This window comes from Phaenicophaeus curvirostris, chromosome 13 (assembly GCF_032191515.1).
Source record: "Phaenicophaeus curvirostris isolate KB17595 chromosome 13, BPBGC_Pcur_1.0, whole genome shotgun sequence".
NCBI classification, from domain to species: domain Eukaryota; kingdom Metazoa; phylum Chordata; class Aves; order Cuculiformes; family Cuculidae; genus Phaenicophaeus; species Phaenicophaeus curvirostris.
Window position 1 is genome coordinate 731,791 of NC_091404.1, and position 67,637 is coordinate 799,427.

Consider the following 67,637-nt stretch of genomic DNA (forward strand, 5'->3'; position numbering starts at 1 on the left):
TACAGTGGCAGGTAACGTGTGGCACTTGTTGTGCAGAGATCCCTTGCCTTCTCCAGCTCTTGGGGGCTTTTAGTACTGAGACAAGCTTCAGGATGAAAGGAAACCCCTCAGTTGTGGTAAGCTCAGCAGAGCTCCCCCCAGCTGTCAGATTCCCAGTGAAACCTTCTAAGTTTCCCAAGTTCAACCCAAGGAAATCCTTTGGGATAACCCCACACCTACGTGTTGCTCTTTCTGGTGGAGCTGATGAACCCCTTGCTAGGGAAACATCCCAGTGCCAGCTTCTGAGGGGACTTAAACCTGCTGCCCACAGGCCATGCGGGCAGGATGAGTCCTTTCTCCTTGCTGATAGGTGGGGAGGCTCAAGTTGTGCAGAAAGACCTGGGGCCATTGACAGCCAGGAGCTGCAGAACAACTTTGCAGTGCAACATAGCCAAGAGCCAGTGTGGGTTTAGACCTGGGTCCAACAAATCTCGATACCTTCATCCCATCTTGTACCTCCTTGGCCTCTTGCCCTCTCCAGCCCCAGCTCTCCTGGAGCTGCAACTGCCATCTCTGGCCTGGAAGCTCTTTGAGGTTTGCTTGCTGTAGGTCTGGGATCCTTGTGGGATCCAAGTGTCTGTGTCTCCTTGCACGTGTTGAGGCAGCACATACTCCAGCCAAAAATACAAGTCAGGTGCAGAAAAGCCAGGCAGATCTGGGACACATCCCACTACCAGTGTAAACACGGTGCATATGCCTCCTCAGGCAAAAACTTCTATCCAAATCTGCCTGTGGCTCTGCGGGGGCTTGGGCAAGCTGCCTGCTCTGGGATGAGTTTGTGTCTGCCTGTTCTGCCCAGGGTTGGCTGGGGGAAGCCGGCTTTTCCAGTACCCATGGTGCTGCCATGCTGGCACTCCTTAGAGGCTCTCAGGGAGCTTGGCTCCGTTGCAGGGGCTGTGGCTTGCACCACCCATTCCAAAATCCTACTCAGTCATTGGGGGGACTGGAGTCAAAATGAGGGGAGCAAAAAGCAGACCCTGCAAGGTGAATGCAGGAGCTGCTGCAGCAGGAGCTGTGCAAGCTAACCAAGCATGGAGGCAAGCCTGTGGTCTCAGTCCTGGCCATCATCTAAGGATACTCAGGCCTGGTTTGAGGTGAGAGCCCCCCAGATTCTCCCTGGGCTCTGGCATCCCTCAGCAAACCCTAAAATCATAGAATCATAGAATGGTTTGGGTTGGAAGGGACTTTGAAGATCATCCAGTTCCAACCTCCCTGCCATGGGCAAGGACACCTCCCACTGGATCCGCTTGCTTCAAGCCCCATCCAGCCTGGCCTTGAACACCTCCAAGGATGGGGCAGCCACCACTTCTCAGGCAGGATGCCAGTCCTTACCCCCCACCCCCTTTAGTGGAGCCCCAGCCCAAGGCTGCCGCATTGCCACAGCACTCGGCTCTGCACTGGGAGACCCCCCGCTACAGCAAGCACCAGCACCAGTCACTGAGTTAAGGGGTGCCCTGACATCCCCCACAGCCCTGTCTTGCTACATCGAGCCCAGGTACTTTGTGTGCAGTGGTGGATGGTATAAATAGCCCCCACTATGTGCTAGCTCAAGAGTTCCAGTGCCTGGAGTGTCCCCATCACGAGGGGAGCTGGGTCTCTAATTCCATACAGCCCATTGCCACAGCATCACAGAGCCCACACTGCCTTTTGGAGCTGGAGTAGCCCCCAAACCTAGCCTGTCCCCCTGGGGCTGCCAAGAAGCCCCTCTGCATGGCATCTGGGGATATTTGCTCTAGGATTGCTTACTAGACAGAGAGCCTTGGGCTTAAGAGAAGGAGCAAGGGCGGGGAAATGTTTTCATGGGATCCACACAGACTGCTTTTCCCCTCTTTCCTTTCCCCAGGCTAAAACCTTATCCTTTCCCATGCTAAAACTGGCCCAACTTGTTGCTCTCCATGGCCTAGCACCAGAAACACCAGCAGGAGGCAAGGAGCTGAACTGTACAGGGAGGACTGAGCTTTGCCCCTTCCTTTTTCCTCCTTTTTCACTATTAATGGTAGAGGTTGGGACACTGTGTCTACGAGCTGTTGCATTTATTTACTGGAAGAACCCCCAGCAAGTGAGCCCGGGGCTCTCCTGCCAGCAAAAGCATGAAGGAAAGCACAGAGCAACACGGAGTGGGCACCCACAGGGAGGTAAGAGCCAGCGCCGTGCCAAGCTGCTGGATGCCCCAGGGTGCAGCTCTCTCGGGGATGCAAGGCCTGTGGTGTGGTAGGGCTGTGCTGGGTGATGCTTGCAATGCTGTCCCACCCGCTGTCGCCTGCATCCTCCCCTCATCCTGGCCATTGCTGCCTCTCTGCTGCCAGCACGATGCCCGAGTGGCAGAGGGTGTTTGCAGCACCAGGGGTGGAAGCCAGCACTCAAGAAGAGACAGGAGCAAACAGGCTGGGAAGGCTCAGAGTGGGCTCATGGTGTGCAGGCAGTTAGGTACTAAAGCCAGCCGATGCGAGCTGAGGTTAGCTTAGGGTTAGCGGCATGTTGGTGGCAAAGGAGCCAGTGGTCCCACAAGCCACCCCACAGCTCCTCATCACACCCAGGGACTGTCTTACCCCTGGGTTAGAGGTTTCTAGGCTGGTGGAGCAGTGAGCTGATGGCCACGCTGGGTCTGCTGTGGCCCTACTGCCACTCACCCACTTGCCCCGAGGAGCCCAAACTCTTTGTCTCTCCAGTGCCAGATCCCAGTTTTCAGCCTTCACCCCCGACTGCTCTGTGGTCATTTTCTTCCAGTTGTTATTTGGTGGCTGATTTGATCTTGTGGATGGCATATGGGCTCGACTCCTTGGGCATCCAGATCTCATCCCCACCATGGCCATGGTGATCCGCTGCTCCTTCCATGGCTGCAGTCAGCTCAGGGCTGAAGATGCTATCGGTGGCCCGGTAGGTGTGGGTGAGGCGGCGGAAGGAGGAGTCCGAGGAGCTGTCATCAGGAAGGTCTTCGTCCTGCTCATCCCGCAGCTTGGTCCTGCTCAGCTCCGAGCTGCTCCCCAGCTCTGTGTCTTTGAGAGCCTCTCCCACCTCCTGAAGGAAGGTCGTTTTGGGGCTGATGATGCACAGCAGAAGTATGAGGCCTCCTGCAACTCCGCAGAGAAAGTAGAGGCCAACTTTCTCTGGAACGCCTGGAGGGTGAAGAGCAAAGAGAGACACCAGAGTACAAACTCCCTCTGCAGCCTGCAGGGTACCAATGCCTGGAAACCCCTTTCTGCTGGATACACGGGAGGAAGAGGAGGTGAGCAACGATGTCCTTAGCTCCCAGTTGCTGGGAAGGATGGACTTTGCCCTGTTGCTGGTGGAAGCACCACCCAGAGCCTCATCAGCACCCAGCAGTGTCCCCAGATGCCTCTTTCCCCATAGGAAGCCCCCCTGGGATGCAGGGTAGGTCTCACCAGGGATTTAAATGAGCAATTTCCCCTGCTGAGGGAAATTTTTGCCTGCCTCCATCATTGCCTCCACGGATGGGGCAGAAAGAAAGGACACCCAATGGGTCATTCAGCCCATTGGAGAAGGAGGGTCTGAGGGCAGGACCACAGTGGCAACATGACCACTGACGCTGCAGGGACTCAGGGATTGTTCAGCCTCCAGGTTCCTGCCCTACATGCTCCACTCCCAAACCCAGCATGGGCACTTGATGCTCTCCTCCCTTGCGTGCCTGCCAGCACTGCTGGAGAGGTCTCACTGTCTGTGAGACGATTCCTAGGATGAGCAGGGGCCATTGTGGGACCTAAGCCACCCTCCCAAGCCCATCCTGCTTCCCCAGGTGCTGTGTTAGAGCCAGGCAGGGCACGTACCCAAAAGGTGGGCAAAAGCGGCAAGGGAGCTAGTAAAAATCATCCGGTCTTCCCGGAGCCTGGAGAACCTGGGCCCTTTGTACCAGCCACCTGCAGCAAACAATGGGACACCAGCTGAGATGCAAGGTGCTCCTCAGCACCCTGCTGCCTGCCCCTCCCTGCCTCCTTCCCAACACCACACTCCTTCCTTCCCGCACAAGTGCTCCTCTGCCTGCTGGGACACTCCCTTGCCCGTCCTCCTCTACCCTGCTCCCAGCAGACAGCATCTTCCTGGCCTCTCTGATATAGGCACATGGCTATATATACAGGCTGATGGGTGGCTTCAGCCCAGGCATAACGATGCTGGGATGGAGCTGCGGGGTGGGTACCACGGGCACAGACAGGCCATGGAAGGGGTAGTTCACCCACGTACAGACATGATGCTGCAGAGGTTTTGGTGGAGCCTCCTCCCTACATTACCATGCATGTAGTCAGAGAGCAGGAAAGGGTCCGATGTATCAGGGCCCACCTCCTCCAGCAGCTGCCTGGGTACTGCAAAGGAGAGTGCACACACTGAGCATTCCCAACCTGAGCAGCCCTTGCCTCCCCAGGGAGCCCCTGCCTGATGGCACGGGGTGGGCACAGTGGCCCTGTACCCGCAGTCCCGTGGGTGGCTCTTACCGCAGGTGTAGGAGACTCGCAGCTGTTTCTTCATGCCAGGGAGGCACGGGTCCCCAAAGGTGGCATGGTCAGCAGCCACAGTGCAGTTCCCCTTGCGGTGGCACTTCTTGGAGACCCTGCGCAGGGCATCTGGAGCCAAGCACTCTGCAAAGACATGGGGCTTGGACCTGTGGGCAGATCTTAAAGACCTTAGAGCAGCCTCCAGTACTGAAAGGAGCTCCAGGAAAGCTGGAAAGGGGCTCTGGATCGGGGAGTGCAGGGATAGGATAAAGGGAATGGTTTTGAGCTGAAAGAGGGGTGACTGAGGTGAGATCTTAGGGAGAAATGTTTTGCTGTGAGGGTGGGGAGGCCCTGGCCCAGGTTTCCCAGAGCAGTGGTGGCTGCCCCATCCCTGGAGGGGTTTCAAGGCCGGGTTGGATGGGACTTAGAGCCCCTGATCCAGTAGGAAGTGTCCCTGCCCATGTCAGGGGGTGGAACTGGATGGGCTTTTAGGTCCCTTCCTACCCAAACCATTCTATGATTCTATGATGATTCTCTGATCTGCCTTCCCCTCCTGCCAGGCACCAGGCAGCTGGAGCCAGGGGACACAGGGACAGCCCAAATGCAGTCCTGGCCCCCGTGCTGGCTGAAACCATTCCAGTGTACCTATATGTGGTCCCCCAGTGTTCAGGGTATCGCACTCTGGTTTGCCCCGAAGGAATCGTCCATAATTTGCAGAATAAATGGCCAGGATGGATTTGGGTCGGCACTGCAGTCTCAGCTTGTCGTTCTCACACACGGTCTTGACCCGATGGTTCCCTGGCGGGGTGACACAGCAGAGCATCCCAAAATATCCCCAATCCCCCATAGCCCCATGCTCCCTTAGCCCAGCCAAGGGTCCAAAAGATGCTGGGGGCAGGGCTGGGAGAGGGCTGGGAGATACAAGAGCAGCTCAGCTCCCCTCTCTGCCCTTGGCTGAGAAGCCGAGACTGGAGAAGAGCCCACTCAGTGTCATCCAGACCTCCTCTGCCTCACCTGGCCGGCACTTGTACGAAGCGATGAGGTACTTGTGTGTCCCAGGGCATGGGTCAGGCCCGAAGACTTGGCTGTGCACCAAGAACTGGCACCACTGCTGGTCCTGGCACTCAGCGAGCAGCTTCTGCAGAGCAAAGCGGGCCAGGCGTGGTCATGGGTGAGGGGTCCTGAAGCTGCTTTCACCTCCTTTCCCTCAGAGCCATCATCAAACACTGGGAAACAGGCCCTGACCCTGAAAGGTGCCCCACAGCTGCGCAATGCCCCACACTGTATCCACCCTGACCCACATCACACCCACCCTGGTCAGGACTGGGCTTTGAATCAAGCACAGCCTTGTCCATGTCTGTGTAACCACGTGTGAAGCACAGAACCACGCGGCAGGTGTGCAAAGCCAGGCAGGTGTGCATGGTAACACAGGAGTGGCGTGTGCACACTGACGCTGCTCCTGCAGCACCCGTGCGCTGCGCACACTGACATCGCTCCTGCAATGCCTGCTCGCTGCCCCCTGATGTCGCCAGGCGGCCCCGCTGCAGCTCTCGGTTTGCATCCCTGCCCTGTCGCCGTTCCTGCTGCCCCAAAGCGACGCTGCCCCGTTGCTCGGGCAGGAATGTCCCGGGCAGCCTGAGTTTGTGCTGGCCCTGGGGCAGTGACACCCGGCCCCCCAATCCCCAGCGGTGCTGGACTCGCTGCAGGACCTGCCGCAGCATCCCCGCAGCCTGCGCAGAGGCTGGAGCGCTGCTGCAGCCAGGGTTGTGCCTAGTCCTCACCATTACCCCTCTGTGAAACTGCCCTGTGACTCAGGCCCTGCCATCCCACCACCTTCCCCTCCTCTGTCACGGAATCACAGAATACTTTGGGTTGGAAAGGACCTCAACACCCTTCCAGTTCCAACCCCCTGCCATGGGCAGGAACACCTCCCACTGGATCAGGGGCTCCAAGCCCCATCCAACCTGGCCTTGAACCCCTCCAGGGATGGGGCAGCCACCACTGCTCTGGGCAACCTGGGCCAGGGCCTCCCCACCCTCAACAGCAAAACATTTCTGCCTAAGATCTCATCTCAATCTCCCCTCTTGCAGCTGAAAACTGCCCCCCTCATCCTATGCCTGCAAGCCCTGATCAAGAGCCCCTCCTCAGCTTTCCTGGAGCTCCTTTCAGTACTGCTACTCTAAGGTCTCCCCAGAGGCTTTTCTTCTCCAGGCTGAACAACCCCAACTCTCTCAGCCTCTCTTTCTACAGGAGGTGCTCCAGCCCTTGGATCATCTCCATGGCTGCCTCTGGACTCCATGTCCTTCCTGTGCTGAGGACTCCAGAAACTGAACACAGGACTCCAGGTTTGGTCTCACCAGAGCAGAGCAGAGGGGCAGAATCCCCTCCCTTGTCCTGCTGGTCCCACTGCTGGATGCAGTTGGTTCCTGGGCTGCAAGCACAAGCGCTTTCCACCCAGAGCCCAGCACAGGACTGAGCCTCCTCTGGGGCTCCACTGGCTGCCAGAAGGAGGAAATGCTGTTAATTTCTCTCCTCGGGTTTTGCCTCAACAGTGCTGAGCTTCAGCAGCCACTTGGCTCTCTTCTCTCCAGACTTCCCTTCTCCACCAGCAGCCTGCACCAGCAGGGAACCCAGTGCCGTACAGTCATGATCCCACAGGTAGAGCAGCTCCATCTCACTGCAAACCTGAACTGCACAGATCCTGCTCACAGATCTGCCCTTTAGCCTCCAAACGTCTGTGCCGGGCTGTCTCCTCCACCCTGTGTTTGTCGCCCAAGCTCTGGGGACCCTTGCTTGGTGCCACATGAGCATGGACTGGCTCAGCACCTGCAGAGCTCCTGGAACATGTGGGATGCTGGGAAGGAACAGGTGGCTGGAGCAGGTCCAGGCAGCAAAGCCTCATGAGCTACTGGGGCAGGGAACTGGCCTCTCAGCTCTTGTTCCTCTTCTCCAGCTCCACGTTCCTCTTCCCCATGCAGCTGGATTTGCTGCAGTTTGCCCCCAGCCCTAGCGAGGAGCTGAACCAAGAATAGAAAAGTAACACATGAAACCTTGTCCCCATGGAGGGACCCTTCTGCTGGCCCCCACCACGTATCCCAGCTGTCCTGCGTTTGTCAGAGCCCTGTGACCAGGAGGGAGAGGTGGTTACAGCCGGGGGTGCAGAGTCTCCCCAGCCATGGGCAGAGATGAGCAGCTGAGCATCTGAGCAGAGCCTTGCAGGTGGGGCCAAAGAGCATTGCCCAGAGGAGTGAGGATCCAGAAAAGGCAGTAACCAGGCTCCTAGAAACATAGAATCATTAAGGCTGGAAAAGAATTCTCAGCTCATCCAGTCCAGCCATCAACACAGCCCCCCTGGTGCCTGCTAAACCATGTCCTCAAGTGCCACGTCTACACATTTTTGAACCCTCCAGGAATGGAGACCCCACCACTGCCCTGGGCAGCCTCAGACAGGGCTTCACCACTCTCTTGGTGAAGAAATTGTTCCCAATATCCAGCCTAAATGTCCCCTGGCACAACTTGAGGCCATTTCCTCTCCTGCTATCCATTGTCACTTGGGAGAAGAGACCAACACTCACCTCACTCCAACCTCCTTTCTGGGAGCTGCAGACACCAATGAGGTCTCTCCTCAGCTTCCTCCAGGCTAAATAGCCACAGGTCCCTCAGCTGCTCCCACAACCCCTGATCTCCAGACCCATCCCCATCTCTGTTCCCTTCTCTGGACATGCTCCAGCCCCTCAATGTCTTTTTTGTAGTGAGGGGCTCAAAACCTAATCCAGGATCCAAGGTGCAAGGTCACCAGCATCAAGTCCAGGGGGACAATCCCAGGAGCCAGCCCCAGGTGACAAGTCTTTCTCCAAGCCTGCTGCATCCTGCAGAATTATTCAAAAAGGCAGCTCAGGATGCAGCAGTGCCTCCTGCCAGGCTTCTCCTGCAGGGCTGCCCCACCTTGGGACCCATTGCAGGCCTCATCCACCCTTATCTCCTAAAAACACTGTGAGAAAGGATCCCAAGGCTGAATCCCAATGCTGATGGGGCACAGGGAAGCTGCCTGCAGCTCCCAACCCAAGCAGGCAGCCTTGTGACCTGAGAAAGGTGGGGTGTGCTGTCCAGTCCCTTGGGAATCTCTGCTCTTACCAGGTGGGCAGTGGCAGATGTGCACTCGGTGCTCTCCTGGGAAGTGTTGCCAGGGCTGGGGCAGAGGTTGGGGCTGGGTACACGACGCCCATAGAAGGCACCAAGAATGCTGATGGTGGTCTTGCGAGGGCAGATGATGAGGAGTTGCTCCCCGTCACAGCTGTGGGTGGTGTGGTTCCTTAGCACCTTGCGCAGGTACCCTGGAAGGGAAAAGAATGGGTGGCTTCAACTGGAGAAGCCACCAGGACCATGGTGATGGTGGTGCTTGGGCTTCTGACAGGCAGCGGCAGTGAGGGCATCCTGGGCTAAGGCATTTACAGAGCAAACAGGACCTGAGTGGGGCTGCGGCAGAAGGCAGGCTTGCAGAAATCTTATATCCTGTGTTGCAACCAAGAGACTGGAAAGCAGCATGGAATAGCCAGGCTTGTTAGCAAAGGAAAGCAAAGGCTGGAGGCAGGACTGCAGGTCAGGAAAAACACGTATGGAAGAATCCCAGGAGGATTTGTCAAGTGTTTAGAGAAAATAAAGCTTTTTATGAAGACATGGGAAGGAGAGAGCAAGGATGAGCCAGAGATGATCTCTGGAGTCAGGAGAGAAGGATGCTTTCTGTCACATGATGCTGAGCCAGGAGCTGAAGCAGAGAAGGGTCCAGCGGCTGCTGTGAGCTCACGCAGTTGGCTGGGTCGGTTATGGGTGGTGTGAGTCACCGAGTCATCATCTGATCCCAGTTCACATAGGTCTCTCTACAAGAGAAGCCCAGGGCATCGATACAAGTTATTCCCAGCCTTTCTGATGGGAGACGGCCTTCTCTCCCTGAATTCCTGGTGCTAGGTATTTGTCTCTTTGAATCCTGCCTGGTTTGTGTCCTGAACCACTTACCATACTGTTATACTTCCAAGGGACAAAAATACGGGCCTGCTCTGCCCAGACTTTAAGCGGATTTAACATGCAATGATCAGCTCTGGCTGGTATTGGCTGTGCCAGCTGCTGGGTGAGCAAGGAGGCTGTTTTAGAAAGAGCTCTGCAAGAAAAGAGCACCTGCCAGGGGTGCTCTGAGCAGGCAGTGGTTGCTGGAGGAGGCTGAGGAAGCAAGAAAAGCTGACAAAGACTGACGTGGAGGGCCCTGAATAGAGCAGTTTGCATCAGGCATTTGAATTAAGCAAAAGCAAAGGGGAAGCAGCATTTTGAGGCGGGGACAGGGGAACCCAGGGCCTGCCAGGCAGGACCTTGGGCTGCTGGGTGGGTCACAGATCCCAGTCCCCAGCTATGGGGTCCTTGGAGGGACTTGGTCCCCAGCCTAGTGCTGGTATCCAGGGCAGGACCAGATCCTCCAAAACAATATAAGAAGGTGGGAGCACTGTTTCCCAGCCCTTTGCTTCTCCCTCTTTCCCTCTGCAAACCCGTGCCAGCCTCAGCCACACAAAGGGCCCATTTTACTTTCCCTCCTGCCCTGAACCCTTTGTCATCCACAGCCAGAATCCCTCCGTGCATTTCTAACCAAATGATTCTATGATTTTGTGGAACCTAGGATGGGTAGGAGGGTTAGAGTCTTGCACAAATGAGCCCTTGCTTGCTCCCCTGTGTGCTAGAGGAGAAAAGAAAGAAGAGGCAGAGGAGGGTGGGTGGGCACAGAAAAGCTGTTTTAGATGGATCAAAACTCCAGTGCGATGCAAAGATTCTTTCTGAAGGGCACAGAGCTGGAGCAGCCCCCTGGGGCACAGTGCCCACAAAAAGGGGGACAGATCAAGCCCCATCCCGCCCCATATCACTGGATGCTGAGGGCCAGGAGGATTATGGGACCCTAACTATGCTGTTGGTCCCCGTCTCCTTGCTCTTCATCCCTTCTAGCAGCTCCACACCTGCGACACTTGGGCAGGCTCTGGAGCCACCTGGGTTGCGACTTCTGCTTGACACCAATTCCAAACCTGCCTGCCCGTCCCTGAGCCAGCTGTCAGTGGGGCTGCCCAAACCTCCTGCTTCTGGGCCAGTCCCGAGGATGGAAGGGGTTGGAGGGGAGGAATAGGGGCAGAAAGGGGTTTCCCCAAATCCAGCATGCCTTGCAGTAGGTGCCTTCCTCTGCTGTCATTCCAGCTGGCAGCACTGGCAGGTTCTACTTTAAAACCAAACCAAGGCTCAAACAGTGACACAGTGATGTCTCCATCACATCATTTTGGGGCAGTGAGCGACTGCGAAGATGAAATGGGTTTTTTGCGGGGGTGAAAACATGGAAAGGAGACAGCAAGCAGACTTTGTGAGTGATCCGGATGCCTGTTGGTGCCACTGACTCAGTCCCTGATGATGCGGTTGAGCAGTTAGCTCTGCTGAGATGAAATCACATCCTCTCCACCGTAGCTGCTCTGCCACGCTCGGCGGCACTGTGCTGGCTTTCGCACCGCCCAGGCCCAGCAAAGTGGAGTTAAAGGTGTGTGGGGCTGTTTCTAGAAGATGCCTCAGAGGAAGGGCAGCCCAGTCTGCACCCACCCTGACTGTACCAAGCACTGCAATCCCAATTTTCTGTCTCGGCTACATCCATAAGACTCAATGTCACTGCTGCTGGGGAGAGGATCTGGCTCTCGCTGTGCCCTGTGGCAGTGCACTACACAGCCCTCCCCTACACGCGTGTGGCTCGGGCTGGGGGCTGCATGCTTCAGTCTATCTCTCCCCTCACCTTTTCAGCTTCCAGGGGAACCCTGGGTGCACCAGCAGCCCCCAGCTCCACACACAGCAATGAGGGCATGAGCATCACAGGACTATCTTAAGATTTGGGGGTTTTGCATTTCTGCCTCCGAACCATCCAAGTGAGCACAGCAGTAGTGGGGGGAGCTGCTTCTTCATTCACACCATGGCTCCAGGATGTGCACAGAGCGGTTTCAGATCCCAGCCCAGCCATGGGGATTAACCCCCCCTCATTTTTAATTTGGCAAACCGTGGCCTACACTGGTGTGCACCATGCTTTCCCCCTACCCCACCAACCCAGCTGTCACCTCACTCTCCCCTCACACTAGCCAGGTACCCAGCACCCCTCGTTGCCCTGTCCATGCCCCAACTCACCGGAGAGCTCTGGGCTGGCCACCAGCCCCCCAGCCAGGCAGAGGAGGACCAGGGCGATGGCTGGCCCCACCAGCCGGGTCATGCTGCACCAGCCACAGCTTCTGCCGCGTCCCACCAGGCAGCCTCTGCTGGCCCGATCGGTGGCGGCAGGCGCTGGGCTGGCTCTGCACGGGGACAATGGCTCCCTTTTCTGTCCTGCCAAGGCGCCTGTGTGCCCGCGCTTTGTCTGCTGCCCGAGGCAGGAGGCTGCTCTGGACAGCTGGGACACTCTCAGCATTGGGACAACTCCCACAGGGAGGGAGGGACCACATTTTCAAAGGTGCTCCATGGTGGGGGAGTGGGTGCTGTGCTTTGGCATCACCATCACTGGCAGAGAAACTCTTTTCCTCCCATCTCTGTTGCCCTCAGGCAGAGGGACAGGGCTTGGTGATGTTTCCTATGTGCCTCCTGCTTTCTCACAGACACGGCAAGGCAGAAATCCGGATACACGTGTGCTGTAATCTCCATCTCTGCAAATGTCCGGCCATTCACTGCTTGAGGAGGAAAGGAGGGGCTGCCTGTGCTGCCTCCCAAGGCTGCTGTTCCTGCCAAAAAGGCAAATATCTGCCCTGCATCAAACACCACAGGCAGGGACCCCTTGGCGGCTGCCCTTCTGCCCCTGCAGCCTCTTCAGGGTCAGATACTGGGCGCTTGTGAGGAAGGCACCGTGCCACCCTGTGTCCCCTGTCCTGAAGGAGTTAAATCCCTGCTCAGCCCCAGGGCTGAGGTCAGCAGAGAAGGCAGCAGCCAGCAGTGCCAGGAGCCAGTGTGGCACCCCGCAGGCTGAGCTGCGCTCAGGCATGGGCAGAAAAGGGGGCTGGGGTGACAGTGGGGACTAGCACACATCTCCTAGGGGTTCATGCATGGTGGGAGCTGGGTGGGGAGAGCAAGACAGTCACTGAGCTTGTGCTGAGGGTGCTGCCATGGTCAGCAGCATTTATTCATCCCTCTTTCTGTTGGGAACATCAGGCAGAGTTTCCTGTCCCATTGGGTGAAGTTTCAAGTTCTCTGAAAGCTTATGGAGCAGAAAGAAAAATGTCCCCCAGCCCCTCCTGTGCAGCTGCCATGTCAGCATCACTCTGGGCTGTACAGCAGGACCCAGGAGAAATGAATTCTGTGGGGAGACCCTTCTGGGAGCCTGCAAACTCATTTCCCAGCCTAGTTGCCTCAGGGTGGATGCTTTCTTATCAGGGTTTGATTATATTAGGACAGTCTGAGTTTCTCTGAGCTGGGGGGATGAAACAAGCAACCAGGCTCCCCACTTTGCGCAAATCTTGGTACCAGCCGTGGGGTCACAAGGTGTAAGGTAGGACTTGCTCAAGAGAAGAGTTAAGCTCATGGGTGCTGGAAAGCTCTCTCTGGTGGGATGGCAGCCAGGACAGTCTGACAGCTAACATCTCCCTCCCATCCTGCTGAGGAAAGCGAGCTGTGAAACAACTCAAATTCCAGCAACGGGGCCCTACCCGGGATCAGTCCTGGAGGCATCTATTCCCATCATCCTGCCATGCACCGCCCTGGCTGGGCTGCTGCCAGCAGCACTCCAGGGTTCTCCGCTGCACCCCGACACACTCCAGCCTCCTTGCTTTCCCTTCCTGGCTGTTTTGCAATCCTTCCTGCCTAACGTCTGTGCCCTGGCAGCACTTGGCCCACAGCAAAGAGGCAGTGGCAGGCAGCCAGGCTACCCTGCTCAGCCTCCTGCACCCTCACCCCACTCAGCCTCCCACTTCTTGAAGCAAGGAGTGCCCCAAGGAGCCCACCTGAAGGTGGTGGGCAAGGAGAGGAGCTGTATCCTCCCTCTTGGCAGCTGCCCATCATGATGCAGCAGCAGGAGGAGGGAAAAAGTCAGCTCAGTTCCCCTCAAAGAGATAATAATAAAGTGGGGCACTGGGGTCCAGGCACAAGCGTGGGAAGGTGGTGAAGGAGCAAGACCAGATCAGAACAGCATGAGGAGAGGCAGGTGAGATGCTTCCTCTGCAACCCCACCCCCCTCTCTCAGCTGGGAGGTGCTGGCATCGGTTCCAGGGCTGCCTGGGACACCAGCCCACTGCTCAGAGGCACTAGAGCCGCGCCTGGGTGGCTGTGATAGACTGGAAGGGGACCCATGAATACATCCAGATAGACCCATGCTGAGTCACAGCTGGGAGGCCCCACAGTTTCCCCCTCCCTGCCGGCAGGTCCTGGCGCACCCCATCGCTCCTCCCTGCTTCAAAAGGAAGGAAAGGGCGAGTCCCAGCCCGACGTGGGGTGCAAGCACAGCTGAGGTGTTTGAGCCGCCAGCCCTTCAAAAGCCTCCCATTGCAGACTTCTGTAAAAGACAGACCAACTCATCACAGCAGTGAGCGGCCAGCAGTCTCTGTGCTGCCAGGATGGAGAGTCGGCAGCACACCAAGGAGCCCGAGATTGAGCTTTTCGTGAAGGTGGGTCCCAGGGAGGGGGTGGGGGGACGGCACGTGGTTGCTCTTCAGCAGTTCCCTGCAAGCTTATTGTCACCAGACTCCAGGTGGGCATAGGTGGTGGAAATTCACATATAGCTTCATGTTTTGGGAGGCTGGAGGTGGGTGCCAAGTTTGGGATCACTTGTTGTGAAGCGAGTGCCCAGGCACACAGTGGCATGGAGACCAATAGGGTGTCATGCCCAGCATCCTAGGAGATGCCTCAGTGTTGCAGTGGTCACATTCCCCAGGGGAGCAGCATTGCTGGCAGCTGGCTTAACGAAGGAGCAAGCACATGCGCGCTTCTTGAAATCCAGATAAGACAAGCCCCAGCCTGGGAACCTTAAACAGAAAGGCTGAGAGCAGCCACTTCAGCTTCTCCTGGAAGCCAGGGTTGCAAAACAGAGCGTGGATGGCTTGGGGAGCCAGCGTGAGTGCCCAAGCGTGGGCGGGATGGGGCGGCTTCAGCTCTGGGGGATCGTTCGCTGGAAATGTTTTTTTTCTTCCCCTGTAAAGCAATTTCCTCTGCAATGTTTCAACACTCGAGTTCTAAACATCTGCAGCAGACATGTAGGGTGGTAGAAAGAGAGGAGCCGAAGCTGGTGGCTGGGAACCATGTGCGCCAGCAGCGATGCCAGCGGGACCTGGACAAATGCTGTCAAGTGAAAATGGCCAGGGCAGTGATGCCTCCCTTTGTCACCATGGGGAGGTTTTAAGGGCGGTGTCACTGCACCTGCTTAGCTCCTGGGTAGTGGAGTCCTGTGGCCTTCGCTCCTGTCCTTCTGGGTGCCTGAAAGGGCAAAGGCACCAGTTTCCCTGGCACAGGCAGGGTTGCTTGGGTCATAGTTGGAAATGCACACTGCAGAGGATGATTTGAACCTCTTGGGGAGGGATCTCCCCCATCCCCTTGCCAAAACAGCGGTCACAGTGGTGCTTGCCAAGCACCAAGCTTGGCTGAGCTGTATCCAGACAAGGGTGTTTGGGTCTTGAAATTCATTTTAACACTGCTTTTCCCCTGGGATGGCTGGGGAGAAGAGGAACACGATACATGAGGTGACTGCAGTGGTGGCAGCACGTTTAAGGGGTTTTCAGAGGGAAGAGAAACAGAAAACAAACCAACAGTGTTATTGTCAGGACTTCCCCATGCCTTAATTTAGAGTGAAAACCCCCTTTTGACTTGTCTGTGGGGAAAGCGTGAAGCAGCTCCCACTTCGCTTTTGGGTTGGGCAGATGGTCCCCACAGGGCTGGCGATTTCTCGCCCTGCTCTGGTCCTGTTGAGAGCATCGTCCCTGCCTGGGAGGAAGCTCTAGCCTGCAGCACCACGAAGCGTTTGGCCATCCCCAAGGGTGCTCCCGAGCTTTCCAGGTGGCTGTAGGAGTCCTGTTATTGGTCTTGGCGGGTGTCAAGCCCTTAGAAGTGCCCCAAGCACACAGAGCTGCTCCCTCCTCCCATACGGTTTTGTTTCACTTGAAGGGGGGGGGGTGGGGTAGTAACCACAGGAACTGGCAAATAACTTTGGGGTTTTAACACCTCATGCAGCCTCAGAAGGCCTCAGAGAGGTGGGGCTAAATATCTGCTCCTCCCTGGAGATGCTGTGCCACCCACATTCAGTTTATCCATTATCCAGAGGGTAAAAGAGTGAGGAAGGTCAGTCTGGGGTGGCTGCAGGCTCTGCACCGCCTGCCTTGGCCCCCACTGTAGCCCAGGGTCAGCAGGGGAAGAAGAGGCTCTTTCTGGAAAAGGAAGTGAAGAGCGAGGACATGATACTTGGCTTGTGCTAGGGAGGGAGGGTGTGTGGCTATGAGAGCTGCCAAGCCTCTTTCTCCTGAGCATCCCTGACTGTTAGAGGACTCTCCCCATGGCCATGCCAGAGCCCGGTGCCTCCCAGCAGTGTTCAAGCACCCCTGGAGCTGCCCTCCGCATCCTCCAGATAAAGATTTGGCTCTGAGCATCATAGGATGGGCCTGGCTTAATTCTTTTTTCCTTGCAGAGGCCATCCTGATTTTTCTTTTACTCTGGGCCAAAAATTCCCCGTCTCTCTGTTTTAGAACACAAAGGGGAAAACCAGCCAAAGCTGCTCAGAGGCTGGAGCTAATAGACAAGGAGAGAGAAGTCTGAAGCAGGCAAGCACAGCCTGAGCCCAGAGCAGCCCTCATGAGGGACATCCTGCCCACCCGCCCAACACCTCCAGCAGGGCTGTTGCCCCTTATGTGACTCCAGCAGAGCCTTGAATCAGCACAACCACTCCTGTGGGGCCAACAGGATCCATTGCAATGAAGCCCCCTTGGTCCCAGCCTTGTGCTGAGTGCGGAAAGTGAAGGGGAGCACAGCTGCCTGGCTGCCCTCTCCACTGCCACCAGGAGAGTAAGGAGGAAAGCTTTGGTCCTTGTGCTGGGCAGCCATGCAAACACCTTCTGAGCTGCTGGAGGTGCTCCAAAACATGACATTAGTTTTAGCTTTTAGGTGCCAGCTACAATGGAGAGGGGAAGGAGAACAGAGGTACCCGTTGGCATGAAAGCAGGGCTGTTTTCTGGCTGTCCCCTCCAGTTCCCTCACAGGAAACCCAAGACAGAATTTTATCTATTTTATCCATTACCAAAGATGTCTTATTTGTTATAAGCTGACATGGGATCCTCCTGAGCGGCAGCTATGCAAGAGCATCTCATTCATAGCCAGCCAAAACCCTCACTTGTGAATTCAGCTTCACATCTGGGTCTGTCTCAGAGAACCCATACATTTCTCACTTCTCATTTCCTTTTTTAGGGGCATAATTTCATGACAGCTGAGCACTGCAAATACTGGTGAAAAGTAATTTTCCTCTGGAAGGACTAAAAGGTGTCGGTGTAGTGGAAGAGCAGACCATAACCTCCAACTGAACATTCAGAATGCTGGGGTTTTGTTTTCATCAGTTTAGCATCTCTCTTAGGATGAGTTTAAGGCTGGTGAAACCTTCTCCTGGAGAAGGTGAGCAACCCAGATTGCACAGGCTTCTGGGCATCTGTAGATACAGGCAGGTGACTCACAGCACTTACCTCTAGCCCACAAGAACCAGGTGCAGCTGTTCTGTCTTTGGAGCCCCAGGGAGGTGTGAGCTCCAGCTGCCCACCCTGGATGGTATTGCTGCTACTTGACTTCTGCACCACCGGATCCTCCCAAATCTCATCACCCTCCTCTGGACAGCCTCTGGATTTGGGTTTGCCAGCAAGTATTGAGGCTTAGTGCAGAGCTGCAAGGCACAAGCCACCCTACCGGGGCTCACACATCAACACATGCCACACAAGAGGTTGTTTAGCCTGGAGAAGAGGAGGCTGAGGGGAGACCTCATTGCGCTCTATAACTACCTGAAAGGAGGTTGTAGAGAGGAGGGTGCTGGCCTCTTCTCCCAAGTGACAGGGGATAGGACAAGAGGGAATGGCCTAAAGCTCCGCCAGGGGAGGTTTAGGCTGGACATTAGGAAAAAATTCTTCACAGAAAGGGTCATTGGGCACTGGCAGAGGCTGCCCAGGGAGGTGGTTGAGTCCCCTTCCCTGGAGGGGTTTAAGGCACGGGTGGACGAGGTGCTAAGGGGAATGGTTTAGTGTTTGATAGGAATGGTTGGACTCGATGATCCAGTGGGTCTTTTCCAACCTGGTTATTCTATGATTCTATGATAAGCCACTCCATGGGAGTAGCATCTCTCTGCAAAGGAGCTGATGTGAACCATGCTGCCCCCCACTGCAGCAGCAGGACCATCACACATGCCAGAGACCACAGCTCACATGCAGCTGAGGAACCAGTTGACTCTTAAAGAAGTCAAGTTTCCTGTGAGCCATTTTATCTCTCGTACCACAGTGCAACTTCCCCCTCTGAGCAGCATCCTTAGCAGTTTTCATGCAGTGGGAGGAACACGCTCCATTCCTCTTGGCCACGCTCCTCATGAGGAGTTTCAGACCTTTTGGCAAAGGATATTTTTCAGCTGCTACATAGAGAAGAAATGGGCTTCACTCCACCTGCTCCTGCTTTCCCTTGGAGTTGCTGAATGAGCGTCAGCTGGGTGAGACCCTGGTGAGGAAGCCCTAGTGGGAATCCGGCAGGTGGTCCAAGCTCCTTGCTTTTTTGCGTCCCCACTCCTCTTTGACCTCATCCTGGACACAGAGCAGTCCCCTAGGTGCTGAGATACTATGGCTGTGTCCTTGCAGAGGGGTTGAAAGGGTCTGTCTGCACATGATCAGGAGCTGACACATGGCTCCATTCCCCACTGATGCTGGATGGGATACCAGCACAACTCCACTTCTGCGTAGCCCTGCCACCCCAAGCCCCTTCTCTTCCCCCAGGATGAGGAGGCTGCCTGGGTGCTTCTTTGCCATCAACAGCCCGAGGGAGTCATGCCCTTGGCTGCCCCATCCCTGGAGGTGTCCAAGGCCAGGTTGGATGGGGTTTTGAGCACCCTGATCAAGTAGGACGTGTCCCTGCCCATGGCAGAGGGGTGGAACTGGATGAACTTTAAGGTCACTTCCCTGCCTGGGTTTGTTAAATGCACACAAAACCGGAAGCAGACACTAACAGCACACAAAAATAAACTGCTCTTTTCCTGGCAAACATGTCATTTCCCTTCTTGCCGCCCTCTCTAACCTGGCCTCCCAGACAAGTGGACCCTCCCTTCCTCCTCATCCATCAGCAGTCACCCTCCACCTCCTTCCCCTGCCTCCTTCTCCTCTTCCTCTCAGATTTATCTGATATTTCTGGGAAGGATCTGACCTAGGGCATTCTGAGGGTGCTCTCTGATGTTTTCCAGAGGCAGCAGGGCTGTGGCTCCTGGAGGGGATCCCACAGCCAAGCCTCTGGTGCCAGGAGGGGTTCCCTGCAGCATGTGATGATAGGGTGCTGGTCCAAAGCCTCTCTTCCAAGGCCAGTTCCAGTGGGTCTCCACCTCCAGGCATCACATCTGGACTGTGTGAGCCCAATTGATGGCTTAAAACCTCATTTCTCTGCTTTTCTGGCAGGCTGGTCTGGATGGAGAAAACATTGGAAACTGCCCCTTCTGCCAGCGCCTCTTCATGGTGCTGTGGCTCAAAGGGGTCAAGTTCAACGTCACCACGGTGGACATGACCAGGTGAGATGGCACTGCGGGCCAGACCTCTGCTAGCAGTGGGGTGAGACCCCTCTGGCTCAGCTCCCTCCATCAGCACTTCCTTCCCTCCTGCTCACACCACTGTCACAATGAGAGGGACAGAGGTGACAGTCCTTGCCTGCCAGGCTCTGGGGCACAGGAGGTGAGCCAGCATAGAGCTCCAGCCGTGTGCCAACGTGTACACGGACCTCTTGTCCTGCTGGGTGTGGATACAAGTCTGAGGCACCACAGGGCAGACGGAGAAGCTGAGGGGCACCACCCAGCCCTCCGGACCCAGTAGAGCATGCGAGCGGGGACACTGCGAGCCTCGTGGACACACATCCACATCAGCCCTGTCCGTTCACCCCGAGGAGGCTGGTGGGTGTGCCAGGCTGCAGACTCTGAGCCCAGTTATTTTCTCCACTCCAGGAAACCTGAAGAGTTGAAAGATTTAGCGCCGGGCACCAACCCACCCTTCCTGCTGTTCAACAAGGAACTGAAAACAGACTTCATTAAGATCGAGGAGTTCCTGGAGCAGACCCTGGGCCCACCCACGTAATTGCAAGCTCCCTTCTTGCCCCATTCTGGGCTGGTGGGCACGCTGCAGCAGTGTGTAGCACTTGGCAGATTGGAACAGAGGAGCAGGGTGCTTGGAGGGGCCCGAGGTGTCTCAGGGAGGGCGCTGGCTCCCCACCCAGCACCATGAGCCATTCTCCACAGGGCCAGGAGTGTGTCCTACAGGGAAGGCACTGGGTAGGGTTGGGCTGCAATGGAAAACAATGGGAGGAAACGCACCAGTGCCTTGGCGCAAGCGGGGCTGTTGGGGAGAGGGAGGGTATGAGGACATCCCTGCAGGCGTGTGCATGCCAGGAGCTCATGGCTTTGCACCAGCTGGCAGTTGGTGGTGAGGCAGAGAGGGACCCCTTTGCCCACTCATATCGATGTGCTCAGCTGAGCAAAACCCAGCACCCTTACTTGAATGCAGCAGTGCAACTGGCCCACAGGGCTGTGGAGGCAGGAACTGCTCACCCCTGAGCCCATGCAGAGCACTGCCCACAGCCCCCCAAGCCAGTGTGCCCCACGGCCTGCACGGATACAAACCCTCCTGCCATGTGCAGAAGAGGAAGCTTCAAATGCATTCATCATCTGCCCCCTTGGACATGTCTGTCCTTGCAGCACGCCCTGGGATGGTCAGCAAAGAAGAGGGTGTTCCTGAGGAAGTCACGGGTGCTGCTGGCTTCCCTAGCCCCCTCCCATGCTAACACACACCCTGTCAGGCAGGGCTCTGCTGCCACCAGTGTCCCCAACCTGGAGAGCTTCTGCCCTGTGATTTCTCCCTAGCAAACACCCAAGGTAGTACAGCTCCCCTGGAGCATCTTTTAAAACATCGCCGTCTCCCACTACCAACTGAACACAAGTGCATCCTCCCGTAGCAACCCTGGGCACCGGGGAGCACCAAGCTAAATCTCTGAATCCACCCTGTACTGACACTAGTGTCTCTTTAAAGGTATCCACATCTGAGCCCCAAGTACAAGGAGTCCTTTGACGTGGGGAGTGACATCTTTGCCAAGTTCTCTGCATACATCAAGAACCCACGCAAGGAAGCAAATATCAGTAAGAATCGTGGGTGGGAACTGTGGGGGCTGTGATCTGTCACGCAGTGGCTGGGGAGAGATGCTTTTGCCTGCAGGCAAATTCTCCCACCAGGTTAGGATTCCTACTGCCTTCCCCACCAAAGGCTCCTCTGCAAGTGGAGGAGAGGGCAGGAAGGGGGAAGGTAGTCCTGTGCTCCACAGGGCTGATGTTCTAGGGGGAATGGGTCCCAGAGGGGAGTGTGGGGTGATGCTGCTGGGATCCCCTGGCAGAAGAGACTCTGGCTAGGGTCCAGTGCTGTGCACTACTGCTGTGGCCCTGAGGTCTTTGTCCCTGCATGTCCCTTTGTCCCATTTGTCTCAGTCACCCTGGCAGAGGTGGGGCTGTGCTGGGAGTTAAGGGCACCTTGTGAACTGCACTTGTTTCCTTGTCCACTCAGATTTTGAGAAAGCCCTGCTGCGGGAGTTTCAGCGTCTGGATGTCTACCTAAATACCCCTCTCCCTGAGGAGATTGACCAGGACACCGTTGAAGACATTGCTGTCTCCAAGAGAAAATTCTTGGATGGAGACCGCTTGACGCTGGCTGATTGCAACCTCCTGCCCAAACTGCACATCATCAAGGTAAGGACACTAGCTCCCAGGGTCAAGGAAGGGCATCCTCTCCAAGAGGGAGTGATAAGATGGGGTGATGGGTTCCCATATTTGTCTCCCCTCCCCAGGCCAGAAAGTAGATCTTCCCCAGGTCTGAGAAGTCTGAGCCTCCTCCTCCTCTTCTCTCTAGATCGCAGCCAAAAAGTACCGCAACTTTGAGATCCCAGAGGACATGACAGGCGTCTGGCGCTACCTCAACAACGCTTATGCCTGTGATGAGTTCAGCCACACATGTCCTGCGGATGAGGAGATAGAGCACACCTATGCCAGCGTCGCCAGGAAGATGACCTAATCCTGCTGCAGGGTGTGCTAGCAGCGCTGCCCCGGGCTGAGTCCTCCACCTCTGCAGTCTTGACACAACCCAGCCCTGGCCAAGCGAGGGACTGGAGGGGGCTTATGGCATCGCTACCCACTGCCTTTCAGAAATAGTGCCTTGCTTCGCAGCTGCTCCCTTCTCCTCTGCTGGCTGCAGCCCCTGTGCATCGCTTGTACAGACCAGTCCCTGCATGGCTGCAGTGACAACTGCATCCTTTGACCCTGAAAATGGGTCTCATGTTCTGCAACCATGTGCCAAGGGTAAAGCTGAGTGCTAGCCTTTCCCAGAGGTGTTTTGGTAGAAGAGAGGAGACCGCCAGCCACGCTTCCACTGCCGGAGCTGCTTTGCTCTGCCAGCCCTGAGTGGTACCAGCCACCCCATATGCTTGGGAAGATGTGTCCTGGTGTCCCAGTGCAGCATCTGGGTTGGAGCAGTTTGAATCCACTCAGTTGCCCTTCTGCACAGCACTCTGCATTTGAGCAAGCCCCCTCTTCCACCAAGGCATCCTGTCTCCATCTGAAGACCTTGAAAGGCTCTGCTCCCCGCGGTTTATTACAGTGACAGTTTCTCTCATTGCTAGAGAGCTGTGACTCCCCATTAGGGCATGGGGCAGGATGGTGCTGGGGCTGATGCCTGGCGCAAAAGTGCCAAGACCTGCTGTGGGAAGGACAGAGGGGTGTGGGGACTTGCGAAAGGGCTGAGGATCAGGGCATCCCTCCCATGTGTGCCGCCAGCACCTAAGGTCACGTGCTGCTGCCTACAAGGTCCCGCCTGGCTCCTGTGAGGTAAGCAACCTCTCCCTGCCTTGCAGGATGCTGCAAGAGATGCAACCATGTGCAGCTCCAGCTCCAGCACCTTCCTCCCTGGTCCCCACCAAGTGCCTGGCAGGGAGATGGAGGCATGGGGTAGGGTTTACACACCCCAGTACCAGACAGCCTAAAAGAGCAGGCAAAAGCTGCTTTGCAAAGTGCTGTGCGCGTAGGAGATACAAAGGCAGGTCTGGTGTTCCCTGGCTCAGTGTTGAGCCTTCCCATCCAGCGTCACTGATGCGAGAGGAGTCAAAGCTGCTCTGTGCAACCATGACATCCCATCTGGTATCTCCAGCTCCCCCAAAGGCTCCTGCCAGTGCCAGTAAATTCTGCCAGCCCCTCAGCAAAGCAATACTGTACAGTGAGTGCGGTGGGGATGTGGTGACAGCAGAACCCCTCCAGCCCTCACTGCCACTTCCCTCTTTGCACTAAAAGGTGTGTCCTCGCAAGTCTGCCAATGACAGCATTGGGTTGGGGGACTGGGTTTGTTATTAATAGGTTTTTGTTTTGTTTTGTTTTCTTTGTTTGTTTTTTTTTTAAACTAAGAACAGCAATAAACTCTATTTTAATATGCCTTGCTTGTGTACTGTCAGCACACGGGCCAAGGGGGCTCCCTTGTGCAAACCCTTTTGAGATTTAGCAGAAGTGAAGCTGCAGCCCCAAGTCTTTGCTGCCCTGGATCACTGGGATGCACGTGGCAGCTCCTGCCCTGCCCACAGGAGAGATGTCCCCTCCACAGACCACCTGCCCCACAATCTGCCCATGCCACGCATGCAGCAGTGGAGGGGACAGGGCCCTGCACGGTGTGGGAATGAAGTAACCATAGGACACTGCTCTGGTAGAAGGGCTTTATTCATCTCCTGCTGGCAGCCAGAAGAGCCCAGCCAGCCACAGTGGCAGCTCTGCCTTGCCATGGGTCCTGGAGGTCTGCTGGTGTGGAAGAAATGCTGTCCTCCACCCTGGGACTCTCCCCCATACCCCATGACACCACTCTCTTGCTGTAGACACTCTTCTCTCTTCCCTGTGAGGTAGTGGAGACCTCTCAAAGGTCAGTGGATGGGCCTGCCAGAAGACAATGGAATGGCAGTGGCAAGGAGCAGGCTGGCACACAGGTGGCTGGCAGGGTTCCTCCTGTGCCCCTCATTTAGTAACACAGTACTTCCAGAAGCAAGCTAGGAGAAAAAAAGAAAAGACATCCATGCAAGGGTCTGCAGCAGTGCTTGGCTACCGCCCAAAAGTTTAAAGGAAGTGAGATGTCCACGTCTTCTTCTGAGCTCTCCTTTGGCTTTGAAGTCAATTCTAGGAGCCCAGCCTGGGAGCGGAATTCTTTAGTCCACATCATGGACACCGCAAACCATGGAGCACCCTCCACCCAAATTCAGGAGCATCCTTCACCCTAAGCCCAGACCCTGCTTGTCATGGCGTCTTTGTGGTGGTTTGGATCCTAGTTCCATTGGGAACTTGGCACTCACCTCTCTTGCGGGGTTGTTGAGGAGCCTGGTCTGTCTGAGTCAATCCCTGGCTCTGAAGCTCCTTCACCGCCACCATCTTCTAGAGGACTTCATCACGGTCTTCCACCTATCATGGTACAGGAGCCCCATCATTCATGTGTGGAGCCCATGCGGCAAAACCAGCCCCTGAAGCCCTTCCCTGCACTGCAGGACGAGGGAAGGGAACAGTGTCGGCACCTGAGTGGGACTGCCTTGCTTCCCATTTACTGGCCAACAGGGATGGAGTTTGCTGGGACTTCATGGGGAGCTGGGCCATGGGAGTCTCCTGCCCAGCACTGTCTCCCTGGGCTGCTTTCACCTAGGCCAGAGGGACACCTTCACTCACCAAGTTGTTTGGGACATCCTCCTGAAGAGGGCTTCTAGTTCCTGAAAAAAGAAATATCACGAGCAGTCAGGGGCTGTGGGTCCAGTGTGGGGAGCAGGAGGTAAGGGAAGATACGTCAGAAGGAAAGGAGACGCAGCACCATCACCTACTTCTCTCCATGCTCCTCTGGGGGCACCTAACCTGAAGTGCTCCTTTGTCCTAGATGCAACCCTTTGTCTGTTCAAGAGCATCCCAGCGCCTGCCCCCCTTCACGTATGCCCCCACATCAGCCCCACAGAACCATGGAATCATTAAGTCTGGGAAAGACCTCTCAGCTCATCCAGTCCAACAAACAGCCCAACGGCACGGCTAAACTGTGTCTCCAAGTGCCACATCAACATGGTTTCTGAACCTCCAGGGAGGGAGAATCCACCACTGTCCTGGGCAGTCTCTGAGAGGGCTTCACCTACTTTCAGTAAATAAATATTTCTTTCAGTAACCAAATATTTCTTTCAGTAAACAAATGCTCCCTAATATCCAATCTAAACCTTCCCTGGTGCAACTTGAGGCCATTTCCTCTCACCCTGTCACTTGTCACTTGGAAGACCTCCCCACAGGCTCCTTTTTAGGAGCTGCAGAGAGCAAAGAGGTCTCCCTCAGCCTCCTCTTCTCCAGGCTAAACAGCCTCAGGTCCCTCAGCTGCTCCCAGAATCCCTGTTCTCCAGCCCCTTCCCCAGCTCCTTTCCCTTCTCTGGATGAGCTCCAGCTCCTCAAGGTCTTTCTTGTAGTGAGGGGCCCAGAACGGAACCCAGGATTCGAGGTGTGGCCTCATCTGCATCAACTACAGGGGAAGGACGACTTCCCTGATCCTGTTGGCCACCCCATGGCTGATCCAAGCCAGGATGCTGTTGGCCTTCTTGGCCACTGCTGGCTTGTGTTCAGCCACTGTGACCAGCACACCCAGGGCCATTTCCATCCTTGACTCCAGCTCCCCTTGAGCTCTGAGACTCACCTTTGCTCCAAGCTGATTTCTGCTCATGGCTCACTCCTTCCCCCACTGCAAACAGAGCCTGGTTCAGGTTCTTGGGAGGATGCAGTCCTGCTGGATGCTTGCTATCAGCCACAAAGCCAACTGCACCATCAGCCAGGTTTAAATCCTTTGGCATAAGGTCTGGGTTGAACGGGGAGACAGTGACAAGGACAAAGCAGCTCATTTAATGGCTTTAAGTTGGAGAGGGGAAGATTTAGACTAGACATAATGAGGAAATTCTTCACAATGAGGCTGGGGAGGCCCCGGCCCAGGTTGCCCAGAGCAGTGGTGGCTGCCCCATCCCTGGAGGTGTTCAAGGCCAGGTTGGATCGGACTTGGAGCAACCTGAGCCAGTCAGAGGTGTCCCTGCCCATGGCAGGGGTGGAACTGGATGGGCTTTGCTATTTCACGATTCTGTGATTCTACGATTCTATTATTTGAGGTGTGATTGTGCCTTGGACAGTGGGATGGAGAGCCTGAGCACAGCCTACAGATCCTGAGCATGGCAGGCAGATTGTTTGAGGGGGAACTAGGGTTCGTCTCCTCGTCTGGTCATGGCATGCCAGGCCTGGCTAGGAGCCAAAATGCATGGGACTGTGGGCATGACCTCAGTCATACTGAGCAGAGGGGAAGGGTCCCCTCCCTTGGCCTGTGGTGATGCCCCTCCTAATGCAGCCCAGGATGCTGCTTTCTGCTTTTGCTGCAAGGGCAGATTGCTGGCTTGTGGTCAATTTGTTGACCAGAACAGCCCTAGTGTCCTGGTGCCTGGGGTTCTTGCACTTCTCGTTGCTGAACAGTACAAAGTCCCTCTCAACCCATCTGTCCAGCCTGCCCAGGTCCCTCAGGATGGCAGCATTATCAGCCACTCCTTCCAGCTGTGCATTGGCTGCATACTTGCTAAGGGTGCACTACGTCCCATTGTTCAGGTCATTAACGAAGGTGTTAAACAGAACCATCCCTCAGGATGTGCCACAAATGACTGGCCTCCAGCTGGACTTTGTGCCACGGATCACAGCCAGTCTTCAACCTACCTCACTGTCTCTTTCTCCGAACTGTGCTTTGTCACAACGTCTATAAGGATGCTATGGGATACAGTGCCAAAAGTCAAGGCAAGTGATGTCTGCTACCTGGCATTGCCTTCAGCATGACTGTGACAGGAGGTGGAGAAGGTCCCTGTTAGCCACTGGGGTTCCACCTGCCACAGAAGACCCTTCCGAGGGTTGGCCCCTGGCCTTCCTGGCCTCATTATCTGGGCTGCTGTACCAGTGGGAGCTGTGAAGGGTTAAGCCCAAGCCCCTGTCAACCCAGGTAACACCTCAGGTAAGTGCAAGTAGAAATCTGTCCCATGGCCTCTGAGGGAAAGGGTAGTCCAAGGTCACCACAAACACAAACGTTAGACACATGGCTATGACCAAGGCAACAAGTTCCCTGCTGGCTGACTGTGTTTAACTGGAAACCAGCTGGTCTGTTGGGGTCTTTCCAGCATATTCCCCCTTTGACCCATCCCTCCTCCAGTGCCTGCCTGAGCACAGCCTCCAGGAAGTTCCAACCGAGCTCTGGGAGCTGAGCAATCCCAGCAGCTGGCCTCATATTTCCTTTGCCTTAGAGATGTGGTCAAGCTCCTAAAGTTCTGGAAGTTCCCATGAGTCAGCCAAGCAAGAAGAGGAGCCCCTGTGCCAGCTACTTTCCCAGAAAAAGCAGGCAATGTCCCGCCCCAGGACAGAGAACATGGCTAGGCTTGTGATCTTCGGGGCTCAAGCTCTGCCCAAGTGGCTTTTTCTCCAGCATAAGGAAGCCCCTGAGTGTCTAAACTGGTGTTTACCCTGCTGGTAGGTACTGACATGTGTAAACCAGGGCCACAGGGTGGCTGCAAATGGATGTTATCAGCCCAAAGCCTAGCAGATGCCGCCTGCGGTCACCTGGGGCACTGGTCTGCATGCAGAAACGTGTGGCAGGGCACCATGCTGCAGCAAAGCCCCCAGCATGGAGCACAGTCGGCCAGCATCACAGTGCCAGGCCTCACAGCTCTTGGGGAGGCTCGTACGAGTCCAGCAACCATGTGCAGATCTCACCCCATCCTGGGCCACCCGGCATCCATCACTCATGCTGCACAAGAGCCACGTTTCCCTTATTCCCAAGTCTCCCTGCTCTTGGGGAGGCTCCTACCAAGCGGGTGACTATGAGCAGAACTCACCCCATCCCAGATCACCAAGTGTCCACCATTCATGCTGCACGTGAGCTGCAGTTCCCTCATTCTCAGGTCTCACCACTCTTGCGAAGGCTCACACCAGCCCAGTGACCATGAGCAGAGCTCAGCCAATCCCAGGCCACCGAACCCAGGTATCACTGAACGCGAGCTGCAGTTCCCTCATTCCCACATATGGTGTCAGAAGAATATTGACTCTAAAGGGATGCTGGCTGATTTCCAGGGTAACATTGTCTGTCATCCGTGGACACATCATCCAAACTGCTGTCTACAGATCGGAGTAGCCAAAGCAGCCCCTTGGGCACAAGATGGTCTTTTGTTGTCCAACCTGGTCACACTAGCAAAGGCTTTAACCCTGCTGGACATATGCAGCTCCTAACAATGCTGGGGAAAACTCTCTCCAGGCCAAAAGAGAAACAGGAGGAAGGTGTGCTGCTGTGCATGCCTGCAGCAGCCAAGTGCACGTGAAACATCAGATACAGTCTCAGACAGTCTGAGGCAGCATTCAGTGGTGCACAGGGATGAACCTCACCTGACTTTGAGGCACAAACACTCCATTCAGTTTTCCTTACCTTGAGCAATGTTGCTTTTAGGGTAGACAGGAGAAGCATTGATGCAGCAAGCCCAAACAGCAGTGACAAGGTGACAACCATCCTCTGGGAAGGCATCTTGTCTCCTTCTCCAAGCCTTGACCAGTTTCCTAGGAGCCTGTAGCTGAGTGAATGAGGTGGTTCTCTTTTATGTCCCCTAGGTCTTTGTAATCAATACGCTCTCATCAGGTGAGGTGTCTCCTGCTGGGTTGGCCATTCGTCCTGATGACAGGAGAAGACTGGCCCCGGTATCCCTTGAGTTCAATCTCTGTCACTCTTGAGTGAGGATGCCTAATAAATGCTTGGACAGGTTTTCAGAAGCTCTGCTGTTTGCCATGGCTGTACTGCGCTGGTGAAGGAAGCACTAGAGGAGGATAGAGGGGTTAACCATGCCTCTGGCGGGGTCTGGAGGAGGATCAAAAGAGAACATGGGGCCAAGATTTGTTTGAGTGGTACCTGCTTCACAGGTGCTTCAAGGAAAGTCCCTTTGAAATCCCAATGGGAGATCCAAGTTTCTCAATCTCCTGTGTCCTCTCTTCTTGTGGGGTGGGACCTCATGGAGCCTTTCTTGAAGAATATTGGACAGGATGCTGAGGAGCCTGAACATTTGTTTTTTAACCAAGAGGCTGACCACGACCCTGCTGACAACAAAACAGGGAGACAATAGTGTCTGCATGCCCAGGCACAGGCTCTCATTTTTCATCAAGTGGTTGAAGGTGCATTAACAAGAACTTGTTACTCCTGTCTGCAAATCTCTCTCTGTCAGGCACAGATCGGACTGGGAGACAGATGAGGTGAAATGTCCATCCATCCTGAGTGGGCTACCACTCAGCTGGGAACCTGCTCCTAATGGAAATCCATATCAGCCTGTTTTCCAGCTGCGCCCATCGCCTGGATGCCAGGTTTCATGCCACATAATGAAAAATCCTGGAAGCAAGCTCATGGCTTCTGCTGCCAGGACACTGGGAGGAAGCAGAGTCTGGAGAGGGTTGCCATGGGAAGAAAGCATGGAGATCCCCTCCAAACTGACATGGGCATCACGTGAGGTGATGTGCACCCGTCTGCTGTGCCATGGAACACCTTGAGCAGGATTGGTCTTTGCGCATGGAGAGCTACAGATCACTGCACCTGGAGCAGCACAAGGAGAGCGGGGAGGCATCAAGCTCAGCCACCAAGTCCATTCCTTGTCAGTCCAGTCCATTCTGGTCCACAGACCAGTAACTCCTTGCTGTGCATCAGGAGGATGGGAAGCACAAGGCCTGGCCAGAGAGGAGAGCAGCCAGGTGTCAGCCTCCTCCATCCAACTCAGGACAGTTCATCCTGTGGAGCAAGGGGACCTCTGGAAAGAGCTAGGTCCCATGGCACTTCGTGAATGCAGACACTTGCCGTGTGTGCCCAGGCGAGGGCACTGCCAGACTAACATATACAGCTGGAACAGATTCACTCTGCAGTCTCCTGTCCCCACAGGTCGGGCTGGGGTGAACTGGGCATCCCCATTGCCTGCCCAGTGCTCAGCTTGGGTCCCAACCCACAGAGCTAGAGGAGAGATCCTGGCTAGGGAGAAATCTAACAGATCTCGACCTGGGTCAGGGCAATCCCAAACATGATTACAGGCTGGGCAAGAATGGATTGGGAGCAGCCCTGAGGAGAAGGACCTGAGGTGCTGGGGGATGAGAAGTTCAACTCCAGTCGGCAGCATGTGCTCACAGTGCAGAAACTAACCGTGTCCTGGGCCGCATCCAAAGCAGTGGGACCAGCAGGGACAGGGGGAGGATTCTGCCCCTCTGCTCCACTCTGGTGAGACCAAACCTGGAGCCTTGTGTCCAGTTCTGGAGTCCTCAGCAGAGGAAGGACATGGAGCTGTTGGAGCAAGGCCAGATGAGGTTAAAGAAATGATGCACCTCCTCTACAAGGACAGGCTGAGAGAGCTGGGGTTGCTCAGCCTGGAGAACAGAAGACTGCAGAGAGATCTCAGAGCAGCTTCCAATCCTGAAAGGGGCTCCAGGAAAGCTGGGGAGGGGCTATGGATCAGGGAGGGCAGGGAGAGGGCAAGGGAGAATGGTTTTCAGCTCCAAGAGAGGAGATTGAGATGAGATCTTAGGAAGAAATGTTTTGCTGTGTGGGTGCAGAAGCCCTGGTGCAGGTTGCCCAGAGCAGTGGTGGCTGCCCCATCCCTGGAGGGGTTCAAGACCAGGTTGGATGCAGCTTGGAGCCCCTGATCTAGTGGGAGGTGTCCCTGCCCATGGCAGGGGTGGGACTGGATGGGCTTTGAGGTCCCTTCCAACCCAAAGCATTCCATGATTGTAACAAGTTCACATCTCTAACAGGCTGTCAGCTTGAAGGGTGCGTTCTAGCAGAACAGCTCTGATGCTGTTGCCCCATGCTGCCCCAGGGACCTACCAGGAGCTACAGAGATGTAGGAAATGCATGACACAGAAGGGTGGCTGGATAACAGGGCCTTGCTCAGTGAGCCTGGGACCCCACAGCCCTACATCCCTCACCAGATACGCAGGCATACACTCAACAGAGCTTAAGGTGGTTGCAAGGATCTGGGGTGGCTCTGGCCCGTTCCATAGTGCTGGCAGATCAGCAGGATGAAGACTGGGCAGAGCAGGGTAGGTACCGCACCACGGCACATCCAGAGTGTGGGCTGCAGTCTGAGATGTTGCGCTCTGCATCTCTGCCTCCCATGACTTTCAAAGCAAACAGAGATCTTCCTTCCACTGGCAGCCTGCAAAATACTAGAGTTTAATTTTTCCCTGTCATTTCAGGAGCTGCTGTCTCCCTTGTGTTTGTCAGGTGCTGTTTCCTTTGTGGCAGCTGGAAAAGTCCCGTTAGCCCCCGCAGAGCAAATTTCCACTCTCCAATACTTTTATAGGCTAGCAGCTCAGCTCTCGGAGAATTAGTAATAAGAAATACCCTTGTGCGTAGTCCTAAAGCTGCTGTTTCTAATAAGGGGCCATTTTCAGCTGCATTCCTCTCATTGCTTTGATCTGCACTGAAAACACCACCAACAACACGGAGACCAGCCAGGAACAAGCCCATTGATCATGGTGAGTCAGAGCTTTCACAAACCTCTGCACCAAATACCTCCAGGCACGGTGCTGTGGCCATGGGCTTGAGGCCAGTGTGAGAAACAGAGGCCAGGCTCTGAGATGATGGATGCACAGGGCTGGGATGGATGGAGGAAATTTCACTGGCTCACCCCTCTCCAGGCAGTGGTGGAAAGACCTGGCTGGGCATTCTGGGGTTTTGCCCCTGGACTCAGCACCATCCGTCAGCACAGCCCCATCCTGCTCAATAAGTAAAGACTGGCAAGGCAGACTGGAGCTGGGCGTAACCCAGACAGATTCCACTCAGACCCTGAGCTGTGCATAGTGGTGGCAGGTTTCTCTTGGCATGCTGGGACCTCACAGTATCATAAAGGCTGAAAAAGTCTTCTCAGCTCATCCAGTCCAACCATCAGCCCAACCCACTGTGCCTGCTACACCATGTCATCAAGGAGCCACAACTACACCGCTTGTGAACCCCTCCAGGGATGGAGACTCTACCACTGCCCTGGGCAGCCTCTGACAGGGCTTCAACACTCTTCTGTTAAAGAAATTTTTCCTAATATCCAATCTAAACCTCCTCTGGCACAGCCTGAGGCCATTTCCTTGCATCCTATCCCTTGGTACTTGGGAGAAGAGCCCAGCAGCCACCTCGCTCCAACCTCCTTTCTGGGAGCTGTAGAGAGCGATAAGGTCTCCCCTCAGCCTCCTCTCCTCCAGGCTAAACAGCCCCAGGTCCCTCAGCTGCTCCCAGAACCCCTGGGCCCCAGATCCTTCCCCAGCTCTGTTCCCTTCTCCGGACACACTCCTGCCCCTCAATGACTTTCTTGGACTGAGTGGCCCAGAACGGAACCCTAGATTTGAGGTGCGGTCTCATCAGTGCCGCAGACAGGGGGATGAGCATCATACCTTCCTGCTGTGGCTCTACAGAGCCCTGCATGCTGCTCATGTGAAGCAAAAAAAAAAAAAAAACCAACAAAAAACCCCAAAACAAAACCCCAAACCCTTCTCACATCAGAAACTAGAACTCCTAAAATGTCACCTTGAAATGTCATGAGCCTTTTTGACTTTTTCCACTCTGCATGAACATCTCTGTTTGATACAGCGCAGGAACAGCTCAGCTGCTTCAACCAACCCCTGGGCTGGGGAGAGTCCCTCCTGCCACTGAGTAACTTGTCTGAATAACCCTCAGGGATCCCAGCACAGTTGCCCTGCCAAAATCTCAGAAAAGAGCTGGTTTTCTTCTACTCTTAAAGACCTGGCAGACTATTAGATAATCACCATCTGCACCCTGGTGCAAACCCAGCATCCAACCACACGGCAGCTGTGAGAGCCAGTTTAATCCTACCTTGCTGGGCCAGTGCCTGCCAGAAAACAGCCCAGGCCTCACTTGGGCAGCACGTGTCCCTGCCCAGGGACATCAAGGTTGCTCCAAGCCCCATAAAACTGGCCTTGAACACCTGCAGCCACCACTGCTCTGGGCAACCTGGGCCAGGGCCTCCCCACCCTCATGGAAAAGTATTTCTTCCTAAGATCTCATCTCAATCTCCTCTCTTGGAGCTGAAAACCATTCTCCCTTGCCCTCTCCCTGCCCTCCCTGATCCAGAGCCCCTCCCCAGCTTTCCTGGAGCCCCTTTCAGGACTGGAAGCTGCTCTGAGATCTCCCTGGAGCCTTCTCTTCTCCAGGCTCAATAACCCCAACTCTCTCAGCCTGTCTCAGCCCTGAACAGGACCTGTTCAAGCCCTCGGATCATCTCCATGTCCTCCTCTGGACTTGCTCCAACAGCTCCATGTCCTTCCCGTGCTAAGGACTCCAGAACACAGGACACAGAGCTCCAAGTGAGGTCTCACCAGAGTGGAGCAGAGAGGCAGAATCCCCTCCCTTGCCGTGCTGATCTCAGTACTTACTGACCATTTTTGGGGAATGAGCACTTTCCACTCTTGAAACAAAAGCAGGTCACACATCTTGGGCACTTGTCAAGGAGATCAGTTAACGTGAGGTTCCTGTTCACGTGCTGGAAGGATGATGTAGCCATGGAGCCACAGAGGAGGAAAAGCAGATACATGGTTTTGGCTCAGTGAGCTTTGGCAGAGCAGTCACAACTACAGATCAAAAGCCTCAAAAAGGTTCAGGTTAAACAAAATCTGAATTGAGATGGTGAGAGGGAATGTCAGCATAGAACATTTTGCTCGAGGATTTACAGATTACAGTGTTTTGGCTCCTGTGTTTGTCTCAAAACCTCAGCTCCTCTGAAGTCTGCCTGATGGCATGATGCATGGGGGAGTTCTTCTGGCTTGGGTTTTTATTTGCTTTCTAAAGGTCTGAACGTTAAAAAGGTCATTTCCCATGATCCATAACAACGGCAGATACCTGCATCCCAAAATTTCACCTTATCATAAAGAGAAAGTGAAACAAATTAAGGAGAATCAGACTCTTGTTTAGCTGAGCCTGAGAGGAACTTTGCTGGCAGCAAACTGTGTGTCAGTAACACATCAGTTCCTTCGAGCAGCTCTTGGGACCCTCCATCTCCTTTATTTTCAAACCCAGCTGAATCTATTGAATGCACCACATGTCCTCACTTCATCAGTAAGAGAGATTTTGTGAACAAGATACACAAAGAAAGCTTTGCAACAGGGGCAAAACTGTTGCAGCAGTGTTGCTGCCTGTGGAGAGGACACCTCTTTGCCCTGGTTTGGGTGCACTCAGGCCCCATAGTGGTGTGGTTGCAGCTCTCTGCAATGCTGCCTGAAACTGGAGGGGAGGGCTTCCCTCACCTCTGTACCTGCAGGCACAGCCTCAAAAATACATCCGAGAGAAACGAATGGAAGGCAGGGCTCCTCAGAAGCAAATTGCTCCAGTGTTGTAAGAAGGAATAAGAAAATTATCTACCAGTTGCTGAAGAACCAAACTTTTGCCACACAACAGCAACAACACAGACCAGTTGTGGGTGCAATTTTCTCCCAGGGAAACCCCAAGTTTCCCTGTGCCTTTCCCAGGTGCTGCTCAGGCAGGGCAGCACTGGCTCTCTAACACAGAAAGAACAAGCACAGAAGCCACTTTTCCATACTAAATTAGTGTTATTTACAAACCAGCTCCAGTACACAGGCTGTATTTCCAGACATATTAAACAAATAAACAACCCTCCTCTTTCTTTCAAGAAGTTTATTTATATGTGTATGAGTATATACCTAAATTTGGATTAGTTTATATATACTGTACACACACACACACAGAGGTGGATAAATAGATAAAAGATTTGGGGCTTTGACTTCGGTCTATGTTCCTTATGCTTAGGTTGAAGAGCACCAAAACCAGAGGGGGAAGCTCAAAGGATGCTGACCTGACCCATCCATGGCAGCCGTGCCTGTGCGGGACCCTGTCTCAGTCCTTCCCCAGCAAGGCACAGGCAGCTCTGAGCAGGTGGCTGTCACAGAATGGTTTGGGTTGGAAGGGACCTTAAAGCCCATCCAGTTCCAAAGGCCCCTCTCCAGCCTGTCTGGGTCCCTCTGGATCCATCCCTTCCCTCCAGCGTATTGACTGCACCATACAGCTTGGTGTCATTGGCAAACTTCCAGAGGTTGCCTTCAGTCCCACTGTCCCTGTCTCTGACAAGATGTTAAACCACACCAGTCCCATCATGGCAGCTCTGGGAAGCATCTCAAGTCCTGTTGGGTGCTGTGATCCAGGTGCTGGAAGCTCCCAGCATGCCCTGCCTGCTATGGCTCAGCATCAACCCGGGGACGCAGCTCGTAGCCAGAGAAGGCAACAGTGTGCTGGATCCTAAGGGCCAGCTGGGGCAGCTGGCAGGCGCCGAGGATTCCCAGTGCTGCCTGTTCCACCTCACTGTCCTTCACGGTGCTGTCACCAGGCTCAGTTTCATGGCCAGGCAGGGGCTGGAGAGCATAGATGAGCTGCCCTCCATCCTCTTCCCCGCTGGCCAGCAGCTTCACAGAGCTGAGCATTACCCAGTGTTCTGCCAGGCCAAGGCTCTCCTGCAGGTCCTCCTGGCTGAAGCCCCCACCTTCTATAGGCAGAGGAAAGCAGTTGCCTGCTCCCTGGGCTGGGCACTGGCATTTAGAATAAAGCTGGAGGTGCAGTGGGAGCCACATCTCAGATGTCTGGTAGTGCCCATCACATGCATAGCTGTCCTGGGTCAGTCCCCCTGGCTGCTCCAGCTCATCATCTCCATCTTCCTCCAGCTGTGGTGCAACCCAGGAGCCCAAACAATGCCCTAGATGGCTAGGGGTGAGGGATGAGTCCTTTTCCTCAAGGCAGTGTGGCCCAAAACCATTGGCACAGTAGCCACTCATGTCCTGGGAACAGCTTTCTCCAAGGAGCAGCTGGACTGTGGGTGGTGTTTGCTCAGCGGCAGGCAGCCCATCGGAAGGAAGCAAGGCTGGCAGGAGCAGGGCAAGCGAGCCCTCCTCGAGCTCAAGGGCGGGCACCCTGATGGTCCCACTCAGCTCCTTGTTCAGGAGAACCTGCCAGGAAACAAATAGCAAAGCAGTCAGACTCAGTTTGCTGAAACATCCACCAGCCTGGGGGTGATGAGGTGATGAACCGTGTTATCCTGGGGATGGAAATGATCCCAGACTGCCCATCTGCTGTGCTCACACCCAGGAGAAATGTGTGCAGGACTCTGCTCGCTACAGCACGGGGGCTCTGGTTCCAGGGACAGTGAGAGAAGCCATCACACCATTGCCTTTCAAGATACGCCCCTGTCAGAAGCTGAGAGAAGAGCTCTCAGCTATGCAGAGATGCAAGTAAACCCCACACAGAAGCCAAGAAGAATCGGTGAGCAAAGGGCACTGAACCGGACCAAGGCAAACGGAGCAGGCTGCCACCGCCTCTCCACATTGGCACAGGGGATTTCCTTAGCTTAGCAAGTTGGTTTTGTCCCCACAGTGCTCAAAGGGCTGCTCAGCCCAGGCTGCTGGAAAACTGGGATGCGGGGTGAAACTGGGACTTAGGGAGAAAGGCTGTTCTAGTGACTGTTTCTTGTTTGCCCACAACGTGTTCAGCCTGGAGGCTGCAGGGATACCTTACAGCAGCTTCCAGTACAGAAAGGGGCTCCAGGCTCCTGATCAAGGAGTGCAGGGAGAGGATGAGGGGGAACAGTTTTCAGAGGAAAGAGAGGAGCTTGAGATGAGAACTTAGGAGGAAACATTTTCCAAACATTTTCCTGTAAGGGTGGGGAGGCCCTGGCGCAGGTTGCCCAGAGCAGTGGTGGCTGCCCCATCCCTGGAGGTGTTCAAGGCCAAGTTAGATGGGACTTAGAGCCCCCTGATCCAGTGGAAAGTGTCTCTGCCCATGGCACTGAGGTGGAACTGGATGGGCTTTTAGGTCCCTTCCAACTCAAACCATTTTATGGTTCTATGTTTGGATCAGCTCAGCAGGGCTGTGGCTGCAGGAGCATCTGAGTCTCTGAGCTGCAGAGGGCTGAGGGGCTGCATCCCACTCAGGCCAGGCTGTCTCAGGATGGCAGCCCGAGTGTTGGCTTCTCCTTCCCTCTTTCTCTCCTTCAGTCTGTTTCAGATGGACATGCAAAAGCCAACAATGCTCACAGGCTATGTGCTGCCCAAGACACCCTCCACCAGCGCAACCCATGGCTGATTGATGCACCCCCCCAAGATCTCCTCTCACACAGCAAAGCCTGGGGGCATGGTGTGTCAGAGAGTGGGGGAGGCACCTGGGCAGCGAGACAGGTTTGGTGGGGAAAGAGGTGGGGCAAGGAGAGGTGCTGAGACCTCTTCAGATGCAGAGGACCCAGGCTCAGCTGCATCACATGTGGGGCAAAGGCTGCAGGAGGATCGTTAACTCACAAGCGTTTTCGGGAGGTGCATCTCCAAGGGGCTGAGGCAGGCGTACAGCCAGATGAAGCAGAGCCCGGACACAATCAGCAGCAGGAAGACGCCACTCAGTACGGCAAGGAGGACCCAGGGAAAGCCTGCCAGGCAGTCACAGCAGGAGAGCGGTGAAGTATTCCAGCCAGCATCCCCTCCAGTCTGCCTTACTCCACCCCTTCCCCAGAGCTCCTGCAGCAGGCTGCGATGGATGCTCAAGTAGGAGATGTGGGGCAAGCTCAAGGCAAATGGCAAGAGAGCATCTCCCTAAGAAAGATCCCCACACAGTGTTACTGGTCCACCAACCCGACCAAAATGGCAGGGGGAGTGAGTGATCCACACCTCCACACGTGCTCATGCTGCAAGCAGGACCTGAGATGAAACCACAGTGGCTGAGCCAGTGAGAGAACTCCCACCTGCAGGATGCACTGGTGTCACCAAGCACTGCTCAGCCTCTCGGCTCTGCTCCCTGGCCATGCCCACAACCGCTGTCCGGATGCAGTACTGTGTGCTGGGCATCAGGTAGCTGAAGGTACACGACACATCCTCCCTACTCCGTTTGCAGGGCACCTGGAAGCAGAGGGGACGCATGGCCAAGGCAGCTGGAGGTAGGATCTCTGCACTGCTCTGCTCCCCAGGTCAGCCTCAGCACCCCACTCACCCCATGATGGGGATCACAGACCCTCTCTCCCTGCTCCCCAGCACCTGCAGCACTTTTTTCTTCACCCCAGGAGGGGTTCAGGATCTGGAGCATTCCATTGAACACCTAATGCATGCTTGCATCTGAGCAGGAGTTGGAAATTCTTCATATTCATGAAAATAGGTTTCTCCTGCCACCCCAAGGTTGTGAGCCCCAAACTGCAAGCGCAAAGCATCTTGCACTTGCTCACACTGCTGGGTGTAGGCAGGGCTGGGGCACCTCTATGGGCACAAGCACTACCACACCTTTGCAACTGGCCACGGGCATCTTCACTGCAGCGGGAAGGCTTTTGCAAGTCCCGTGCCCTCTGAGCTTTGTCCACCCTGCCACGTACTTGCTGGATGAGCTTGTCCCCTTCATAAAGATTCAGCCGGTACCACAGCTTCCGCAGCACTTGGTCAACCGGCTTGTAAGAACCAGTTTTGCTTCGGTAGGGAGTGAGCGGCATGGTGATATTAACACTGAGGTTGTAGCCGTGGAGAAGCCAGGACAACTGTGGGGGGCCTACAATTGCTGTAGGGAGGGAAAAACAAATGGAGAAGGAAAATGAAGCCCTTCAAAATAGAAGGCAGACAACTTGTTTCACTAGAAGTGATGTTTTCCTGTTGGACATCCCATTCCCCATGCACAGAGGCTTCCTCAGGTCTAACCTGAGGAACTTCATGCTGTAAAACCAGCTCTAGAAACAGCAGCCACCACATCTTTGTGACAGCCAATGCTGCTCCTGCCTCCTCCAGCCTCAACACCACAAGCCAGGATAGACCTTCTGGCGCCTCTGGCTCCCTACTTGTGATAAGCCAGTGGGAGGTGGGTTACGGGAAGGTCCTGAAGTTTTTCCTTCCTCCTGAAAACAGCTAGACTCTTTGGACAGGACAGCACCTTGCAAACACAGCAGCCAGGGCAAACGGCAGTTGTGGAAGGACAACTCCTGCCGTCACCAGCCTGCTTTACTTTGTTGGAATGAAAATGCCCTTACCCAGCACCACCCAAACCCATGGCAGGGGATACTTTTAAAAGGCAAGCCTGGAGTGGTATCCTCTTTCCCACCCCATCTTGCTCTGTTCTTCAGAGACCCAAATTCTCACAGTGTCTTGGTAGCCTGGCACTTCCCATCCTGTGGCCTCACCTCACCATGTCTCATCCTCTGTCCCTTTGCTCTTCACCCTGCTCTTCCAGCAGCTCTGCTCCCATCCCTTTCCTCTTGACAGGGCTGGTGGCATTTTTCCCACCAGTATCTTCATATGATTTCCCACTATAACCTACCAGACCTCACCAGGGAGCCTTGTCCCCATTGACCCCCTGGAAACCGCCAGAGCCCACCTGAAGAAGCTCCCTGGTCCTTACTGTCTCTGTATGGCTGCAGCTCGCTGGAATCAGCCCACTTGGACAGCTCGCCTCCAGCATCTGTTCTCACCCTTGCCCAGTAGATATCATGGATCTTGTCAAAATACAGCTCACATGCCCAGGAGGAGCTGGTGCTGTTCCTCCAGCAGGCGTCTGCCTTGGTCCAGTGAGAGGTTCTGCCCATGGGGAAAATACAGGAGTTTCTCCTTTTCAGCACCTTCCTAGCCTAAAAAAAAAAGGAGGCTGCCTGGCCATCACTGTCCCACCCAAGTGGAAGCGTAAGGAGAGCACAGATGTTGGCCAACAGCATCCTGGGCTGCATTAGAAAGAGCAAGCAAGTCAGGTCCCCCCTCCGTGGCACTGGTGGGATGGCATCTGGACTGCTGTGCCCTGACCTGTGCTTTCTGCTATGAGAGAAAACACATCCATGCCAGGGAGCACCCACTGAAGGGCCAAGAAGGTGGCCAAGGGGTCAAGCCATCTCTGGTATGAGAGAGGCCAAGTAAGCAGGACCTGCTAAGCCTCAAAAGGAGGCGGCTTAGGGTGGGGGTGTCTTATCAATGCAGTGTAGTAAAGAAAACAGAAACTTCTCAGCAGTGCCCAGCAAAAGGACAAGAGGCAATGGGCACAGGGTGAAACACAGGAAATTCTGTTTAAGCAGAAGGGGAAAAAGACCCAAAACCCAACCCCAAAAGCAACCTCTTCTGTTTGTTTCTGTGAAGGTGACCAGGAAAGGGAGCAACGTGGCCAGGAAAGGGAACAAGTTGCCCAGGCAAGTTGTGGAGGCTCCATCCTTGAGGGTGGTCCAAACCCAGCAGGACACAGTCCTGAGTTGCCCCTGCTGGAGCAAGGGGTGGATAAGCTGCTCTCTAGAGTTTCCTGCCAGCTCTGCTATTCCATTATTGTACATTTACTGTTGGATAATCTTCTGGGTATTCCGCGTCCTCACCAGCCCTCTGCCAGGGTGCAAGAGGGATTAGCCACCATACCTACCGTCTCCTCCACTCCACCTGGTACGTGGCACCACTGGGAGAATCAGGGTCTGGCTCCCACTGCAGGCGGACGTGGAAGTTCTGTGCTTCCAGCTTCACGTCCCGTGGAGGCAACAGCGTGCCTGGGGAGAGGGGAAGCAGAGGGGGATCAGGCGGCATTGCTATGCTCTGCGGGGGCCCATTCCTTGGTCATGGGGCTCCCCATTTTTTTGTGGGGGCACTGCGGGACCACCCCCCAACACGGCAGCCCCCAGCTTCAGCCCCACATCAGCCAACACTGATTCCCTGCCAAGCTGAGGCAAGCACTGGCCTCCAGCATAGCTCTTAGCATTTCTTGCACATCCTGTGTGTGGTCCTGCAGGAGGCACTGACATCCCAGTGTGGCTGATGGGGAGGCCCTGGCCCAGGTTGCCCAGGGAAGTTGTGGCTGCCCCATCCCTGGAGGTGTTCAAGGCCAGGTGGATAAGGCCTTGGGCAGCCTGATTCAGAGGGAGGCGTTCCTGCCCATGGCAGGGGGGATGGAATTACATGATCTTTAAGGTCCTTTCCAACTCAAACCATTCTGTGATTCTATGGTGGCCTTGGGGTTCTCTTTCCCACCACACCTTGAAGACCACTCGATTCTCTCTTCCCTGCAGGTACCATCTCTAGGGCTGAGAGTTGTCCCTGTGTTTCTTGCCGTGCTGCAAGCCAGGGCCACCCCGCAGCTGGCCACGGCAGCTCCAGAGCTGGACTTACCCTGGAGCAGTGTGCAGCTGAGGGACAGAAGCAGGCTGAGGGCAAGGCTCATCCTGTCACGCCACATCCATCTGTTCTCTGCTCTACACGGCAACTCTGGGTGCTATAGCAAGTGAAGCAGCGTGCCTGAGCTGTTTTGCAGCCAGCAAACGCCAGGCAGGTGGAACCTAGGATTAGAGAAATGGGTTTGTTTCCCAAAGCTGCAAGTTTGGCAACACCAGCTGCAGGCGTGCCTCGCACACACCTTCTGCTGCACCCACCAGCATCAGGCTCCCTGTGGTGTTTGGTCCCTCCCCAACAGCAGCGAGAGGTCACACTGCAGGTGTCATCAGGATGGGGTGTGGGGGATGAGAAAGCTCCTGCCCGCTGTGGTGGTGACTCAGCCCTGCTCCAGGAATGACTCAAACTGGCACAACCGGTGATACGCTTGCTGAGACATCCCCAGCGATCCTGCAGCCCCTGTGGGACTGGGAGGGTGCCACGCACAACTGCCCTTGTCCAGGAGAAACAGGGCACCCCAGGGACACCCTCTGAGGAGAGACCTCAGGGAGCCGCAGTGTGGGGTGCTCCCACCTTACACCGACTCTGCATTAATACTGCAAGTGTCACTGCCTTGGCAAATGAGTATAAAACACTTTCCCCATGTTTTCCGTCCCTTGCAAGCATTCAGAGCTGGAAACAAGGTGGAGCAGGCAGCAAGGGGGCATGGGCAGCCACAGACTGTGGGCGAGGGCTCCTACCCCAAAGAAAGAGCTGCCAAATGCCAGAGCTGAAGAGCGGACAGTGGGTTTAGGACTTTCCTCTGCCACAGCAGGGCCCTGGTGAAGTTAGCAGATGCTTTTCCCAGAAGGGAGAAGGGCCTGCTAGGACTCTTCCCGAAACTCATGAAAGTGCATTCGGCTCCCTGGGGAGATGCTGGGGGCTAGCGCTTCCACAGCAGTGAGAGCAGCCACAGGATCGTCCCTGTCAGCCCCCTCCCAAGACCAGCACAGTCTGCCTTGGCCAGAGGGAAAAACCCCTGCAGCCCCACCACACCTATGTTGTGGCTTCTGTTAAAATGTATTTACACCAACAGTTGAAATTGCAGGGTTTAAACTCCCTCTCCTCCACGCATCCTTTCCTTTGCCCACATCCCCCATCACCCTGAAGCACCAGTGTTCCCCTTTACCTTGGGCCACGCCATCGCTCATCTGGCCTCTGCCATAGGAGTGACCTCCTGGAGCAAATGTGGTGGTGGTGTCGACGCCGATCACGGTCCGTCAACCACAACTGCCTTCAGCTCAGCAATCCCCTGTTGGCATTCCAAAGTATCTGCTGGAAGCAGCATCAGCAGCTGCCTGGGTCCTAGGATCCTGAGAACTGGTGTCCTCAGCCCCGGTGTTGGGAGTGTGCGGGAGATGTTCCGCTGCTGCGCTTTGTACCTTTTTCCTGGGTCAGGGCTAATTTTTTCCTTCCTTCCTTCCTTGTTGAGGGTGTCTCATCTGTCTCGCCCGAGGGAAGCTACCCATACCAGCTCAGCAGTGCCCTCTGTGAGGTGGTGAGGCAGAGCCTGGCCCTGCACTCTGGGCAGCACCAACCATCACAGCTCCTCCCAGCCCCGGCACCCAGCATCCCAGCTGCACCCAGCCTCAGCTCCCAGCATCCCGGCTGCTCCCAGCCTCCGCACCCAGCATCCTGCCCAGGCAGGACTGGGCAGATCATACACAAGCCCCAAAGAGCTCTGTCCCCACAGAACCACCACGTTTTCACCCTTGCCAATGCCATTGTGCAGGCTGGGCACGGAGACCTGGGATGCCGTGACCTGCGCTGCCCTAGAGACCCCAAGGAATCTGTGCTCAGCATCGCCCTACGCACCCCAAGCCTCTGGCAGCACACTGGGGAGAGAAAGCAGTAGGGCTGATGCTTTCTGACAGTGCAACACCGTGCACTGCTACTAGACCAACAGAGCCATGGACCACGGCACTACTGAAGTCTGCCAGCACTTTTCAGCTCTGCCAGGAGCTAAGCAGACTTTGCAAACCCAGGCATTTTCAAGCAAGAGCCCAGCAGCAGTTGAGTGCCACCCCTGGGGCAGATGTTGCCACACTCACTGCTGTCCCTGGGCTGCACCCACAGCTGGCAGCATTTGGCAGCCTTGGCACATCTCATGCGGCATGTGGAGACCGGGTCAGTGTCTGGGGGTCCAGCAACCCCACAGCTGGCACAGCAAGAGACATCAGGAACAAGGATACACAGCCAGCAATGAACTGAGCAGAATCTTTAATCTCACCCTTGCTGAGAACACCTCAGGTGTGCAGCCTGTCCCAGCACAGCCAGCTGCCCACACTTCTGACCGCACCCGCTTGAAGGGCAGGGGATGCCAGCCACGCTGGGGAACCCCTGGGACCGACGGGGAAGAAGACACGAGCAGGAGATGCTTTGGACTTCTCAACACACAAAGGAGTATTTCAAGAGCTCTTCCAGTGCTGTCAAAAGCTCACAAGAGTAAAAGCTCCTTCTCCCTTCCTTGCCAGCTTCAGATGGGGCAGGGCCTGGCACCATCCACCCCACAAAGCACAGCCGGTGAGATGAAGTATAAAGCCCCTCTCCCGTTCTGGTTAGAGGGTGGGGGAACCTTGTGGCTCAGGGAGGCTGCAGGGGCCGGCAAGCCTGCGGCGCACTAGGCACAGTCCCAGGGGCAGGGCAAGACCGAGGAGGCTGGATGCACCCAGGGAACCCTGAGGGTAGTGCTGTCCCCAGGAGGTCTGGCAGCAACTCCCCTCTCCAGCCTCCACTCTGCAGCTTCAAAGTGGTGAGCATTACAGAGAGACAGCCATCTCCATGCCCAGGAGAAGGCAGGTCCCTGCCACAGGTGGGACGTAGGCAGGCTGCTGCCAACCCATGGCACTGAGGCTCCCAGGGGCCACAAAGACAACAGGTCTCTCCCCTGGCAGAGGGTGCTGCAGGGAGGAGGACACCTGGCTTCTCCCGGGGCTGGAGAAACCCAGGGTCACTCCCAGGAGGGTGTAAGAGATGGGGGCGGAGGGAACAGGTAGTACCATGATGGGATCAGGCATCAGCATCCACCTCCACCTCGCTGAGCCAGTGTCTCTGTCCCTGCCTCCCCACGGTGATAGGAGCCCAGACTAAACTTCCCCAGGTGAAACCCATCCTCCGAAGGCCTTCTCCAGATATCGGGCCACCGCCAGCGTCAGGTGGTCGTTGTAGGAGGCAGCCACAAGCTGGATGCCCAGCGGGAGGCCCTCGCTGTTCAGGCCTAGTGGGCACTGTGTCACTGGCAAGCCCAGGACATTGAAGATGGCTGGAAGAGAGAAGGTTGCATCAGAGCAAGCACAGAAAGTGGAACAAATCACTGCCTGGCTCTCCCATGTTGGGCAGGCAGCTGCTGCCATGCACAGTGCCAGGCTCCTGGGAACTGGTCCTTGCCAGAGTGGTGCAGAGACATAATGACAAGGGAACATTGTGGGCTGGAGGTTCCCTGTGCCTACATCACATGTGCAAATTGCACCCATGAGTGACAACACACATATGTGGCACTTGCCATGGCATGCCAGGATGTACTTTGGGACATTCCTGCCCTAGGCACCATCCCTCTGTTCAACATTGCAATGTGGCACTGGCATCAAGGAGCTCAAGATGCAGGAAAGAAACGTAGAGAGCCCCAGATTGTAGCCCAAGAGACGCAGCAGCTCTCTTGTGCCTGGCAAATGAGACTGCCTGCTCTAACAGCAGGAGTGCAATCCACTGGGACAGGATGTCCCTCCCTCCTGCAATCAGACATGTCCATAAGAGCGACAGAGCGGTGAAGCACTGGCAAAGGCTGCCCAGGGCAGCGGTGGAGTCTCCATCCCTGGCGGGGTTCACAAAATGTGTGGCTGTAGCTTTTGGGGACGTGGTTTAGTCAGCACAGTGGGGCTCAGCTGATGGTTGGACTGGATGAGCTGAGAGGTCTTTACAACCTTAATGATCTGCCCTGCTGTAGACAGCAAACACCACACAGTTTTAAAGCATGACCATAATCCTTGCGCCATTTTCCAGAGCAGCGAGACGCTGCTCTGCAACATGAAGCCCACTGTCAGTGGTGGAAACACTCTGGATGGAATTCCCAAGCTGCCAGCCTACCCTGCTGCAGCAGGCAAGGTCACACCCAAGCCCTGCCTGCCCCTCAGCACCACTCACCTGTGTAGGCGAAGTTGAAGGGCATGCATATGGGGGAGTGGTGCCTGGGAGCGACAGTGGGGTGGGAGGGGTAGAGAAGCACCCCGTCTGGCCCCAGCAGTGCCTCCATCTCCTCCTGCAGGCTCTTGCCCATGCTCACCAGCTTGGCGTTCCCACCAGGGTTGAGTTTCATCAGCTTCTCTGTCAGTCCCAGGGCTGCAGGGCACGGGCACAAACAGGAACAGAGGGGTAATGAGGAAGATTTTGCGGGCTGGAAAGCACACTGCTTGGCCACACACATTGTCCCCCAGCTCCTAACATCCTCCAAGGTCTCCTCCCTGCTGGCATGCCAGCTCCCAGAGCAGATTGCCCTCTGCTTCTGGCACAGCTTTGCAGCCAGCTTTGCCAAGAGAAAGGCTTTAAGCCTGCTCATCGCTTCAAGAATTTTTTTCCAGCCACTGGGATGGAGCAGAGCTGGTGAAGTGACCTCAGCACTCAAACAGCAACACAATAGCATCAGTTTGTAGGGCACTGCAAGGGGCACCTCCGGGCCTTACCAATAGCTGGGAAAGTGTGGGAAGACATCCCCACGAGCCACTTCATCAGCTCCCAGAGCGGCCACACCGGCTTCCCATGGTCCCCCAGCAGGTCTGTGAAAAGCTGTGCCTCCTGTAACACATACAGTGCTCCCTCCATCAACACTGTGACCCAGAGCACAGAACTGAACAGCCTGAATAACAGCCGAACCTTCGGCTGCTCCATTATCATAACACAAGCTGTTTGGAGACAAGAGATGCCCATCAGGAGCTTAATAGATTCAGCACTAGCCCAGAGCAGCAGCAGGAGCATCTCTCCGTGCCAGAGTCAGCAAGAAGGGGACCTCGCTCTGCAGAGAGAGAGCCCAAAAAAGCAGCACCTTTCAGTACCTCTCCTCTGACACAAGGCAAGGGATGAGGCACCTCCTGTATGAGGACAGGCTGAGAGTTTGGGTTGTTCAGCCTGAAGAAGAGAAGGCTGCAGGGAGACCTTAGTGCAGCTTCCAGTATGGAAAGGGGCTCCAGGAAAGTTGGGGAGGGGCTCCTGATCAAGGAGTGCAGGGAGAGGATGAGGGGGAACAGTTTTCAGAGGAAAGAGAGGAGCTTGAGATGAGAACTTAGGAGGAAACATTTTCCTGTAAGGGTGGGGATGCCCTGGCGCAGGTTGCCCAGAGCAGTGGTGGCTGCCCCATCCCTGGAGGGGTTCAAGACCAGGTTGGACGGGGCTTGGAGCCCTGATAAAGTGGGAAGTGTCCCTGCCCAAGGCAGGGGGTTGTGACTGGATGGTCTTTGAGGTCCTTTCCAACCCAACTCATTCCATGATTCTCTGGACAATTTCTCCGGGAGGCATTTACAGCTGTTATATGGCTGTGGGATCAGGAAAAAAGGAGGCAAGGTGGCCAGGCATGCCCTGCCTACCAAGGCGGAGGTGGTTTATTTTAATCCCAAGACTTTACTGGTGCTACAAAATATTTCTGTGCACACACAGAGCACAGCACAGTGGCTGCAATTCCAGGAAAAAATAATACATGCAGGCACGCTGCTGAAAAGCTGCTAATCCAGCTTCAGTCCTGGCATCCTAATGGGCATTAATACCAACCTAGGATGTCAGGATATGTCAGGCAAGAGCAAGGCAGGATGCTACCTGCTTGCAAAGATAAGGCCAACATACTAAAATGGCCTCTCTATCCCTAATCCATGTTGCTCCTCTTCTGGAAGCCCCATAATCATCTCCTTGGAGAGCAAGGGAGAAGGGGTTGCGTAGCTTCGGAAAGAGATGAAAGGATCTGACATACCTGCCCATCGCTATCCTTGGATGACATCATGGCTGACCAGATCTGGAAGGAATATTTCATCTTGTGGATTGCCACGCGCTGGACTTGGACCCCTAACTTGCTTTCAAGGTGCTCCACTACCTAAGGAGAAGAGCAGAAAGGGTTTCTTTCCAGAATGCTGTGATGTGCTGCAGTCAGTTCATGGAAACTAGGGACAGGAGAGAGTCCAGGAACAGCTTCTCTCTGCTGCCATGCAAGGGTTCTGGCAGATGCTGCCCCCTCCCCTCTACTCAGAGCAGCAGGATCTGCTGCAACGACAACCTTGGAGTTCCCCAGACAGTCCTCCATGTCACCACAGCAAGGCTGCGCAAAGAGCAACACAGAAGATTTCCTTGAAAAACAAAAAAGTTAAAGGGGGCTCTAAAAAAGCTGGACAGGGGCTCTGGATCAGGGAGGGCAGGGACAGGATAAAGGGAATGGTTTTGAGCTGAAAGAGGGGAGATTGTGAGGAGATCTGAGGGAGAAATGTTTTGCTGTGAGGGTGGGGAGGCCCTGGCCCAGGTTTGCCAGAGAAGTGGTGGCTGCCCAACCCCGGAGGTTGGATGAGGCTTTGAGCCCCCTGATCCAGTGGGAAGTGTCCCTGCCCATGGCAGGGGGTTGGAAATGGCTGGACTTTGAGGTCCCTTCCAACCCAAACCATTCTCTGATTCTATAGAAGTTCCTTTGCATGACTAAAACACAGGCAGCATCCTGGGAAGACTGCAAACACGCAGCCCTTCCTTCACTGTGTGAAGGCCTCCATAACGCGGACAAGAGATGTTAAGAAAGAAAAATACAGCTACAGTGATGGAAATTGTGCCAAAAACTTTGGACACCCTGGTGCACTCCAACACACAGGTGCTGCTGGCAAGAGCATTGGCAGCCACTCATAAGGCCTTGCCCTTGTTTCTTCTTCAACAAAGAAGAAGAAAAAGGTCTTTCCACTATTTTTTTTTCCCTGGAAGCACAGGAGCGTGCCTCGAGGAAGCACAGGAGTTTGCACTCAAGGGTGCTTCTGCAGTGCTGCAGTCCTCCCTCCCAACAGCTACATACAGAGCAGCCCACCTTGCCTCCAAGGGATCCTCAGTCTGGTTCCCCAGGTTTTATCACCAGAGACACCCACCCTCTGCCCTTTCCTACCTTCTTTTGGGCCTGCAAGATCTCCTTGTCCACAGGTGACACAAAAATGGACCCGCCATCATGATCCATGAAGTGAAATTTTATTTTTTCCAGCAACACCTTTTCATCCAGCTTCAGCCTGGGAAAGGAAGAGCACTTTGCTCACAAATCCATCTCTAGCTCCTCCTCGGCTGCCAGAGCTGCTCCCATGACTGCTAATGTGTCCTATTCTGCCCCTTGGAGCGGGAAGGAACATCCTTGAAGACATGCTGCCCAAAGGCCAGACAGATGCTTGCCTGCCCCATCAGTCACTGTTAGGAAACCCTTGTCGCTCAAAATCCACCTCGTAATTACAGACCCTGGCCATGGCCAAGGCTGAGACTGCACCACAAGAGCCACTGAGAAACAAAAGTGGTAATGGAGGAAAACAACTGCAGGCAAGAGGCTGGATCTGCCTGTTCTACCCCGTCTCTGCTATGCTTCTTACTGAGATGTGTACATAAAAGGCTGCTTGGTTGCATGGATCTACAGAGAGACCAAATGAGGCCAAGGTGTGGGACAAAAAAGCAAAAAAATGCACAGGTAAAACCTGGCCAGCCCCAGAGGGATGGACCATGCTGGGCAGCCCTATCTGGAGCAGCTCACAGTCTCTTCTCCCAAGTAGAATCATAGAATGGTTCAGGCTGGACGGAACCTTAAAGATCACCTAATTCCAACCCCCTGCCACGGACAGGGACACCTCCCACTGGATCAGGCTGCCCAAGACCCCGTCCAACCTGGCCTCGAACACCTTCAGGGATGGAGCAACCACAGCTTCCCTGGGCGACCGGTTCCAGTGGCTCACCGCTCTCATCATGAAGAAATTCCTCCTTATGTCTAGTCTAAATCTGCTCCTCTTCAATTTATAGCTGTTGTAACAACAAACAAGTGATAGGATGAGAGGAAGTGGCCTCAGGTTGTGCCAGGGGAGTTTTAGACTGGATATGAGGAACAATCTCTTTACTGAAAGAATGGTGAAACCCTGGCAGATGCTGCCCAGGTCAGCGGTAAAGTCTCCACCCTTGGAGGGGTTCAAAAACCATGTGGTTGTGGTACCTGGGGACATGGTTTAGCAGGCACAGTGGGGTTGGGCTGATGGTTGGACTGGATGAGCTGAGAGATCTCTTCCCACCTCAATGATTCCATGATTCTAAGTAGATGAGATCAATTCAGCAGCTTGAATCAACAGGAGCAACTTACTTGGTGACTCCAGGACCAGCCATGACCCTCAGCATCAGCTCAAGGTCCTCTGCATAGCGGCACATGGGTCCTGTGCACAGGAAGCTGGTCCGCACTCCTTGAGCGTTTGGGAACTGACCGTCATTGGGCACCACCCCTGCAAGACAGAGGGACACTGGGCACCACCCCACGAGCAGCCATCGCCCCCAGCCGCAGTGAGCTGTGCCAAAAGGTGCACGGGGACACAGCTGACGCAGGATCGCACGCATCAGCGGGGCTCATAAACTGCTAGCTTGGTGCACGGTGTGGGGAAGGGAGGAGAAACACCCAGCCAGGACACCAGCTGCCAGGGAACATCCTTGTAGCAGATCCTGACCTTGGGAAAACTTTCCATGCTGAGGATGCAACACCAGGGGAAAACACCTCCCCACAATCACACACTTGGCATTCGGCCACCAAACGGCTTCCCACTGCCAAGGGCAGGTTGTGCTCAGGCAGCTGGCATGTCCTGTGCAAGACGTTGCCTGTCCCCTTGCAGCAATGCCACCACTGACAAGCACGGGAGCATCCTGAACAGGTTCCTCCCCAGCCTGCATTCCACCTCCTACCATTTCTGCTGAGTAGAGGAGATCCCCAAGCCCGCTTTACCTGTTGTGGGTTTGTGGCCAAAGATTCCGTTGAAGAAGGCGGGCATCCGGATGCTGCCACCGATGTCAGAGCCCACACCTACGACTGAGCAAGCTGCTGCCAGGACACCACCCTCTCCGCCTGCACAGGATAAATCACAGCAAAAAAATCCCACAGGCTGATAGTGTAAATTATCCAGCAGAGCGGGAGCTTCACATGCCTGTGCATGCAGGTGGGGTGGGAGCCACTCCAGCTTTAGTGATTCCCACGGGACAGTTTGGGAACATGGGCCAAAGGGATTTTCCTGCTGAAGCGCTGCGCCAGCATTACTGTGTGCATGCAGGGTGCAACAGGGTGAGTCGGAGCATCCTGGCCTGGCTCGGCCATAGAGCAGGGAAGGGATAATTCCTCTGGACTCGGCCCTGGTGAGACTGCACCTTGAATCCTGGGCTCAGCTTTGGGCCTGTCACTACAAGAAGGACACCAAGGGGCTGGAGCACGTCCAGAGAAGGGAACAGAGCTGGGAAAGGGGTTGGAGAACAGGGGTTCTGGGAGTGGCCAAGGGCCCTGGGGCTGTTTAGCCTGGAGAAGAGGAGGCTGAGGGGAGACCTCATCGCTCTTTGCAGCTCCTAAAAAGGAGGCTGGAGAAAGGTGGGTGCTGGGCTCTTCTCCCAAGTAACAAGTGATAGGATGAAAGGAAACGGCCTCAAGTTGCACCACGGAAGGCTTAGACTGGATTTTAGAGAAAATTTCTTCACTGAAAGAGTGGTGATGCACTGGCAGAGGCTGCCCACGGAAATGATGGATTCTCCATCTCTGGAGCAGTGGCACTTCAGAACATGGTTTAGCAGGCACAATGGGATTGGGGCAACAGTTGGACTGGATGAGCTCAGAGGTCTTTTCCAATCTCATGGATTCTATGATTCTATGGCGTGACCCTGGCTGTAACATCCAAGAGATGCAAAGCAATTGGACCTCCAAATGGCCTACTGCCCTGCCTGGCAAAGCGGCCTGGGAGCTCTGCAGGAGCCCAGCAACAAGTTTAAGTAGCATGCAGAGGACTTCGAAATGCTTTCCTTACTGCTTTCTAACCTGCAGCCACACAGGCCAGTGCTGAAGCGCAGGGTCTCACCTGAGCTGCCACCCACGATGCGCTGCAGGTCGTAGGGGTTGTTGGTCCGTCCGTAGACCTTGTTGCTGGACTCGTACCACATGCACAGCTCACTGCAATTGGTCACACCCAGCGGGATGGCACCGGCCTGCTTCAGCCGGGACACCACTGTAGCATCCGAGGTGGCAATCACTTTACGGCGGCTGACCAAGCCAGACGTGTTGGGCATCCCTGTGGCACCAGGATCAACCATGGAGGGAGGTGTCAGGGTCAGCTCGCCCAAGATCATCCTGGGGGCAGTAGGGTCCCAGGGACCACAGCTGGGAGAAGCAGGTCCTCAGCAAGGGCTGCTCCTCAGAGACACCACAGTGTTTGGGTGCTAATAGTGAACAAAGCCACAGTAGCCCAGGCAAACGTGGATGCAGACCCTGCAAAGGGAAGCTGCGTCCCTGCTGCAGCCACTCGCCACTCTGGGGCTTAGAGGGAGCCAGTCACAAGCCAGTCACAAGCCCTGAGGGCAAACCTACCGTGCAGAGAAAAGGCCTCCTTGACGGTGATGGGTACGCCTAACAAGGGGAATTTCTCCTCCAGGTAGTCATCACCAGGGCTCTCTGCAAGCAGCTTATCAACCTGCTGGGCTTCTTGCAGGGCCTCCCCGAATCTGCAAAGGTGCAATCTTTGGAGATGCTCCATTCCAGACTTGAGGTACTGGCAAGGAGCAAGACATTACTGCAGGGTGGGCAGATGCCATGGAGTTGGTAGTGGGAGAGGAGACATCCTCAGGTGTTCTTCTTTGGAGGCAGCTGGCCCCACTGTGAGCCAACCATCCTCTATCCTCCCCCGCTTACCTGTCCTTAACGATGGCATTGATGAGGGGATTAACCTCCTTGATCCTCTCCACATACGCCTCCACCACCTCGATGCACTTCACCTGAAGCAGCAAATGAGGGGGAAGGGGCAGTGAGAGGCAGGCTAGAGGACGAGGGGGCACCTTAAGGGCAGGGGACCCCCTTGCAAGGACCAGGACATGCTCCCCCTTGCAGGCACAAGATCAGCCCCAGCCCCCTCCTCAAGGGCCACATACCCTCACCGAAACTTACAGCATCACCATCCCTCCCAAAGCCCCCCTCCCCACCAAGGACTGGGACCCGTACTATGGACCAGGACACCCCCCATGGCCTTGGGGCTGCTCCCTCAAGGACCAGGGCCCCAACCCCTCGAGGTAAGGGACCTTCCCATGGCCTCAGGACTCCCCTAACCAAGGACCAGGATCACCCCCCTGCCAGAGATCAGGACCCACCTGGCCAGCCTCAGAACTGCCCATCAATCATAGAATCATAGAATCACCAGGTTGGAAAAGACCCACCAGATCATTGAGTCCAACCATCCCCATCAATCACTAAACCGTGTCCCTCAGCGCCTCATCCACCCATCCCTTAAACACCTCCAGGGAAGGGGACTCAACCCCCTCCCTGGGCAGCCTCTGCCAGTGCCCAATGACCCTTTCTGTGAAATTTTTTTTCCTAATGTCCAGCCTAAATCTCCCCTGGCATAGATTGAGGCCATTCCCTCTTGTCCTGTCCCCTGTCACTTGGGAGAAGAGCCCAGCTCCCTCCTCTCCACAACCTCCTTCCAGGTAGTTGGAGAGAGCAATGAGGTCTCCCCTCAGCCTCCTCTTCTCCAGGCTAAACACCCCCAGCTCTCTCAGCCACTCCTCTTGTTCTCCAGCCCCCTCACCAGCTTCGTTGCTCTTCTCTGGACTCACGCCAGAGCCTCAACATCCTTCTTGTGCTGAGGGCCCAGAACTGAACACAGGATTCGAGGAGCGGTCTCACCAGTGCCGAGTACAGAGGGAGAAGAACCTCCCTGGACCTGCTGGCCACGCCGTGTCTGATCCAAGCCAAGATGCCATTGGCCTTCTTGGCCACCTGGGCCCCTGCTGGCTCACGTTCAGTCGCTGTCAACCAACACCCCCAGGTCCCTCTCCCCCAGGCAGCTTTCCAGCCAGACTTCTCCTAGTCTGGAGCTGCTCAGGGTTGTTGTGCCCCAAGTGCAGGACCCAGGATTTGGCCTTGTTAAACCTCCTGCCATTGGTCTCAGCCCAGCGGCCCAGCCTGTTCAGATGCCATCAAGGACGCATGGACTGGGACACACATCCCCCCCACGGACCAGGACACCCTCCCAGAGGACTGGACAACCCCAGCAAGGACTGGGATGGGACACCGCCCCGCTCCCGAGCACCAAAACATCCCCAAGGACCGCGATATCTCCCTAACAGGAGCGCCCGCCCCTCCCCAGGCCCCAGGCCCCGGTGCCGCACCTGCCGCAGTCGCAGCCGGGCCGCCAGGCGCCGGGCCGGGAGCCGCAGCAGCGGGTGCCGCGGGGCCGGGACGGCGCGGGGCGGCGCGGGGGCGGCGAGGGCCAGCAGCGCCAGGGCGGCCCGGGACAGCAGCCGCAGCAGCCGCGCCAGCCAGCGCTCGGCCCGGGACAGCGGCATCGCTGGCACCGCCCGCCCCGACCGCCCGGCCGCCGCCCCGCCTCCTCCGCCCTCCCCGTCAGCGGGCCCGTCCCTCCCCCCGCCCTCTTTGTCTGCTCCCCGCCTCTCTCTGTCCCTCCCTCTCCTTCCCTCCCTCCCTCTCCTTTTCTCCCCCTCTATCCACGCCCTGCCTCTCTCTGTCCCTCCCTCTCCTTCTGTCCCCCTGTCCACTCCCTGCCTCTCTCTTTCCTTCCCTCCCTCCCTTTCTCTCTTCCTCCCCCTCCCTCCCTTTCTCCCTTCTTCGCTCTCCTTCCCTCATTCTATCCTTCCCTCTGCTTCCCTTCCTCCTTCCCTCTCTTCCTCCCTTCCTCCCTTTCCTTCCCTCCACCTCCCTTCCTCCTTCCCTGTCCCTCTCTTCTTCCCTCCCTCCCTGTCTTTCTGCTCCCTCCCTCCCTCTCCTTCTCTCCTTCCCTCCTTCCCTCCGTCTGCTCCCTCCCTGTCTTGCTGCCTTGTAGAGAGGAGGGTGCTGGCCTCTTCTCCCAAGTGACAGGGGACAGGACAAGAGGGAATGGCCTCAAGCTCCGCCAGGGGAGCTTTAGGCTGGACATTAGGAAAAAATTCTTCACAGAAAGGGTCATTGGGCACTGGCAGAGGCTGCCCAGGAAGGGGGTTGAGTCACCTTCCCTGGAGGTGTTTAAGGCACGGGTGGACGAGGTGCTGAGGGGCATGGTTTAGTGATTGATGGGGATGGTTGGACTCAATGATCCGGTGGGTCTTTTCCAACCTGGTTATTCTATGATTCTATGATTCTCTCCTTCCTTCCCTCTCCTTCTCTCCTTCCCTGTCTACCTCCCTCCTTCCATCCTTCTCTCTCCCTCTCTTCCTCCCTCCCTGTCTGTCTGCTCCCTGCCTCTCTCCCTGCCTCACTCTGATACTGAAATCACTAGCAGATCACCTCTCTAAGACTAATTTTGGAGTTTTACAAAGTAAGCAACCTTTATCAGCCTGGGTAACACAAGGAGCGATCTCCATCAATTGTGTGGAACGACACAAAAACTGATTACAGAATATATTTCCCACATTTCTCCAGAAATCTTGTGTATATTTTGATATTCTCCAAGGTCTAATGTTAATGTTACTATGAACTTCACAACAGTCAAAACTCTTGCTCATTTGGAGCTTTGGTGCCATCTCTGCCTGACCTTACATTTGAGACAGGGAAATGCTGCAAACAGAGGGGATCACAGAAGCACAGAAATCTGTTCAGCACAGACCACACTGAACACAAGACGTTATCATCTCCAAAGGATGAACTGTGTCTGGAAAAACACTCATTTGAAAGAAAACATGATGTCAGAGGGACATTCTGTCTAGCTTTCATGAAACACAGTTACTTAGATGAAACCTTACATTAGCTTCAATAAAAATATTGCACTCTTTTTTAATAGTAACTACTGCTTGCATCACCTCCCTCCCTCCTTCCCTCTCTGCTTCCCTCTCTCCTTCCCTCCTTACCTGCTTGCCTGTCTCTTCCTCTCTTCCTCCCTTCCTCCCTTCCTCCCTCTCCTTCCCTTCCTCCATCCCTCCTCCTCCCTTGCTCCTTCTCTTCTTCCCTGCTTCACTCCCTTCCTCTTTCCCTCCATCTCTCTCCCTCCTTCTCCACCTCCCTCCCTTCCTCCTGTCTCTTTCTTTCTTTCTCTCTCTTCCTCCCACTCTCTCTGCCTCCCTCCCTTTCTTTGCCTTGGGAGCGAAGGCAGTGAATGGTGCCTACTGTGCTGTTGGCCTTGTGGAAAAGGACCTGAGGGTGCTGATTGAGAGCAGCTGAACATGAGCCAGCAGTGGCCCAGGTGGCCAAGAAGGCCAACGGCATCCTGGCTGGGATGGGGTGGCCAGCAGGAGCAGGGAAGGGATCATCCCCCTGGATTTGGCCCTGGTGAGGCTGCACGTCGAATCCTGGATTCAGTTTTGGGCCCCGCAGTGCAGGAAAGATATCAAGGGGCTGGAGCGCGTCTGGAGAAGGGAACGGAGCTGGGGAGGGGGCTGGAGCCCAGGAGTTGGAGTGGCTGGGGGTCCTGGGGCTGCTTAGCCTGGAGAAGAGGAGGCTGAGGGGAAACCTCATCACTCTGCAGCTCCTGGAAAGGAGGCTGGAGGAAGGTGAGTGCTGGGCTCTTCTCCCAAGTGACAAGTGAGGGAATGAGAGGAAATGGCCTCAAGTTACACCAGGGTAGGTTTACATTGGATATTAGGGAAAATTTCTTTCGTGACAGAGTGGTGAAGCTCATTCAGAGGCTCAGGGCAGTGGTGGAGTCTCCATCCTTGGAGGGGGTTGAAAAACCTGTGGCACTTGGGGACATGGTTTAGCAGGCACAGTGGGGGTGGGCTGATGGTTGGACTGGATGAGCTGAGAGGTCTTTTCCAACCTTAAAGATTTCCCTTCCCTTCCCTTCCCTTCCCTTCCCTTCCCTTCCCTTCCCTTCCCTTCCCTTCCCTTCCGGGATTTTTTAGTCACTAGATTACAGGAGCCCCAGTAGCACTCAAGCCCTCCAGACAAGTTTACAAGTATTAGTAATGCTGGGGAAAAAAATCACGCCTTTTAAAGCAAGCATTGAATCAGCATCCGAGCAAGCCTTATTACATCTCTTCTCTTTTACACAGTTGGCAATTAAGTTATCAGTGAAAAGAGAGGGAGGTGAGGAGATTAATTTATTGAGAAAACCTTTTACAACCACAAAGTCAACAAGTCCGCCTTTATAAAAATAACCTGCAGCACGCACACCCTTGGAGAATGTTGGACTGACCTCTGTCCTGTAAAAACCCAAGCTGGATGGAAAAGGAAAGTAATCTTGATAACAGTGCTTTTTTTACCAACTCTTATCAAAGCGACCTTATTTTCCCCTACCTAATGCAAATGGAAGAGAGGAGGGAAGGAAAGAGAAAGCTGCTTTCCCTGCTTGGACTTGGTTTCCCTTGCCCTAGGAAAACACAGGAGGCTGCTCCATTGCTGCCGGGTTTCATCACAAGGTGCCTCTAAGGGGCTCAGAAAGCTGGGGGAAGGTCCTGTACTCCCACAAAGGCAAGGGGAACATTTGTCCTCTGCTGATTTGAATCACCTGGTTTCTCCTTTTTCCTGACCGCACACACCAGGCAGCTCTGGGAGTGGCGGCAAGGGGCACTGGGCGCAGAGATTCCTCAGGCCAGCAGGCATGAATGTGGCAGAGAGCGCAAAGGCATGGTAAAAGCTGCTTTTCCCATTTCCCTGGCACTGCCAAAACTCCTGTGGCTTTATCTGGATCCTTATGCAGCCTTTGCCTTTTCCCTCATGATATCTGAGCCCCTGTGCCCTGAGACTATAACAGGTACAGGTTGGAAAGGTTGGTTCAAGCACATGCCCTCTCTTTGTCCCTCTCTGCAGCCACGGCTTGACAAAGTTCCAGAGTCACCTGCTTAGAAGAAACTAAGTCAGGACTTGTTAAAACCTGGCTTGTGAAACCTTCTGGCAGTGTTGGCAGTTGCATCTCCAGTTTGCCAGATCCAGAACTGGGGAAGACAAGCCTTCCTCAGAACTTAGGAGTGGCCGGGAGTCAGCTGTCCCACAGGCTTCTTCCAGAGCTAGAATGGTAAAATGAGTCCTGTGAACGGAGACATAGATGATATCCCTCCTAAACATTATCCCAGCACTGCGCTTGTCATTTTTTCCTCAGTCTTTTGGTGGATTTGCCATTTTCTCTCCTCAAATCCTGCCTAAGTGCTGGTAGAGGGGGATATGTGCAAAACCACTTCATAGAATCATAGAATGGTTTGGGCTGGAAGGGACCTCAAAGCCCATCCAGTCCCACACCCTGCCATGGGCAGGGACACCTCCCACTAGATCAGGGGCTCCAAGCCCCATCCAGCCTGGCCTTGAACCCGTCCAGGGATGGGGCAGCCACCACTGCTCTGGGCAACCTGGGCCAGGGCTTCCCCACCCTCACAGCAAAACATTTCTCCATAAGATCTCATCTCAATCCCCCCTCTTGGAGCTGAGAACTCTTCCCCTTCATCTTCTCCCTGCACTCCCTGATCAGGAGCCCCTCCCCAGCTTTCCTGGAGCCCCTTTCAGTACTGGAAGCTGCTCTAAGGTCTCCCTGCAGCCTTCTCTTCTCCAGGCTGAACAACACAAACTCTCCCAGCCTGTCCTTGAATGAGAGGTGCTCCAGCCCTTGGGTCACCCGACTCACTCCTCCCATGGACTCACTGTAACAGCTCCATGTCCTTCCTGTGCCATGGAAAGTGTCTCTCTTAACCTTTGTCTTTCAGCTCTTGAGAACAGAGCTTTGAAATTCATCCCAGATCCACTGCCATGTACTTGGCACTAACTCCCCGTGTCCCTGCTGCTTCCTGTATACCAATGCTGCCCCAGACATCAGCTCCTGCTGTTTCTTGTTAGGTCAAGCTGGTGAGCTTCCTGGGAGGCGAGCCAAACTAACAGCTACCATAGTTTGTGGTAGCCCAGTGAAGCTTCATTCCCATGATAAATGAGAAAAATGGGATAGAAGGCACTCTAGAAATGGAACAGTGAGATCTGGAAGCCTAAGGTCAAAATGATTACGACCACTTTATAATCACCAGAACCAACCAACCAACCAAACCAGCACTACCCCACATGCACAATAAGAAGCCAATTAATTCCAATCTGATTAGAAAATAAGCAGCTGAGAGCAAGGAGGTTAGAAATAGGCAACCAAGCTCTATCATGCAAACCTGTTGCATGGCTTTATCCTAAGGGACATGAGCTGGTTAGAAGGAACACAGGAAGAAAGAAGGTCTTGCATTCCTGGAAATCATGTCTGCCACCATCCCTGGTTGTTTCATTATTACCAAAGGCTTAAAAAGCCATGAGAGCTTAGGAAGAACATACAGAAAGCTGGAGCAGTTCCACTCGCTCTGTGTTGTAACCACTAATTGTCTGGGAAACAGGAGAGCCTCAAGCTGCTGGGCAGTGTCATGTGCTGGTTGCCTTCACGGAGCTCTACAAGGCTGCTCTGGATCTTTTCCCATTTTGGGCTGCACAGCACAGTACCTGGGGCTCCTTGGGTGCATGGAGAGGCACCTGGAGGCCCCTGGGCTGCACAGAATGGTGCTCAGGGACTCCTTGCATATGTGGAGGGGCACCTGGTGGGGAAGGAGTCTCCTGAGGGAGCAGATGAAGGTTGGGATGTTGCTAAGAGACTATTCCTGATTGTTAGATTGGATTTGGACACCCCTGAGATGTGGGACAGGGACACAGTGCACCTTCACAGTGGTGAAATATCCTTCCTGGGGCTGTGGAGAACAGCTGAAAAAAGCCTATTAAGAAGCCCTGCAGGCAGACATCACACCTGGTTCCTTCAGTGAGGCCCCCAGTGAGGCAGGGCTGGTCAAAGCTAAACCCCAGTGTGGCTTTGGGGGTCAGAACGCCCCCTTCCTAGAGGGACAGAAGGGGATCCTGTGCCCCCTGCCTGCCTGGCAACACCGTGATCCTAGGTGTGCCTGCGAGGACTCCATCCCTGACCCATTTGGGGGGGACTGTTTTGGGGATCACACAGTGGGTGCAGGGTGCTGCTCTGCAGAGGCACTGGTCTCTCCCCATGGGAAAGGCCACCAGGCTTGGATTTTACCTGTGCACTTAGACTCAATCTGTGCAGGATCACAGAGAAACCTGAGCTCCAGCATGGGACAGCCCTTGGGGACATCTCGTGGTCCGTTTGCTCCCTGAGATGGTTTGGGAAAGTGTCCCCCTTCGCCTGAGGTGTGAGTATGAGTGGGTGCCAGTGCTTGCCCTGCAGTCCCCACGAGATGGAGATGTTTTGCCATCAACATCTAGCACTTTATGGTGCTGCTAGGAGCGCTTTGGGCAGATCTGGCTGTCCCTGGGCTGCTGCCAGGTCCCAGTGGGGGCGGTGCAACCCCTGGTTAGTGGTGGCAATGCTGTCATGCAGGGAGGGAAGCCCTAGCCTTGGCTGCCACTGAGCTCTGAGACTGCTGGAGCTGTGGGCACAGGGACACCACTTCCAATTCCAGTTAAACACTCAGAGTGGCTTTTTTTCCCTCCTGAGACACTATCTGAAGGAGCAGGAGCTGGGTTTCAGCGTTGTCCCCCACCAGTGGCTACCACAAACCGGGGGGGGCTGCAACTGCCAGCTCCCCGCATCCTTCTCCATGAGCTGCACCCAGTAGGAGCTGAGTGGCAGCCAAGCATGGTGACATGGGCCAGGCTGCTTTTCTTCTTGGAAATAAAAACTGGAGCAAGCCACAACTGAGACAAGGCAATAATTGATTTATTCATGACATTGTTTATTTAACTGCTGCTCACCCTTGGCTCCCCAAGCTTCATCTTCTGCAGTGAGCTCTTGCTCGCTGCCGGGCTGTCAGGGTACCTAGCTTGCCACTCCAACAGGACGCAGCAGGTCACCGAGATGTGTGGATGATGCAGGAAAACCCCATAATGACCCAGTCGGCCAGAGCAGTGAGGTTCCCACTGTCAAGCATAGCTGGCACCTCTTCCTCACCATCTGGGGAGTCAGGGGCTGGGTGCAGGTCTGCCTGGATGTGGGGCAGGCTGTTGCTATGGGGCAGAGTGGTGGTGACTGTCATTCCCCTGTCTGCTGCAGGGAAGCTCCCCTGACGCTAAGCAAGCCTGTGGGTAAAGCACTGCTATGGGGCCACCATCAAAACTGCCAGCTCAGCCTCTGCCTCAGCACGACTGCAGAAGGGCTGGGCCAAGCCTGTAAATGCACTGGCGCAGCTGCCAGTGTGATTGTCCTGCATGCAGCAGGAGCTGCTGGAGATGGGGATGGCTTATCCACACAGCTGGAGGCTGGGGAAATTGTGTGTATTGGGGTTCCCTCTATGCGCTGCCCTTGCAGCGATGGCGCTGAGCACTGGGAGCTGGGCCAGTGCCGCAGGAGGTCGCTCTGCCACCACTGTTCGACGTCCCTGTCCCTGCAGGGCTGCGGCTGCTCCCACTGCACGGAGCCAGACGACACTGCATCCACCTAGAGTCCTTGATTAAACAAAATGTTTATGCATGCCTCTGCTCTGACAAACGTCTTGGCTGGCTTGCGCGAAAACTGCTCTCCAGCATGCCCGCTCTCCTCCACACCTCTAGCTGCACTGGGGTGCAAGCCCCAGCTGCCACAAGATTTGAGGAATGGTCTCTGTGATGCTACCTTTAGGAGCCTGCTAGCCTTCTCCACATGTTCCCCACTCCAGGAACCCCCATCTTCAGTCCCTGTGCCCCCAGCTCTGCTCTGAGGGGCTTTGGCTGTGGGGAGAGGGGGCTGCACTGCAAGCTCTTGGTGCTAAGGTAGCTGCTGGCCCCTTTCAGGGGCTGCAGGGGTGGGACACGTTTTGCTTGTTTACTCTGGTGGGGTTGATACCCACTCCATGAACCCGGTACTCTTTTCCCACTTGAACTGGGCTTTGGGATGCATCTTGAGATTTTAGGAACGCGTTAAGACATTTTCTAGGCTCCTAGGTTTCTGTAGAAGCACAGAACACTGTTACTAACACTGTGCCTTCTCAACACTCTCCCTGGTGACCATACGCTCATCTTGACCATGTACAACACTACAGGGTAGGCTGGGTTGTCACCAGCACCAGTCAGGTCAATGGCAGGTCTAAAACTGGTTTGCAGGGCTGGCCTGCTTGCAGCTCTGTGTCCATTGTCATAGAATCACAGAACCATTGGGTTGGGAGGGACCTCAAAGCCCATCCAGTTCCAACCCCCTGCCTTGGGCAGGGACACCTCCCACTGGATCAGGGGCTCCAGACCCCATCCAGCCTGGCCTTGAACCCCTCCAGGGATGGGGCAGCCACCCCTGCTCTGGGCAACCTGGGCCAGGGCCTCCTCACCCTCACACCAAAACATTTCTTCCTGAGATCTCATGTCAGTTCCCCTCTTGCAGCTGAAAACCGTTCCCTGCTCTCCTTGATCCAGAGCCCCTCCCCAGCTTTCCTAGAGTCCCTTTCTGTACTGGAAACTGCTCTAAGGTCTTCCCACAGCCTTTCCTTCTCCAGGCTGAACAACCCCAACTCTCCCAGCCTCTCCTAGTACAGGAGGTGCTCCAGCCTTGAATCATCTCTGTCACCTCCTCTGGACTCGCTCTAACAGCTCCATATCCTTCCTGTGCTGAGGACTCCAGAACTGAATGCAGGGCTCCAGGTGAGGTCTCATGAGATCAAAGCAGAGGAGCAGAATCACTGTCGTGCTCAGCCGGCACTGTCCAGGATATGCCCGCTTCCTTTCCTGCCTGAGGGCCCTCTTTTTGCCAGTTCCACCCACCTACAGTTAACTGGGGACAGGCTGGCCCTGCTGGCCTGTGTCATATCTCAAGCAACGTGCAGCTGCCCTGACCATGACTGCATGGCAGCTTTCAGCCAAATGTGCCATCATCATCCTCCTGGTGTCGCTCCTGCTGATACCTCAAACCTCTCGGAGGGAGTGGGCTAACTGCCCCACAAGCTATTTCTCCTCTGGGGAAGAAGAAACAGCCTTGGGCAAGGGGTGGTCAGCACACTGAAGCTATTTACAACCCTGTGAGGTGAAACCAAAGCCAAAGAGGGATGTTTGAAGGTTGCAGGGAGCTCTGGATGCAGATGTGAACTTGGGGATGAATACTGGAGCTGGGATCTGGTCTGTGGACCTGAGAGTTGAACAGTGCCTTGGAGACTGGCACTACCCCAGGGTTGTCTACATGCTAAGGGTGTGCTGGGAGAGCCACATGAGCTAGAGAATCCCAGTATGAAGTCTAATAACACAACTAGGGATGGGCAGGCTTGGGGACTGGAAGAAGCTGTTTGGAACGGTACTAAGCTCTCCATCTTTTGGCTGGCTGTTTTATGGTGGGTAATTAGTGAGAGAGACCAGCTGCATATGATAACCAGCCCTGTGAGGAGCAGGGAGGAGTCTGCAAGACTCCAACAAAAAACAGCAGGCCTCCAACAGGCCAACAGCAAAGCTCAGAGTCCAGTGCCTTGACTTCAAGAGGCCATAAAGGAGGAGAAAATGCTGCAGATATCAGGTCACCCCTTGAAGGTGACAGCCGCACACTGGGTGCCTGACTGTGATCGCTGCCCAGGCCAGGCTGCAGGGCTGTCTCCCAAAAGCGTAGGCTTTCAGCAGAACTGGTGGCCAAGCAGCTTGCATGCTCAGCCAAGCTGTGTGCCCATGGCTCTTGTGAAATGCTGTTGATAAACACTTCAGGGCATGCCAAGTCCTGCGAGACGACAGCTGATGTGCTCAGGCTGCACGGCAAGAGGAATTTTCCACTCCTCTCTGGCAAGCCTATCTGACCCTTCTGGGGGACTGTCTCCAGCAAGGCAAAAATTTATTTGCTGGTGTCCTAGCTGCCCCTGTCTGGCCTACAAACCCCACCACACAAGGACTGTGTTAGGTATGTCAAGGCAAGCGGTGGTTGAGTTGCCTGGGGCATGGTAGCACTCTACAGGGCTGGGCTAGGGTGCCACCATCCCCAAGGTAACCCAATCACTTTCATTTCACCATGGGGTCATTCTTTTGTCCTAGTGATGAACTACTCATTAGCCTTCCTTTTCCAAGCATGCAGGTGAGGAAGTCTGGGTGAGCCTTGGGCTGCTCTGGTCTCTGTCCCAAGTGATAGGGTGAGAGGAAATGGCCTCGGGTTGTGCCAGGGGAGGTTTAGATTGGATATCAGGAAAAATTTCCTTCCTGAAAGAGTGGTGAAGCCCTGGCAGAGGCTGCCCAGGGCAGTGGGTGAGTCTCCATCCCTGGAGGGGTTCAAAACCCCCGAGGCTGTGGCTCCTGGGGACAGGGTTTAGTGGGCACTGGGTGCCTGGGTCAGCTCTACCCCACTGTGTCTTCTGGGATGTTGGAAACATCTCAAAGACCAGCAGTTCTGTAGGGTGAAAAGGATGTGGTCCATCATGTGCTAACTGATAGATAGTAAATAGCATGCTAAAGCCCAATTTAATCTGACCAGCTACTGTCCTGGAGCTGAATCAAAACCCTGTGATCCCACTGTGTTCTCAACAGGCGCGCATACAGCTCCCAGTAAATGAAGGCTGGGCTTTCCCTAGGAGCTCCTGCAGTGGAAGTCAGGCCAGGCAGTGCAGACCCAGCTGGTGCACCAGTTCATGGTGCAACCCGTGTCCCTGGGCAGCTCCTCTCCCCCTTCACAGCTTGGCATGTGCTGCAACCTACAGCCCTGGCCCCTTCAGGTGATGGATATGTCAAACCCTGACAGCACACACAGCTGTCTAGAAAGTGTCAGGGACACCTCCTACTGGATCAGGGGGCTCCAAACCCAATCTAGCCTGGCCTTGAACACCTCCAGGGATGGGGCAGCCACCACTGCTCTGGGCAACCTGGGCCAGAGCCTCGCCACCCACACAGCAAAACATTTCTTCCTAAGATCTCATCTCAATCTCCCCTCTTGCAGCTTCCAACCATTCCCCTCGTCCAATCCCTGCACTCCCCGATCATGAGCCTGTGTTCAGCTTTCCTGGAGTCCCTTTCTGTACTGGAAGCTGCTTTAAGGTCTCCCTGCAGCCTTCTCTTCTCTAGGCTGAACAACCCCATCCCTCTCAGCCTGTCCTCATATTGGAGGTTTTCCAGCCCTTGTATCATCTCTGTGGCCTCCTCTGGTCTTTCTCCAACATCTCCATGTCCTTCCTGCGCTGAGGACTCCAGAACTGGATGCAGGGCTCTAGGTGGGGTCTCATCAGAGTGGTGCAGAGGGGCAGAATCCCCTCCCTGTCCCTTATGGTCCCACTGTTTTGGATGCAGCCCAGGACTCGGTTGGTTTCTGGGCTGCAAGCACACATTGCTGCCTCATGTTGAGATTCTCATCTACCAGCTCCCCTAGTCCTTCTCTTCAAGGTAGCTCCCAATCCATTCTTGCCTAGCCTGTGATTGTGTTTGGGATTACCTTGATGGAGGTGCAGGACCACGCACTTGGCCATGCTGATCTTCATGAGGTTCGCACACGATGACCTCTCAAAGCTAGGGCTTGATGCTGTGTGTGGAACCTGATCTTTGGATGGAGATGGAAGCAAGAGGAAGGGAGAACGTGTGTTTTGCTCATGGCAACAGATGGCTGGGAACAGAGGAGAGGCAATTTTCTACCCTTGGCATCGTGGCTTGCATGCGCAGACAGCAGTGAGGGCAGGCAGCAGGGCACTCACTGCCTGCACATCCTCCACTGGGGAGAGATAGAGCTTGGGCAAAAGGCATCAGAATTGGCAGCAAGTCTTGTCCTGCCCTGCATACTTAGGACATGATGTTCTCTCTGAGCAAGGATAAGGACAATCAATAATAAAACCAGGCAAGCGAGACGCAAGCCTGGCCTCCAGCCTGTGACCTTCAGGAGCTGGGTTACTGGAGCAAGCGCAGATGTTCTTGGCAGTGGTGAAAACAGCACCTCCTCAGGAGTCAGAGGAGTGTAAACACTGCTGCTGGACGTGGGTGGCAGAACCTACGGCAAGTACTAGCCGAGCACATGGCTGGCAGCCCCTCACACCTCCCTGGTGCACGTCCCTGCACGGCTTTGGGTAGGTGCCCCTGTGCAGACACTGCTGTGCCTCCATACAGAGCTACAGCTGTAACAAAGCTGCCATGGCATGCTTGTGCTCACAGTATTGCTGCCAGCACTGGCGAGCAGGCAACCTGAGCACATGCGCGCGGGGAGAGGCACGGCCAGCCAAGCCTCTGGAGTAACCCTGAGTGCTTACATAACAAATTGCATTTAGAAACCACTTTGCAAACAAGACCCAGTCACTGAGATCACAGCCGATCCTAGCAAGACCCTGATAAAGCAAATTAAAAAAAAAATACCCTAAAGCAACTCCTGGACCCAGCTGGCTGGGACTGTTTGGGTCTTTTGACGTGGGAAGGTTTGTGATGCCCTTGCAATGGTGATGGTCTTCCAGCTCTGTGTAACAGCCTGGAAGGTTCAAGCTGACTGAGGGCCAATGTGGGTGTCTGTTCTGCAGCACTTTCTGGATCTTTTGGAGATTCCAGAACCACAGTGAAGCTCAGGGTTTTGGAGTTTTCAAAGAATCATGGGTTTGGGTTGGAAGGAACCTTAGAGATAATCCAATTCCAGCCCCCTGTCATGGGGGTTTTCCAGAGGAAAAAGGACTGCGGGGCTGCCTCCTGCCCCAGGAGGAGAGAGTCCTCACCCAGCCCCACCAGGATGAAAGGGACCTTTTATGGGGGTGTTGCAATCAGGTGACCTAGCCTCAGGATGGACTCTCACTGCCTGATGAAGATGCAGGCTGCTTCTTTCTTTGCTGCCCAAAGGGCACTTCCTTCTCCTGAACACAGCCAAGGCATGGGGTTTGGGATGTGCTATTTCATGTTGTGTCCTCTCTTTTAGGGACAGGGCAGCATCACTTCTATCAGTGGTCTCAGTGGAGAGGCTCTGGCCATAGCACTGGTACGCCACAGCATGGTGGGCACTGTGTCCATCACATTCATTTTCCACACAGGCTCCCACGGGGGCTGGCCCTTATTCCAGGCCTGTATGTGACACCAGCTGCCCCCAGCTCTGCCAGCCCCATCCAGCATTCCTTGTGCTGCCAGAGCTGGGTTTTACCCTCTTTGGGTGTTCTAAGCCGTGTACATCTCCCTAGATCCTGTCCCACCACCTTTCCTTAAGCAGATGTCCCTCCCTGTGCCTCTGCATCCCCACCTCAACCCAGGCTGCAGCAGGACCGTAACACAACTCTCAGCCCTCCTGGCACCGCATGGATGGTACCCCTTGGTTGGGCTTTGGACACGTGTAGGCAGTTGCTGTCATGGTTAGGTAGATGTGGGCATAGAATCACAGAGTGGTTTGAATTGGAAGGGACCACTCCATGCTCTTGTAAAATGTCCCTCCTCAGTTTTCTTGTAGCTCCTTCAGGCACTGGAAGGTCACTATAAGGTCTCCTCAAAGCCTTCTTTTCTCCAGGCTGAACAACTCCAACTCTCTCAGCCTGTCCTCGTATGGGAGGTGCTCCAACACTTGGATAATCTTTGTAGCCTCCTCTGGACCTGTTACAACAGCTCTATGTCCATCTTATCTTGAGCATTCAACATAATCCAACAACTGGACACAATACTCCAGGTGAGGTCTCACAAGACAGGAATAGAGGGGCAGAATCACCTCCCTTGACCTGTTGGCCACACTTTTTTTTTGATGCAGCCCAGGATATGGTTGGCCTTCTGGGCTGTGAGCGCATATTGCTGGCTCATGTCAGGCTTCACGGCTCTCTTTGGGTTAGGCTGACTCTTGTGCACCACGGCTGCCTCTAAGAAGAGGTTCTCACTCTTGCATGCAGCCCAGGACAACTGGTGATTTCCCTGTCCAGTTTGGGAAGCCCTTCTCCTTCCCAGCACCTTCTACCCTGCACATCTCTCCTCTTCCTCCAGGCATGCGAACAAACCACCTGCTCCAGCCCTTTGAGAGTATCTGCAGAAAAGACCCACTGAAAAAAAGCCTAAAAAGAGCCTAGAAATAGTGGAGGTGAAAAAATAAAGGGGCTTTTTATTGCTCAGTAAACAGCAGAACCAGTTGCTTCCCTGCAAAAATTAGAGAGGAACTGGGAGCTAAAAATAACATCCACTCACAGGGAGCCAGCCCAGGCCACTGAGTTCCCAGCTGCTCTGCTGGCAGCCTGCGACAGGGGGGACCACGCTCATGAGAACTGCGCTGCTGCTCTGCGCTTGGCCAGCGCGCCCCACTGAGCTCCCACCAGGGGAGTATGGGGAGCTGGGACCCATCCTGCAGGCAGCCAGATGCTGTCCATCGGAGCAAGGACAGCTGCCCATGTCTCTGGGAGGCAATTCCCCTGTGCAGAGCAGCAGGACGGCTTGGTCCCAATAGAGCCAGTGACAGTGACAAGTGGGGTTCCCCAGGGCTCAGTGCTGGGTCCAGCCCTGTTCAATGTCTTTATCAATGACCTGGATGAAGGCATCGAGTGCACCCTTAGCAAGTTTGCGGACGACACTAAGCTGGGTGGAAGTGTCGATCTGCTGGAGGGTCGGGAGGCTCTGCAAAGGGATCTGAACAGGCTGGACCGCTGGGCTGAGACTGATGGCATGAGGTTTAACAAGGCCAAATGCCGGGTCCTGCACTTGGGGCACAACAACCCTATGCAGTGCTACAGACTAGGAGAAGTCTGTCTAGAAA

General features: G+C 55.1%; 4 protein-coding genes and 1 long non-coding RNA gene across 6 annotated transcripts; 1 reads left to right on the forward strand and 4 right to left on the reverse strand.

The window, feature by feature from the left end:
• Positions 1–2,055: 2,055 nt before the first annotated feature.
• On the reverse strand, positions 2,056–12,090 carry LOC138726262 (protein eva-1 homolog C-like). 2 transcript variants are annotated; one of them, XM_069867866.1, is made up of 8 exons: positions 11,670–12,090; positions 8,619–8,818; positions 5,499–5,622; positions 5,130–5,282; positions 4,485–4,628; positions 4,284–4,355; positions 3,825–3,914; positions 2,056–3,155 (listed from the first exon to the last, which is right to left on the reverse strand). In XM_069867866.1, the coding sequence occupies exons 1-8, from the start codon at positions 11,944–11,946 to the stop codon at positions 2,770–2,772; spliced, it is 1,446 nt and encodes a 481-aa protein (XP_069723967.1). In that variant the 5' UTR covers positions 11,947–12,090; the 3' UTR covers positions 2,056–2,769. The 2 variants fall into 2 exon arrangements, with proteins under 2 accessions (XP_069723967.1, XP_069723968.1); XM_069867867.1 differs by lacking the exon at positions 3,825–3,914 and having other exon boundaries at positions 2,057–3,155; positions 11,670–12,088.
• Positions 12,091–13,896: 1,806 nt separating this feature from the next.
• LOC138726014 (chloride intracellular channel protein 2-like) lies at positions 13,897–23,173 on the forward strand. Its single transcript, XM_069867370.1, has 6 exons — positions 13,897–14,125; positions 19,124–19,233; positions 19,660–19,785; positions 20,738–20,844; positions 21,263–21,444; positions 21,605–23,173. Exons 1-6 carry the CDS (start codon positions 14,075–14,077, stop codon positions 21,764–21,766), a joined length of 738 nt encoding a protein of 245 aa, XP_069723471.1. The 5' UTR covers positions 13,897–14,074; the 3' UTR covers positions 21,767–23,173.
• A 1,259-nt stretch (positions 23,174–24,432) lies between these two features.
• Positions 24,433–28,587, reverse strand: LOC138726303 (uncharacterized). Its single transcript, XR_011338411.1, has 3 exons — positions 28,223–28,587; positions 25,427–25,585; positions 24,433–24,476 (listed from the first exon to the last, which is right to left on the reverse strand). It is a non-coding gene; the product is annotated as an uncharacterized lncRNA (long non-coding RNA).
• A 5,832-nt stretch (positions 28,588–34,419) lies between these two features.
• On the reverse strand, positions 34,420–42,587 carry LOC138726259 (uncharacterized). The gene is made up of 8 exons (XM_069867861.1): positions 42,077–42,587; positions 40,909–41,075; positions 40,172–40,292; positions 39,179–39,354; positions 38,169–38,347; positions 37,551–37,704; positions 37,114–37,238; positions 34,420–35,772 (listed from the first exon to the last, which is right to left on the reverse strand). The coding sequence occupies exons 2-8, from the start codon at positions 40,973–40,975 to the stop codon at positions 35,008–35,010; spliced, it is 1,587 nt and encodes a 528-aa protein (XP_069723962.1). The 5' UTR covers positions 40,976–41,075; positions 42,077–42,587; the 3' UTR covers positions 34,420–35,007.
• A 563-nt stretch (positions 42,588–43,150) lies between these two features.
• Positions 43,151–53,499, reverse strand: FAAH2 (fatty acid amide hydrolase 2). The gene is made up of 11 exons (XM_069867863.1): positions 53,311–53,499; positions 51,839–51,921; positions 51,518–51,651; positions 51,012–51,221; positions 49,901–50,020; positions 49,274–49,409; positions 48,056–48,173; positions 46,898–47,017; positions 45,624–45,735; positions 45,088–45,282; positions 43,151–44,209 (listed from the first exon to the last, which is right to left on the reverse strand). Exons 1-11 carry the CDS (start codon positions 53,485–53,487, stop codon positions 44,034–44,036), a joined length of 1,581 nt encoding a protein of 526 aa, XP_069723964.1. The 5' UTR covers positions 53,488–53,499; the 3' UTR covers positions 43,151–44,033.
• Positions 53,500–67,637: the final 14,138 nt, after the last annotated feature.

Excerpts from the sequence above, each read along its gene's own strand:
- LOC138726262 (XM_069867866.1), bottom strand. The coding sequence starts at position 11,946 with ATGCTGAGAGTGTCCCAGCTGTCCAGAGCAGCCTCCTGCCTCGGGCAG. Across the intron at positions 5,623-8,618 it reads CATCTGCCACTGCCCACCTG|AAGCTGCTCGCTGAGTGCCA; the intron begins GTAAGAGCAGAG and ends TTTGCTCTGCAG. Across the intron at positions 4,629-5,129 it reads CACTGGGGGACCACATATAG|AGTGCTTGGCTCCAGATGCC; the intron begins GTACACTGGAAT and ends ATGTCTTTGCAG.
- LOC138726014 (XM_069867370.1), top strand. The coding sequence starts at position 14,075 with ATGGAGAGTCGGCAGCACACCAAGGAGCCCGAGATTGAGCTTTTCGTG. Across the intron at positions 14,126-19,123 it reads AGATTGAGCTTTTCGTGAAG|GCTGGTCTGGATGGAGAAAA; the intron begins GTGGGTCCCAGG and ends CTTTTCTGGCAG. Across the intron at positions 19,786-20,737 it reads CAGACCCTGGGCCCACCCAC|GTATCCACATCTGAGCCCCA; the intron begins GTAATTGCAAGC and ends GTCTCTTTAAAG.
- LOC138726259 (XM_069867861.1), bottom strand. The coding sequence starts at position 40,975 with ATGTGGCGTGACAGGATGAGCCTTGCCCTCAGCCTGCTTCTGTCCCTC. Across the intron at positions 40,293-40,908 it reads CAGCTGCACACTGCTCCAGG|GCACGCTGTTGCCTCCACGG; the intron begins GTAAGTCCAGCT and ends CCCTCTCCCCAG. Across the intron at positions 38,348-39,178 it reads GCTGCAGCCATACAGAGACA|CAATTGTAGGCCCCCCACAG; the intron begins GTAAGGACCAGG and ends CCCTCCCTACAG.
- FAAH2 (XM_069867863.1), bottom strand. The coding sequence starts at position 53,487 with ATGCCGCTGTCCCGGGCCGAGCGCTGGCTGGCGCGGCTGCTGCGGCTG. Across the intron at positions 51,922-53,310 it reads CCCGGCTGCGACTGCGGCAG|GTGAAGTGCATCGAGGTGGT; the intron begins GTGCGGCACCGG and ends TTGCTGCTTCAG. Across the intron at positions 51,652-51,838 it reads AATGCCATCGTTAAGGACAG|ATTCGGGGAGGCCCTGCAAG; the intron begins GTAAGCGGGGGA and ends GCACCTTTGCAG.